The 72,089-nt window shown below is 48.5% G+C and overlaps 1 protein-coding gene across 1 annotated transcript; it reads left to right on the forward strand.

Annotated features, from left to right (window-relative positions):
* The first annotated feature begins 35,209 nt into the window (after positions 1-35,209).
* LOC144118858 (amine sulfotransferase-like) lies at positions 35,210-36,654 on the forward strand. The gene has a single exon (XM_077651646.1). The coding sequence runs from the start codon at positions 35,221-35,223 to the stop codon at positions 36,217-36,219; it is 999 nt and encodes a 332-aa protein (XP_077507772.1). The 5' UTR covers positions 35,210-35,220; the 3' UTR covers positions 36,220-36,654.
* The last annotated feature ends 35,435 nt before the right edge of the window (positions 36,655-72,089 follow it).

Here is a 72,089-nt window from a genome sequence, read left to right on the forward strand (position 1 = left end):
GTACGAACGCGCGCTGCTGGGTTTCTGGCCTTCGGATTAAAAAAGCCCCTTTTCGTGCCGCCCTACGTTTATCTGCGACATTTTGGTGGAGCCGCTGGGTATCGTTCCATGAACGCTCACCCCGAGGGCAACTCTGACGCTGATCAGCGACGCTTGGACACAACACCCGTCCACAAAGCGAGCCGCCGCCTGCGAGGCCTGCAACCTGAGTGTCAGCCACTGACGAGGCCGGTGCGTACCATGACGTCTACTACAGGCAGTCATACAGGCCAGCCTTCCGGCACTGTCCCGCCCGTTGTAGTTCTCACCCCTCGCTCACCACCATCCTTCCACGGCGATCGGTTTGAGGACGTCGAGGACTGATTGTCCAGCTTTGACCGTGTGGCCACTTTTAACCAGTGGGACGACGACCGAAAACTACGAAACGTCTATTTCTCGTTCCGAGACTCTGCGAAGACATGGTTCGAGAACCATGAGGCATCCTTTACGAACTGGGAAGCGTTCCACCGTCAGTTGCTGGCTACCTTCAGCACAAACGCACGCAAGGAAAATGCCGAACTCGCCCTTCGCACCAGTTCACAGCAGGCGAACGAAAGCGTCGCTATGTTTATTGAAGACATGGCACGTCTTTTCAATCGGGCTGACCCTGCCATGCCAGAGGCTACCAAGGCGCGCCACCTCATGCGTGGTGTGAAGGAGCAGCTCTTCGCTGGCCTCATACGCGACCCACCAAGAACCGTCGCTGACTTCGCTAAAGAAGCCACAGGCATGGAACGTTCCTTACAGGAACGCAGTGCGCAGTACGGTCGTCCGGGAAGTGTTGCGGCCAGCAACTATTGTGCGTCCCTGCCAGTCGCCGGGGACGAGGCTCTTCGGGAGCTTGTGCGGAGTGTAGTTCGCGAAGAACTGCGCAACCTCCGCTTAGATGCTCCACCTGCCAGTGTTGCAGTCCAACCACCACCGGCACCACAGTCGGAGCCGTACGCCAGCAGCTACAACGAAGCCCTACGGACACCGCAGCCGGAGCCGTACATCATGAGCTACAGTGAAGCTCTGCGGAGACCTGCGCCAGTTCCACATGCGTTCCGCCCTGCTGCCGAACAAACGCAGGGGTACTTTCCCTCCGCCGAGCTGCGTGACCCGCGCCCTGTTCGAAAAGCTGACGTGTGGCGCACACCCAACAACCGGCCACTATGCTACCACTGCGGGGAGCCCGGTCGTATCCTCCGCAACTGCCCCTACCGGCGGATGGGATTAAGAGGATTTCCACCGAGCGCACCTCGACCGCGCTATGGTGAGAGACCGCGAGACATTGAGCAGTACCTGGCCGATAATGTGCTACCCTCAACGCCTCCACGACGCCAGTCTAGGTCGCCGTCTCCAAGACGAGTTCCTCCACCCAGTCATGCACCATCATCTGGCCAATTCAGAGGCACGTCTCCCCGCCGGGAAAACTGAAGACGGCGTCCTCTGGGGGTAGGACCGCCGCTGCTGCAGACAGTGAAAAGCCTCCATCCGACGATTTTATGCGACGACCCCACCCGCCGACCTTAAAGACGATCCCACCGCCGACCTCACCGACGACCTCAGCGACGACCCCATCGACGACGGCACCAAAAACCTCGCCGACAAATTGTCAAAAAATTGTTTCCGCCGCCGAAATTCTTGTTGCCGCCGATGGCTATGACGTATCTGCACTCGTCGATACCGGAGCCGACTTTTCTGTCATGAGTAGTAACCTATCCGCAACCCTCAGAAAGGTTCTAACACCTTGGCATGGGCCGCAGATACGCAAAGCTGGTTGCCATGTGGTAACGCCGGTTGGCGTCTGCACCAGCCGTATAAAGATCCGCGGTGCAACTTTCACTGGCTCCTTCGCCGTGCTACGAGAGTGCTCTAAAGAACTGATTCTCGGCATGGACTTCCTTAAAGAGTATGGGCGATCATCAACCTGCACGAGCAAATGGTATCGTTTTCGACACAGCGAGCCGTCGATACCGACCCCGAGCCGCACAGAGAACCATTACGCATCTCTGATGACCACACAACGATACCGCCGACAGCAAGCAAGTTTGTCACAGTCCAGTGTGATACCAGCTCCGGTACTCGGGGTATTGCCGAAGCGAATATGTTGCTGCTACTGTCTCGGCAAGTTTGCGTTGCTCGCGCCCTTGTCGACCTTGTTCACGCGCGTACCACGCTCTTAGTGACCAACTTTAGTTGTGAACCCCAAAATTTGACGAAAAACACGGTGATTGCCCATTTTGAAGAACTTGGCGAGCATGCCGGCCAATGTGCCTTATCAACAACGGCCCCCGAAATAGCTGAACAGGACACTGCAACAGCCATTAGGACCGACGTGAACCCTGACCTTCTGACCAATCAGAAACGCCGCGTGGAAAGCCTTATTGACTCTTTCCGCGACTGTTTTGCATCAACATCCAAGGTTCGCCAGACGCCAATAACTAAGCACCGTATTATCGTCGACAGTGACCAGAGACCGCTATGTCAGCGTCGTTATCGTGTTTCGTCGGAGGAGCGCGATGCTATCCACCGCCAAGTTGCCGAAATGCTCCACGACGACGTCATACAACCATCGACGAGCCCCTGGGCGTCACCTGTAGTTCTCGTCGCAAAGAAGGACGGCAGCCTACGGTTCTGTGTAGATTATAGACGTCTCAATAACGTTACCAAAAAAGATGTCTATCCACTGCCGCGCATTGATGACTCATTAGACCGCCTCCGCCATGCTACCTACATTTCGTCACTCGACCTTCGTAGCGGTTATTGGCAAATCGAGGTCGACGAACGTGACCGAGAAAAGACCGCCTTCGTTACTCCTGACGGACTGTACGAATTTAAGGAGCTTCCTTTCGGCTTGTGTTCAGCCCCTGCGACGTTCCAACGTATGATGGACACCGTACTAACTGACCTGAAGTGGCAGACCTGCCTTGTCTATCTCGACGACGTCGTGATTTTCTCCAACACGTTCGAGGAGCACCTGAAACGTTTGCGTGTCGTCTTCGAAGCAATTCGTTCTGCGGGTCTGTCTCTCAAGCCTGAAAAGTGCCACTTCGCATTTCGGGAGCTCACGTTTCTTCGTCACATTGTGAGCGTTCAGGGCGTTAGCCCCGACCCAGAAAAGACCGCGCCGTTGCTGCATTTCCCCAGCCAACAGACAAACGAAGCTCGCGGCGTTTCCTGGGGCTTTGCGCCTATTATCGGAGGTTCGTTCAAAACTTCTCCAAGCTCGCAGAGCCGCTGACTCGCCTGACAAAAGACTCCGAACCCTTTTTCTGGGGCCAAGATCAGGAAAAAGCTTTCATAGAGCTTAAGGCCCGCCTCCAATCTACGCCTATCCTTGCCCACTTCGACGAGCAGGCCGACACGGAACTGCACACAGATGCCAGCAATGTGGGCCTCGGTGCGGTGATTGTGCAGTGGCAAGACGGTGTGGAACGCGTGATCGCATACGCAGGTCGCACTTTGTCCCGTTCCGAAATGAATTATTCCACAACGGAAAAGGAGTGTCTCGCTGTTGTGTGGGCAATCACAAAATTTCGTCCATACCTGTACGGCCGCCCGTTTTGAGTCGTCAGCGATCATCACTACTTGTGCTGGCTTGTGAACCTCAAAGATCCATCGGGGCGACTTGCACGATGGAGCCTTCGGTTGCAAGAGTTCGACGTCACCATCGTGTATAAGCCGGGTCGGCAACATAGCGATGCAGACTGTCTCTCCCGAGCTCCTCTTCCGTGCCCACGAGATGAGTCCGACGACGATTCTGCTTTCCTCGGCGCTGTCACCACATCCGACCTTGCCCACCACCAGAGGGCCGACTGCGAACTGCTGCCTCTAATCGAGTACCTCGAAGGAACCGCTCCGTCTCCGCCCAGACTCTTCTCGCGCGGACTTTCGTCGTTTTGCTTAATAGATAGAGTCCTCTAAAAGAAAAACTACGGACCGACCGACACTGCGTATCTCCTCGTTGTCCCAACCATGCTTCGTAAGGAAGTTCTCGCTGCATGCCACGACGACCTCTCTTCTGGCCACCTCGGTTTTTCCAGAGCATTGGGACGCCTCCGCCACAAGTACTACTGGCCACGGCTTGCTGCTGTCGTCCAACGCAACGTTCGAACCTGCTGTGAGTGTCAACGACGGAAGGTACCACCGACAAAACCAGCCGGCCTTCTGAAGCCAATTGATCCACCGCAAATCCCATTCCAACAAGTCGGCATGGACTTACTGGGCCCATTCCCGGTGTCCTCCATGGGAAACCGGTATATTGTTGTTGCCACGGACTACCTAAGCCGCTATTGTGAAACCAAGGCTCTTCCCCGTGGCACCGCGGCTGAAATTGCACAGTTCTTTGTTCACCACATCGCGCTTCGCCACGGCGCCCCCGTGGTTGTATTAACTGACCGGGGAACCGCGTTTACGTCGGCTCTTACACACGAGGTCCTCCGTCTTAGGGGCACCAGTCATAGAAAAACGACTGCTTACCATCCTCAAACGAATGGACTTACTGAGAGGCTGAACAAGACCATCACAGATATGATGTCTATGTATGTCGACGCTGACCATCGCAACTGGGACGAAATACTTCCCTACATCACGTTTGCGTACAACACCGCCCTCCAAGAAACGACGCGCTTCACCCCCTTCCGCTTGGTGTATGGCCGACATGCCCTGACCATGCTTGACGCCATGCTGTTCCCGGATTGTACCCCCTCGTCTGTCCCAGGCGCTGACCAATTCGTTCGCGATGCAGAAGCCGCTCGCCACCTTGCTCGACAGCGCATTCGCCACCAGCAGACAACTGACGCCCGGCGTTACAACCTCCGCCTCAGGGAGGTGATTTACCAACCCGGCGAGCACGTCTGGGTATGGAGCCCTATACGTGTGCGCGGTCGCTCTGAAAAGCTTCTGCGGCGCTACTTCGGCCCCTACGAGGTGCTACGTCAACTCAGCGATGTGAACTATGAAGTGTACCCGCAAGGAGTTGTTCGGTCTTCTCGCCCGCCCAAGTCTGAAGTCGTCCACGTGTCCCGCATGAAACCGTATTACGCCCGTTAGCCCCTCCCGGAGTTCACATTCAGTGCTGCCACCACACGCCATCGCACTTTCGGTGTCTCCACACTCTTTATCCCCCTTGCCGGAGGCATCGAGGCGATGCCTCTTGAAAGGAGGGGGGCAATGCCACACTGCTCACATTCTGCGAGCGCCGCCATCCGGCCAAGCGGCATTACTGGGCTCGTGTGGGAGCGAAGAAGAGGACGTTCCCGTTCGAACGCGCGCTGCTGGGTTTCTGGCCTTCGGATTAAAAAAGCCCCTTTTCGTGCCGCCCTACGTTTGTCTGCGACAATATTTCTGTAACGGCCAGCTCGCCGTTTTTCTCAAAACGGTTATGTGTAACTGAGGTTGCAGTTCATGGCGCGTTCCAGATAGAACAAGCTCACTGCTCACGAGATAAAAAGGCGGTGAGCGCCGCGATGGGACACTTCTTTTTTCCTCTGCCGTTCGGTATGTAACCAGAAGGCGTGTGATAACTGGGAGAAATGGCCTGGCAGGTCCCGCCGGAATGGAGCAGCCGCTCTATTCTCCTCAGCTGGCGGCGACGGCCTTGAGTGCGTTCGCTAGGCGTTTTTTGCACTTCAATCTTCTGATGTTCTTTTAAAGTGCTGTGCCCTTGTTTATAAACACGCGGACTGTCTCCAAATTGGTGTTCATCGCTGCTCTGGGGTTCGAAGTGACGACAATAGTTGCGTACAGGTAGTTTCGGCAGCCTTTCCTTCTCTGTCGACTACAAGCGCTGCATATTCCGAGCCCTCGATCAACTGTAGGAGCGTATGGAGTGTCGTTGCCTAGCAATAGGGGATGTGCACGGCAAGAGCTTCAGTGAGCTTACGCTGAATCTCTCTTGGACAAATGAATGGTTGCGGTAAATGTGCTTAGTTTGTCAGATAAGAAACAACGGTTTTTTTTTAGGCGAAGTCACTTATAGCTGAACTCTCAGCGAAGTCGTCGTATGAGTGAGGCCTCCTTGCGAGTCACGTGACTCAATATGCACCGGCTGTACAAACAGCTATGAAGCGATTTGGCAATAGCTCTGAAGGTTAGGTATGTGATTATTGCGTAACTGACTTTAAGTATGGCATGGGCTACCCGAAACTTGACTTGAAGTGGCCTTGGCCAAATAATCGACGAGGATTGAAGGGTTGGTACCTGACACGTGGTACACACGTTCTGAATTTTGTCCTTGCCCACATGTGGCCCGGACCACCGCAATTTGACCTTTACGTAACTTTTAATGACGAAAATTAAATGGTGTTTTTTTTTAAATGAAGCATGGCACGTTCCCACCGTGGCCCATGGCATGTACCACCACAATTTTTTTCCTTGGAATGACCTTGGTCGAATTTGACTGCCTGAGAATGTGGCCTTGCTCATGCGAAAGACACGCTTCACTTATTCTCAAAATTCAATTAGCCAACCTTAAAAAATACGGTTGCCCACACCCCAAATTTCCATGACCCACCCCCCAAAATTTGAAAACTACGTAGACCAACCTTCTGAACCGACATGCGACACCCCCCAAATAGGCTTGGCACACTGCCTACAATTTTTGTGGCCTCCGAAATTTGGGTCCCATCGTGCTTCCGCACAATAATTCGTGCTTGACAAAAAAAAGTGAAAAGTCATGGTAGGTGAGAATTTGATTTCGTCGAGAAGTGTCTTTTTGCTTTTCCGCAACCATTACTTTGGCAGATGCAGCCATGTTTTCAGAGATCCGTTGCCTCGAGAATAAATGATTCTAAGAATGCTTTTTCCCCATTTTAAATTATTTTTTCATTATAAAAATTCTCCAGAACACTGCTAAACGATAAAATGCTATTTTATTTCATATGATGATTCGTCTAACCCCTGTAGTTCTTCTCTCTTGCGGTTTTTGTTAGTGCTTCAGCAACTGAGAGTGACATTCAGCACAAGTCTAATTCCTCCCAACGTAAATCACAGATAACACTCTATACAAATCCGAGAGGAGGTATGGTCATATAAACACAGCAGCTCCGGGCCATAAATTAGCACCGTCTTTGACCACGGAGATTGCTCAGAATATCTATGGTTAAGCGATGTCATTCAAATAAATGTACGCTTCGTGCAAAGGGTTCTTTTGATCCAGTTCAGTGATGCCTGAACGTGCCCTCGGGTAACGGTTCACAGTGTCCAAAAGACGGCATGTGAGGATGGTGAAAAACCAGCGGAATTTGGCGTCCTAGTCATGCAGTGACGCCAAGCAGTGAAGCCATCAGTTAGCTCGGTTCTCACAACCTGTCTGCATGTGGAACATGTGTTCGAGATACCTGTATGTGAAGCTTTGTGTTCCACTTAAAACCTTCTCCATTTAACAAGAACGTTGGTCCACATATTTTCTTAGTTTTCTATATGAAACGTCGGTTCCGCATATAAGTGGTAGCATGCCCACCTTTCTGGGGCATCTACTACTTGCGCCATCTACCGGCAGTGGCGACGACAGGGAGCGTAACTGAATGGGAAGGGGTACAAAATAAAATCGTAAAACGTGAACAAAAGCACCTAGAAAAAATGTTTCGGGGATTTGTGTAATATACACTTAGCTGAGGAATAATGAATGTGCCGACGTTTCAATCCTGTGCTATTAATACACGAGCTTCCCAGCGCGTTTGAATATTATACGATGCTGCCTACGGGAGGGGGCCAAAGTTTTCGCATTTTTCCAGACTTTGAAACTGTATAGCAAAGTAACACGGATAGATATCGAAAATGCTTCCCGGTTTTAGGTACCCAAATATATGGTGTTTAAAATGGTGTGCAACCATCTGGCATATCTTTGATCAAGAAGCTTCCTGAGGCCTTTTAATTGAAACCTGATATTGCCAAAAATATGAAATATGGCTCACGGTAGCCAGCTACGCTGCAGAAATGGTTCGGACTGCTGATGTTGCGTCCATTTCGACGCTTACCTTTTTATCGGGTGACTTTTGCCTTGCAGACAAGAACACATGTCAGAGCTCGAACACAGTGTCTCGACCGGAGCTTTAAATAAAGAAGGTTGTTACGATGACCATGCATTAACGCAGATACATAAAGTATTCGCGGCTGTTCATATATGCTTGTCGTGGAGCAACTTTGAATATTGTCAGCCCTTTGCTATTATCTAAAAAGTTTATGGGGGCGTGTGATCATGATATATTAGGGTATGAGAGCTAGCTCGCCTGAATTTTAGCTATTCTTGTTACTTTTAAAGAGCGTAGCGGCATTCAAACGGCCGACATCAAAAAGTATTCGCGAATATAAAATGTTTAAGTTTATTCTTTTAATACTCATTTAAGAAAATTTGATATAGCTTTACTCAGAAACATTCTGAAGCTGTTCAGCTGTTGTCGGGCAGAACTCAGAATTTGGAGTCTAGAAGCAAATAGCGTCTAGATAGACGTTCAGGTTGTTACTGTCACGTTCACCTGTAATGCTTTCAAATTAGTGACTCTAGCGTTGTCCGAATATGGTGACTCGAGTTTGCACTTAGAGTTCTAACCTGGGTTCAGAACCTTTGTTTTGGTCAACTAATTTTAATTAATGTGCTCGTTTCTATAGAAAATATATTAGTATGAATGTATGAATGAAAAATTTCACGCATGATCACTATTCATACTTTTATTGCTACAGCTATTGGTGACTTTTTTTTGCTGTTCTTTCATTCTGACTTCTGTAATATGCATGCATGATGTATTGCCGGGATCCATCCTGTGTAACACAACTGAAAAAATGAGGCTTCGCTTTTGAGGTACAAACTTCGCTTTTAAAGATACCGCAAGATACGGCCAACTTTTTTCCATTTTTGCAAACAAATAGTTGAATTTAACTGTGTCCACTTCTGTGCTACGAAAAAGCGCTTTTACATGGACGTCATCAAGAAAGCAGTTCATAACGGTATATATAAATGGTAAATATGGTGGCTGTCGCAATTTGCGACGCTGCCAGCCGCTACGCTGCCAGTCGCTGCTACGCTGCTTCGTCGGCCGATTGTCATGATATCGCAGTTAATTCTCCCGCACCTCCCAGAGTGACATCGCAAGGGGCCGCCAGGTGCAAGAGGGTTAACCACGGATTAACAGGGTTAGTCGCGATGTCATATCAATCGTCTGAAGCGACTGTCTTGAGAGCCTCCTTTGAAGAACGTTTGCATCTGTCCTTTGAGGCTGGGCTGTAATCATTTTAAGCAATAAATTCTTCTATTTCACCAATGTATTAGATGAGTTGCGTTATTGCAAGCAGCTTGCTTTTAAGATTCATCTTCTTCAAAATGCTATGAAAACGTGTAAAAAATTGACCGCCAATAGCAAGATCAAAGGATGTCAAGGGGCATAAATTAGAGGGGGAAGAAAAATAAAAAACAACTAAGTGTCCTGCCCACGCCAGTACAAATACTACATTGAGACTGTTAAAATATTGAAATCTAGAAGTGCCCCCCGTTAGGACGGCCAATAAAATCAAGAGAAACACCCCCACAAATACATTCAAAGAGAGAGAGAGAGGCGGGTGGGGGGGGGGGGGGGGTGGCAAAGTCTTGCACAGGTTGCCGGGTGGTGCAAGGCCGGCCCAGGACCCAGCCGCTATGCCCACATTTCAGCGTACGCGAAATGCAACAACGCTCTGGCTGTTTACCCCCGGGGGGTCGAATTAGTTCGAAGCGCTCCAGTGCGCTGTCCCTCATAGGCCGTAATGGAACGAATTTGTATTATTTCATTGTGGCTTTTCCCAGTTCCCAGGTTACTCTGCCTGCAGCAGCTTTGATTTCTGTGGTCACGTGAAAAACTAATTATACTGCACTGAACAATACTATCGCTTACTTTGGAAGCAGCAGCGTTTGGTAAATCAAACCAAATACAATTGTAATAGAGAGGTACAGCGCAACAAAAATAACCAGACGCTAAAAAGGAATGTATACCCATAAAATAAGTCACGAATTGCATTCTATGTTACAAAGTTTATGAGAATATCAAATAGGCGGGGATGTCATTATAGCAGGCGGGTATGTCATTGTAGCACGTAGCGGAAAGCACAATGTCAGCAAATTACCATGAATGAAGGGGAAGCCTTCGTAACGATAACACTCATGGGAAGTGATATGTTACCTTTACAGTAATATTCGAAGCACTGGAAGTTATATTTCTTTTCTCCTTTGCACCTTTGGGGAGGAAATCGAGCAAATGTAATAGGTCTATTTTCATGGCGTCGCTGTCAATAAACTTGCACTTGTCACACTATCTGATAGCTGGTGCGGAAGGGGTTATAATTTCCCCGCAAAATGGCAAGGACAAGGGCTATAGTGTCGACATAAAATATTTTATTATACACTTTTTATACAACATTTGGAAACAAAATTTGTACAGAAAGAATCACATAGCGTCATTACCTTGTGTTCATGTCACATGTACAACCAGAACGATGCACTCCAAACGTAACGAATATGAATATAACTAAACACACTTCACAGCAACATGGCATACAAAAGAAGCAATACTTTGCGAAAAGAATAAATAACAAAGCAAACTTTTAATCGGTTGCCAAACAAAATGAGTCAGCAAAGAAGGACATACAAATGAACATAAATGATGGCATTGAATGTGCGTAGTACTGCTGTCGTCACTTTTCTCGAGCCTGTTTGTGCGCATTGTGCACTTGATGCCAGTATCATATGATCTACGCCCGATACGCCCAATCAGTTTTCTTAAATTCGCTGCAAAATTTTTTTCCTGCTGCCCCGCAGAACACAAAGGCGTGTGTGCATGTTCATTTTCAAAGCACACCTCCCCCCCCCCCCCCCCCCCCCACAAAGTACTTTTTCTAGCTGTACTGATTGCGTTATAAATCGGTTATCCATGGTCTGTTTACATAAAAGAATTTTCTAACGCAAAACACAAGCCAAAAGATCATTTTAAAAGTGACAACGGCAATACTTACAAAACACACATATCACATTTATATTACACCAAAAAATTGCTCAGGGCATATATGGCAGGTAAACAGTCACATAATACAAATACACTATTATTAGCACACACCGAACACTTCTTTAGGGGCAGGTTACATAAGGAATCAGGAACAGTACTCTTCATCTTCAAGCAGTGATGCACTTTCTAAACTAGAGGTTCAACACAGCACTATAAATATAAGAGGAAACACGCAAAACTAAAAGGCACATCTCACCACATAACTGTTATCTCCTCCTATGGCTACAATCATTGTTTTTCTCTCTTTCCTTACAAGGTTGTGAAGTTTTTCTATTGATTTGACTTTCGTCGACATTCCCATAGCTCAAAGCTCCGTGCGCAATTCTCCTGCATCCATGTCGTCCACATTTTGTAGACAGTTTCCTTCGCTCACTTTTTCTTCTGCACAGCGTAGCCTCTTCGCCCGTGTCTCTTGAATAAGTCCCTCAAACCAATACTCTTGGTTCCGCTATTTAAATGCACGGCTTAGTCTGACATTCTCACTCACTTCAAGCCTTTTCGCCAGCTTGAGAGCGTCAGCGGCTGCATTCCACTTGTTAGACTTCCCATGGTGTAGGTGCTTTAGCACGTCGTTTTTTTTTCTCTAACCCTTGACTTGAAAACCAACCAAGGCACTTGAACCTTTCGTTCTTTGCGGAAGCGTGGTGCGCGAGAATATGAATGTACGGCGTAACTCTATCGCCACCATAGCCATTGCAACCTTGGGCTCCTAAATCTAAGAACGTGTGAAAGAATTCTGAGGTTTCTCTTTCTATGCTGCGACCTTCAACATCATTTTCCAGGTGGTACAAAGTTTTCCGCATAAGCTTCCAAAGGAGCAAAGTTTTTTCCTCCGTTTGAGGGTGCAATTTTCCGGCCAGTTTTTCAGGCAAAGCCTTCAGCAGGCGCTCACAATCGCCCCCCGATACCGACGTGAATGTTTTTCCCTTCTTTCCTTCATTGGCTTCCCAGACGTGAAATTTAATCCCACAGTTATTTATGGCGTCGACGATGTCCTGAACGTGTATGGTAATACAACGTGGGTTGCGGACTTTTTCACGGTAATCTCTGTCTTCTGCTTCTGAAAGCAATCCATCTACAAGGCGGTTAACTATTCTTAACTTCATGTGCAATACATCAGGAATTATTAAATCAGAGTCGAAGTTAAACAATGGCACGTTTTTCATCCCGTTCGCCTCTGCGCAGCAATCAGCTTTCATGTTCTAAAGAGTGCGGATCAAAGGAGGCTCATTAAAGCTCCTGTTACTTGTCAGAACTGAGCACCTTGTCTGTGGGTTTGCTCGACAAAATGGACAAGGATAGCGTCATGCAGCAGACTGCAGACCCTGAACAACAAGCAAAAATTTCAAATCTGACCCTAGACAGATGCGAATCGGAATCTCGTGGTCCCCTACAGATATGCTACCTTTTCGTGCGACAACATTATTTTTCTTTTATCAAATCCCGAAAAGCCTCTCTTATTTCAAAATAACCCTCCGAGATCTCCGCCACACCGAGAAGGCGATGAAGGTTATGGGTTTGTAGCTGCCGCGTTTTGCAAATGATGAGGAATGATAATGTTGTCCAGGTCGTGCGTCTACTCACAACGCATCCATCACCCTCTATTTTTACAAGGAGTGTCTCGGTGGAGATATCTGTCACATTTATGCCTACATCTTTAGCTAGCTCTTGCGCAGCTAACGCTAAGTCTTCCTCAAATGAAACCTGAGCGCCAGGTGAGGTACCTGGTGTCTTGAAGACAGTTATCCTGCTATCTAGGTGCTCTCTGTAAGAATTTATTAGCCTTATGGTAGGCAGATTAGGGACGCTCGCAGGGAGATGCTCCCAGAAAACGTTACTGACAAAATGTACGTCCAAGAGGGCTGCAACTTGTCGCAAGCTTTGTTTGTTTGGAGAAGAAAGGGCATTATAGTTAACTTGACCATTGCTGCGGAATCCTCTTTTTACGCCGCAATTACAAATAATTTCTCCATTTTCCTTGAATGTTACTTTATGCAGCAGGCCTTTTAAGTCGGTTACGAGAAGCTGGCATACATCTAAGCCGTAGCTCTCCAGAGAGTACAGCATCAAGTGTTTGCGCGATGGAATATCCAGCGGCATTAGGCTTCCTTCGGTCTGTTTTTTTGCACCCCTCGTCGACCATTATTCCTTTATTCAGTAGCATTGTAGTTTTGCGGATTTGAGCTTTTCATTCTCCTGCTATAGGTTAAGAAGCCTAGCCTTATAGGCAGAGACGGTGTCTCTGAGCTCATTTATGGCCTTTTCTGAAACTGTTCCTACTCTTTCGAGTTATTTTTGCAGAGCAGAATTTATGATATTCTCTATGCATTCTCCGGTATTCATTTCAGGTGGGCTAGATTGAGACTCGAAGTGAATCTTTATGAACCTTTTATTTTTTAAGAAGGACGCTTTCGCACGGCCTGTAAAATTCCTGTAGCGCCTATCCGCAATATTGCACAGTGACGTAAACCGGTCTTCAAAATATTTACCCATAATGGGAAGCCTTACATTCGGGGGCAAAAATGATTGCACAGTTTCAAAGTATGTCTTTCGAAGAAGGTCCTTCTCGTGTCTTGTCTTTATAGCTGTCTCATTGGTCAGCGTGAATGTGACACTGCAACTGTCAAAGGTAGCAGACAAGATTATATGGTTTTCTGGCGTGGCCATTTCGTGGAGCTATAAACAACAAACTAAATAAAAACTAGAAAATTTGAGGAACAAGAAGTCATAGCAGTGGAATAGAGACAGTAACCCTCAGTGAGCTAAACTTGTGACACGTTGTGCAAAACAAGCCAAAATAACACGAAAACAAAACAAATAGAACAAAAGTAGAACTACATGGGAATAAACACTTATCACTGTATTACGATGCGCCAGCAATGATCTTTGTCACGATAAAAACGTGCAAGGTCTCACGAGGAAATCCGCAAGGAAACCTCTTGCAGGACTTCTGAAGTGTTACCCCACCCTTAATTCTGATTGGAAACTCAATCGCCACCGTGTTCCCAAGTTTCGTTTCCCGTATCGACCATGCAGACGGAAGTTGGAGCCTGGAGAAGTCTTGTTCCTCACAGAGTAGCCATTTTTTTTTTCTAATGGTTGGCCTTTCCCGTGAAAAGCCCATCGATGAATGTCCTGGTCAAGTTTCACCTTCAGGAGACCGCTTGATCGACCACAGTTAGACACCTTTTCTTTTTTGAATTTCGTACACGATCTCTTCAGAGGCAGACTGGAGGCGTCGATTCGATGGTTTCCTTGGGGATGTGAACTCGCGCAGACAGGCCTCGTTGAGATTCCTCTTAGGCTCCAGGGTACAATGCCATTTGGAGTACCCTTTCTAATGGACCAGGTATCCTTTGCGCTAAATGAAATACAAATGGAGACATTTTGTCAATACTTTAGGAAACGATTTTATTTATCTGAATATAGCGGCAGGGGGGGGGGGGTGAAACCAAAAGTAGGGAAACTGAAACTGAGTCTCAGGATTTTATTTGTTGTGGTACTTATTAGGTTTATAAGATCCGCAAGCGCACGTGCACCTTATTACGAGGAAAATTGGCATGTTATCTCTATGAAAAAAAATGCTGCTGCTAATATGAAGGCGACAGAGCGTCATCACGACAAACGCTAATAGAAATAGTCCTTGGGAATCGCGAGAAAGGTTAATACCTGTGCTACGCGGGCACGTTCGAATGACATCTGAGTCGAATGACATTCGCAACTTGGAATGGCATTCGGACTCGACGGACTTCCGCGGCGCTACACGACACTTTCCAAATGCATTTCAAATTTCCTCAGCTCGTTTTCAGTGTACGATGACGACGGCGGCGGTGGTCACACTAGTGCGACAACGACACTATCACAGTCAACAGCAGCATATATGACTGTAGTGGGACAAGTTTTTGAGGCCAACGGCACCGACGAATCCGACCTGCGGACTGTCAGCCTTCATGTCCTCGGCAGGCCGGCGGCTGAGCGAACACACGCTGATGAGGCGACGGTGTGAATATATTCGCCCTTCTGCCTTATCCATATTGTTAATAAGCGAAAGGAACGGGTATATTTCACATGTGCACACTCGAACACTCACCAGCTATAAGCGCTTGCCAAATTAATTTTAATCGACGGAGACTCCCTTCACTTCCGCGACGACTAGGCCTAGCGAGTCCGCAGGGTTACGTCTTCGTATTCGGCGGTTGTGAAGAGCGAATTCACAAGTTTGAGCGAACGCAAATGATCGACGAGTGTAGTTTTGACAACAGTGCCCTCAAATCAACTATTGCTCACATCGCAGGGCGCGCATACGGTGAGCAGGAAGCGCCGGTGTGACCCAAACCACCGAGCACTGCTTTACAACCAGCAGCAGTCGTCGCCGTTGCTATTTTGTGGATAACAAGTTATGCCTTTTCAATTACCGCGAACGGTCCCCAATCATACTTCTGAATAAAGCAGCTTAAAATAAACTACTGATCGCGTCGGACGAAGTCGGGACAATTAGCGACAAGCGCCGATCGTACACGATGTCAGTAGCCCAGCTGTCAAGTGTTTCTCAGGCGAGCGATCGTATCGGTGCTTCCTTCCACAGATTGTCACACTGCCTTAACAAGCCACGGGTACAACCAGTACAAAAAAGATGAGATTATTTAATATAACTAAAGCGCAGAATCTGTTTTAAGTCATGCAAACGAGCTCTAGCTGTTCGTACGCAGCGATGTAAACAATAGTATATGCGCGCGGGCGTCCTCATCGGCACACTGCTGGAGAAATTTCATGCTCACGCGGTAAATGTTATTTGGTGCACTGTTATCTTCATGCACTTACGTAGACAGAACACGAGCAATTTTCTAAGCAAAGAGCAGGAAAAAGCGAGCAGGAGGTATCAAAGTGAGCAGTCACAGAGTCGAAAGCACTCGCGCGGCTGTGAGCGGGGCGAAGCGATGGCGGCGGCAACGCCTATTGGTCTTTTTTTTTTTTTTATTCGAGAAGTGTGCCATGAGGCATAAGTTGAAAAAGGAAAGGGGGGAAGGAATGCACGGGATTGAAAGTTAAAAGAAGGAGTGAAGAACCGTTGCGCTGAGGTAGTCGCAGAGGTTGTTAATGAAACGGTTGTCCATTGTCCACTTCACGAAGTCACTTTCGCGGTTCCACCGCAGGCCAACCTCCCTGAGGAGCCGTTTTCTGATAGCAGCCGCCGCTGGGCACGTCCACAACAAGTGCCGCACATCACATATGTCCGGTGCAGCGCCACAGTGAGGGCACCTGTCAGGTAGTGGCAGATCTTTGGCACGCCACCGATGACGGACAGATGGTGTCAGAGCCGCCCCTGCCCGAATCCGGCGCACGGATACCTCCTCCTGCCGAGTAAGACTACGGGGGAGAGGGTGCGAACACGGAGGAATTAGAGCGCGTGTTCGCTGGCGCAGAACTTCGGAATCGGAAACGTGGGACAGGAACGGATCTGGGGGAAGAGGGGAAGGTGGCGGATCGTCTAATGTATGAAGATGAGTCATAGCATCCGCTTGAATGTTATGTGGATCCTGGGCATGGCCGCGAATCCAGTGTATGCGCACAGGACATGGATACTTTGCGCAGAGCACATGAATAGATTGTGAAATCTGGAACGTTCGTCGAACAGCCTTCAGCTGTTTAAGGGCGGCGCGGGAGTCGGTGTAAATGTGAACTGTATTGAATGTTGGAACGAGCGGAAGGGAAGCAATGGCATTGTAAATGGCTTGAAGTTCCAATGCCAGGGGAGTGCACGTATCCGCAGTATACGTCGCGCGAGAGTTGAGATGCGGATGAGATGGACTATACACAGCAGTAACTCCCCTCTCTGCAGAATGAGATGCATCCGTGTATAATATGCACCCTTCAGGCAGATACGCTGCTGATACCGACGGGGAAACAGTGGGGCGATTGTCAGTGAGCTGGCAATAGGACCACGGTGGAAGTGTCTTTAAACGATGAAGTTTGAGAGACTGTTTTCGAGCTCTATTTGCCACCCGTTGGTCGATGATCTCACTGAGTGTATTAAGTTGGGCGAACTCCTGTAGCACAGGTATGGGTGTTAAACGAGGCAGATATGTTATGACGCGCATAGCCTCACGATTGATAGCTTCAAGGGAGTCCCACTGTCTGCGGGGGAGACGTTGAAATTGAGTCTGATATACTATCCGTGGCTGAAGGATAGAGCGCACAAGCTGGCGGGCCGTATGAGCACGTGCGCCACCAGAGCGCATAGCTATGCGACGAATCAGACCTAGAGTAGCGTGAGCCGATTTACGGGTGGCTGTCAGCCACGGGGTGCCAGTCCCAGATGTATGGAGGAGAAGACCAAGAATACGAACAGTTTCTACCTGAGGAATCAGAGAATTATGTACCGTAAAATTTAAAGGGGGAGCTTTCCGTAAGGCGGCTTTATTTCCAATTCGAATGAAACATGATTTAGTAGGAGAGAGTGTTAGACCCAAAGGTGGGAGGCGAGATGTCAATACATCCAGCGCGTGTTGAAGGACCGACTGATGAATAGACGCATCTGGATGACAGCACCACAAGGTGATATCATCGGCATATGCAAGCACGCGGATAGAAGGGATGGTCTCTAGGGCTCGAACCAGAGGAATTAAAGCCACATTAAATAATGTGGGGGCGAGAACGGAGCCCTGCGGCACTCCTCTATTGGAAGTGAAATTACCAAAGGGCTTTCCGTGGACACGCACGCTGAAGGTTCGATTTGCTAAAAAGGCGTGAATGGAGAGGAGGAACCGGTGAGGGAGACCAAGAGTTTGAAGGGAGGCAAGAATGGCAGAGTGAAGGATGTTATCATATGCCTTTGTTATGTCTGTAGCGATTACGGTTCGTACAAGGTGACTCTGTGGAGAGTGGTCAAGCACGTCAGCAGCCAAAGTAGCAAGGCCGTCCTCCGTTCCAATATGTGGGCGGAAACCAATTTGGGAATCTGGGTAACAATCATGGGATTCCAGCCACCATGATAAGCGTGCGGCTAGAATGTTTTCATAAAGCTTGCAGATGGTAGGGGTAAGGGAAATTGGACGAAGGGCCGAGAGAGATACTGGAGGCTGACCTGACTTGGGGATTGGAACCACAATAGAATGCTTCCAGTCTCCCGGCATGATGCCAGAAAGCCACACTTCGTTAAAAGTATCAAGTAGGGTTTCCAAAGCCCTCCCTTCCAAGTTACGGAATAAGGAGTTAGGTATGCCGTCGTGCCCGGGAGTAGTAGTAGTTTTTAAACGGTCAATGGAGGCCAGCAGCTCTGCCATGGTGAGGTCAGAAGTAATCCCATCGGGGGGCTCTGTTACCGATAAGTCAGGTGGAGACGTAGCGGTGGAGTCATGGTTTGGAAAAAATTGACGGGCCGCTTGTTGTGCAAATGTGTCCTCATCCACATTTAGCGCGAGGCGAATGCTCTCTGTGTAATCTGCAACCTGAGAAGGGCGCTCCATGGCGTGAAACACTCTCCAAAGATGTCGATTGCCCTGCATAGAGGACAGGCGGGCACACCATGCAGCCCAGCGTTGCCTGCCTAGCCGCTTTGCATAGCGCCGCGCCCGTGCGGTAGCGCGGTGAAGAGTAGGAAGAGCCGAAGGGTCATCGGGGTGACGAGTAGCGTAAAGATCCGCCTGGCGACGAAGAGCCCACAGATTCAAGAGATGTATGTCCGGGTTTGGGTCATCTTCATTTACAGTAGTGGTAATAGTGTGAGTAGCGAGAACATCAGATAGAGTAGACAATGCTGAAGAGGGGTTGAATGTAGATAAATGATTGTCTGCGCGTACAGAATCCCATGATGTTATTCGTACAGTGCGGCGTATTTTCCGTAGACGCGTAGGCGTGAGGGAGATAAAAATAGGGCTGTGATCGCTACCCCAAGTATCAGAATCAACAGCCCAACGAGGGTTACCGGGGCCTAACCACTAAGTCAAATCAGGTGAATACGGGCCACCTCGTGGGCGGGTAGAAGTATTCGGGTGGTTTAAAAGTTGAAAGGAATGATCTGAAAAGCTCCCTTGGATGTGTGAACCCCTTGAGGAATCCGATGGGTAACCCCACGCAGTGTGTGCGCCGTTGAAGTCACCGCCAACTAGAATAGGGATACCCGAGTTGGTAGAACGTAGAAAACGAACCCATCCCAGATTGGGAGATGCGGAGCCAGGACGACTATAAAAAGAAACTAGAATAAGGGGTGTGCGTGCAGGTTTTACGAGAAGGGCGACAACCTCTTGACGTGTGTTGCACCACCGTGAAAGGTCGAGCGGTGTGTGCGGAACTGAACTGTGAATATAAATTGCAGATTTACCTGGGCTGAGGGAGGAGGCGGTGCAACGGCGATCAGGGATAGATGGTGAATGGTATGCGCAGAAACCTGAAAGGCGTGGGAGTGCATTATGCTCTTGCAGTAGGAACGCCCATGCCCTCAGCTTTCCGTCGCGAAGGCGGATGTTCACTTCAGAGGCCTTATTAGCGAAACCTCGACAGTTCCACTGCACCACCACCGATGATGATGCGCTATCCATGACGAGGCCGAAGAGCTTCCACGATGAGGGATGTCACCTGCTTCATCAGCGCTAATATCTTGTCCACTGTCGGGGTAGTCACGGCTAACAGGTGGTCGGCACCTGATTGTGGGCCAGTGCTTACCCTAGGTGATTCCTCTGATGATTGCTCCCGAGTTATGAGAATTCTTCGAGAGGATTGAGAACGACGCTGTTCCCGGCGCTGGGTGAGTTCGTCTAGTCGGCGGCGAGCCTCCGCGATTGCATTGTCTAAAGCTGTGTCTTCATCTGTAGTATCCACATGTGATGGATGCACTGGACGTTTGGGCGTACCATTTGATCCGGGAAGGTGAGCCGCTTGTGCATATGTACGCTGGCGAGGAGACGTATGGTGAGCAGCAGGCTCAGATAAAGAAAGTTCAGGGAAGTCGTTGTCGTCACATGCGAGAGCTGCAAAGCGATTACTTGTAGGGACATCCATTTTTGCAGGCGACTTGTGAAACTTCTTCGCTTGCTTCTTCTTTGGACAAGCGGGGGAGCGAATGTCATGGTCCGGCGATTTGCACAGGGCACAATGAGCTGTTGGTTCATTCATGTCGGCCACAGCTGCTGGATTAGGGCAGGTATTTTGCATATGTCCTTCTTTGTGGCAGTGATAGCAAAAAATACGACGAGGTCGGAAGGGCTGTGGTTTGACGATCGCACCGTAGTAGGTAAGGTACTTCGGGAGAGTCAACGGGCCTTGCAGGATGAGCAGGTATGAGCCCCGGCGACCCATAGGCCGTGCTTGCAGTACAACATGAGTTGAGCAGCGAATATTTGCGCGCACCTCCTCGGGAGGGCTCGTGCTGTCGACATGATAAACCATGCAGCGGATTGTGTCAGGACCAGATGCAAAATATATTTGCACCGGGACATGCTTGCTGTCATCCAGGGGGATCCGCGTAACTGCGCAAAGTTTCTGGGCGTCCATCAAGGATGACAAGTTTACCGTGATGGTGTTCGATGGGCGATGGACGACAAACCCGCAGTAGTTCGAAGAACCAAGGGCATGGTCAATTGTGGCTTGAACATTCCGGGCAGGGATGGCAGTCATATCAAAGCGCAATGTAGGCTTGATGGTAACGCGGAACGAGTTCGCAGCAGGCGAAAGAGAGCCTTGACTCACGGGAGGCATCTGTGGAGGAGGCTCAGACGCTGGTGACGGCCCTTGGTGGGAATACTGAACTGGCGCGACGGGCACAGTTTCTTGAGGGAGTGCCACGGGCACGGAGGCGGTAGAGCAGTCCATGTCACAGGCCAAAGTCGTAGCATCGGAAGACGGCGCAGGCTGGAGGCCTAGAGGCGCTGACGATTGCGTGGACGTGGAGGCTGCGTCAGGTGGCAACACAGCGGGCATCCGCGTAGCCGTCGTCGACAACGCAGAATCCATGCAGACGCGTAGCGCGGCCTCGCTCGGCAGCGCCGAGCTAAGCCTAGCTTGCCCCTGAGGGTTCCGGTTGGGTTTTCTCACTTGAGAATGCGCCCGCCGTGCCGGGAATTTCTCCGTAGGGGCGTCGTCAGCATTCGGTCGCACGGAGGGCACTGTCCGACCCACGCCACACACGAGAAGACAGCGAAAAGCGAAAACACAGACCTAGAAGCAGACACGTATCCACCCACTAGGTCTTCGTCTTCTTCTCGCCTATTGGTCGGTTCGGGCTGCGTTCGCGTTTCGACGGCATTCCAAAATCTGGAATGTCTCCGCCGAGCTCCGTCGACTCGAATGTCATCCGAACCGAATGCCGTTGAGGAACTTTATGTAGCAGCGTAAGTTCGGCAGTCGAGTCGAATGACATTAGGTTGAAAGGCATTCGAAGCGCCCGTGTAGCAGGGGTATAATACTAAATTCGGTATACTAAGGTCGGTGCGACTTACTAATATCAAATACTAAATTGAACAACTATTTGCCGGCACGCAATACTACGCGAAAATGTTGTGACCCATAACAGAAGCGCAACAAACATTTTTATAACAACATTACAGAAAACGATATGTAGATGAACTTGTACATTTTTGTGAATGATACGATGTTGTTTTGCTCGGGACTAGTCCGGTGCAAAGTGGAGCAAGTGCATTTCAATATGGGAATGCAGTTTGCACCTCGTTCCTAAACTATTATACTAAATGATGCGTGAGCGGAGTAAATATATGTGACCCTCAATGTTGTTTTATTCCCTACCATATGCATACTGTCCTTAACAAGTCTGTGTGTTCGGTGATAGATGAATCATCCACACTTAAAGCAGATAATCCAATACAATGCGTAATTATTTTTTGTTCTTGCGTTGCCGTTATTTTAAATGGAGCGAGTTTTCCAGGGTACCTTTTTAACAATCTCTGAAAGACCATTACTTAGGTTTCAAACTTAGTGCTGCAGATGGAATAAATGCACTTTATTTTTCTGATGAAGTATATGGCTGCAGATACCAAAATCAAACCACAGGTAATGACTAAATGTACCCAGCAGTGCGTTACAAATATAAAAAAAGGTTTTAATGTTACAATATTCGAACAAAAACGTTAAAAACTTACCGTTTTTGCGATGACTCTCTCGACGGAGTGGATCATCATTTGCTTCTGGCAGAAAGGTGAGGCTGCAGTTGCTGGGTGTGGACGAATGGTGTTCAGCATATCGATGGTAATGTATTTATAGTACGCCAGCGAACAACCTAGCATAAAAACAGCGTCAAGGATTCGGGATCACGTGCAAGGCTGACGTGCTTTCCCTTTTGTCCCAAGACGCCTCCCGGAAACTAAACATCGCGAAAGAATTCCTTTTTTTTTTGGATTTTGCTTTACCTTCCAACGAAACCGGTTGTGTAAACCAAAGCATTGTCACTTTCTTTACAGCGGGGAGAGACCTATCCCTGGGGTAAACAGCGTGACGTCAAAGGGGAAAGGCCCGATGAGCAGAATCGTCAAGTTTTTCTTATAAACTGGCTTTGCACGTGACGAGCACCTGCTACCCATCCATGTCAAAACGCGCATTCCAGCCGCCTGAGTCGAAGCGACAAAGGCGGCTATGGGAAAAGCCAAATACCTATGTGTCCCCCTCATTCCCAGCACATGTTCCTTTAGCTGGTTGCTGACGTCATTTATTATTCGCCTTTTTTTCTACTTTATTGCCGTGTTCCCTGTTTTCCTCGTTTTTTATTTTGGTGCGTCTCTGTCAGGAACTCTGTCAGGCGCGTCAGTCCTATACTCGTACTGTCGAATGTGGGCGAGTAATTCTCACTATCCAAGCGGCTTTGCCTCCCCAAATCTCTCGCGGCGCACAGAAGGAGGCAGCTGATCGGCCCGACGATTAAGTATCGCTGTTTAGTTATTGCGGCGATAAACTCATCCCTATGGCATAAAGCGGAGATGTGCTAATACCGGCGCATTTCACGAGTGACTTTGGGAATTGGATCCTTTTAAAGACTTTGTATCTAATAAAGAATTTTGAAGACTTGGTTAACTTTCGATGTTTACAGCCTTCAATTTATAGTTCATTAATAGTCTTTTAAATGAACTTTATCACGGACATAATGTCCGCCTTGGCGCACAATCCACCTGCACGGACCACGACGATGCATCTTTTACGGCTTTTAAAAGAAAAATCTGTATATATTAGAAAAAAAAAAGCACGCGCTATTTGCTGCAACCAACACGATATTAATGAACGTCCGTCACGCCTGCAGCTTGACAGCGTTCATAACAAGGCACTAAACAAAGGAAAAATTCAATATGCTCACAAAAAATTTTGAAAAGAGTATGATACAAGCAAGAACGCGAATTCAGCTTCTCATAACGAGATGAAGGGTAAATGCTTACCCATGTATTCTCTCTACTGAGGCTATCTGTTTAGTTAATTTTTGTAAAAAGATTTCAAGAGTGAGTAAGAACGAATTCTTCTCACAAGCGAGACACTATCCTAAAATCAGGTCGCAAACACTCCCTGATAGCAGTGCATTGACAAGAAATCACCGTTCGAAGTCTTTACTTTATTGTTATGGTGTCGCCGCCGGCAACTAATACAGCAAACGGTTTCATCACTTTTGCAGGAGCATAATAGTATGAATGCAAGCGTGCAAATACTCAGAGAGTAGTTCTACCATCCTTCCGTTCCGCAACCAAGCGTGCTAACGACTACGCTACTTCCTGCCAACGCATATGTAGTTCTGCTTGTCTAGGACGCTGGAGAGTGTTTGCAGAAGGGTGTCGAATCAGATGGATGCCTCCCAAATGCCCTGCAGTGTCTCCAGCCTTTAAGATTCACAAGCAAGTGTGTACTTAATTAACACCTTAACCCCACATCAGTGACACAAGCAGCAACATCGCGCTAAAGGCTTTCGCCTCACCGCACTTTAGTTCAACAAAGTGCCCCCTGAATTTTTTTTTTGGTTCTAACGTAATAATTGTTTGCAGCCAGAGACTGCGATGCAAATGTTATATTTGCGCAGGAAGGAAGCGTATTACACTCCGCGTATTCTGTATAGCAACGTTGTGTCCATTTTCGGGAGGTTACGTTGCTGCATGTCCCAATTTTATCCACAGATTCCCTTCTGAAACTATGCTACAAATGTACAAACGGCATGCAGTGGGAGACCGAGAAAGGCAACCATAGAGGGATATAAAGTCGGAACCCGACGCATGGCCTTACAGCTCTTCTAATATTGTCGCAACACTGAAGTCAGTGTTCTGAATAACTGTCCGGCCCGATTACGATGTACAAGAGCTGTAGTACACAAAACATGGTGAGGACGGTTACTTTTTTTCCTTTGCTTCGGGCTAGTCTGGTTTGGTTTATTGGGTTTTAACGTGCGAAAGCGACTCAAGCTATGAGGGATGCCTTAGTGAAGAAGTCCGGAAATTTCGACCACCTGGGGTTCTCGAACGTGCACTGACATCGCACAGTACACGGGCCTCTAGAATTTAATAATAATAATAATAAGAATAATTGGTTTGGGGGGAAAGGAAATGGCGCAGTATCTGTATCATATATCGTTGGACACCTGAACCGCGCCGTCAAGGAAGGGATAAAGGAGGGAGTGAAAGAAGAAAGGAAAAAAGGTGCCGTAGTGGAGGGCTCCGGAATAATTTCGACCACCTGGGGATCTTTAACGTGCACTGACATCGCACAGCACACGGGCGCCTTAGCGTTTTTCCTCCATAAAAACGCAGCCGCCGCGGTCGGGTTCGAACCCGACCACGGCGGCTCATCCATTTTCTGTTCATGACGAAGAATTCCGACACCGTTCATCTCGCATCTAGGTCAATTTGCCTGGCGGGTGATGCCTTTCGGTCTTAAGAACGCAGCGGCAACCTTCCAAAGGAACATGAACCAGTTGCTAGCCGGGCAGGAAGAATGCGCTTGCGCCTATCTAGACGATATCGCCGTATTCAGCCAATCTCTAGAAGCTCATATCCATCATTTAAAGCGTGTGTTTTGCACTCTGGAGGAGGTGGGCCTGCACGCTAGCTGGGAGAAGTGCAGGTAGCGATGCCTTCAATCCACTACCTGGGGCACGTTGTCGGCTCAGGCCGGCATGGCCCAGCCAAAGAGAAAATTGAGGCCATCGAAGGAATTCAAGCCCCGAAGACAAAATAAGTATTGAGGAGCACCCTTGGACTGTGCGGCTACTACCGTAGCTATGTTCCCAATTTTGCAGAAATCGCTCAGCCACTAACACGCCTGACAGAAAAAGCGTGCCGAACAAAACACCGTGGCAAGATGACGCGGACAAAGCCTTGAAAGCCCTGAAGAAAGCTCTAAGTGAGGCGGTTTCACTGACCACTCCGGACCCGCGAAAGCCGTAACTGCTTTTTACAGACGCCCCGCCGCGGTGGCTCAGTGGTTAGGGCGCTCGACTACTGATCCGCAGTTCCCGGGTTCGAAGCCGACCGCGGCGGCTGCGTTTTTATGGAGGAAAAACGCTAAGGCGCCCGTGTGCTGTGCGATGTCAGTGCACGTTAAAGATCCCCAGGTGGTCGAAATTATTCCGGAGCCCTCCACTACGGCACCTCTTCTTCCTTTCTTCTTTCACTCCCTCCTTTATCCCTTCCCTTACGGCGCGGTTCAGGTATCCAACGATATATGAGACAGATACTGTGCCATTTCCTTTCCCCCCAAAACCAATTATTATTATTATTTACAGACGCGTCGGCAGTAGCAGCCGGTGCCTGTTTAGCGCAGCTTTCTAACAACGGCACTGAGGCGCCGATAGCCTTCGCCAGTCACAAGTTCACACCGTCGCAGATGCGGTGGGCTGCAATCGAGAGGGAGGCATTCGGGGTAATGTGGGCATTAAAAAAGTTTGAGACGTGGGTGTTTTCCGCCACCGTGACTGTCAGCACTGACCACAATACGCTCTCCTTTCTTACGAGCAGTGTGCCTCAAAGTGCAAAGCTTACGCGCTGGGCTCTTGTGCTCCAACGCTACAATGTTACCATTGAACATCGCAGAGGAGCCTACCACGCTAACGCAGATGCCTTGTCTAGAATACCCAACGCTTGTTAGGATAGTGCACTGGGTGACGTCCCGAAGTGACAGCTGGGGTTAGTGGACCAGGTAACTGTGTGCATGGACAACAAACTGTACTCGTTGTACTAAAGAAAGGCGCACGTCGATCAAACGAAAGTGTGGGATTTCTGTGCGTGTTTTTTTGTGTATATTTTGTGAACCTTAGTAGCATGTATCTGTGTGCGTGACGAAGGGTCGCAGAATGCGGGCTCGCAGGCTCCAGTTGCTTGCTCGTGCAGAGGTACTCAACCGCCACTTGCCGAACCATTTTCGTTGTTTGTTGCCTCGGCTTATCTCTGCATAGATTAGCCGAGTCTTGGGGGGAAGGTGTAGTGTTCGGCGCACTGTTGCATCTTTTTGTACATGTGTTGCGAATATTCCGCGAGAGGGCAGTGACCTAGGCTGCGCGTCTGGTTTTGTTTTATTTTGTTTTGCTTTGGTGCACGCCGTTAGAAGGGGACTCATGCCTTTTTGGTTAGTCTCCCCATTCGTCCTTGCGGTTTCCTTCGCCACTCCGGACGGCGGGGCTATCTGCCGACCTCGACCTTGGACCCCTGTCGCCTTGGCGAAGGATTGCGAGACCACCTAGGGAGGAACTCGGGGGTAAGGGAAAACGCTGACATCAGTTCTGAGCTTTCCTATTCGTCAAAACTAATGAGCCGCAGTTAGCAGTTTATTTTTACATGTGGAAAGGGGCACGGGCATCTTCGGGGTGTAGCCGCGAAGGGAGCCGCGCCCGTGTGCTTTTTTCTCTAGCTACTTCTAGCTGAGAGGCGCTCGGTCTGGCCGAGTGCGGAGGGAGTGACCGTTGAGAGCTGGTGCAAGGCGCGCCAGTTTGACTGTTGGGACGCGGTGTCCCTCGCCTGTGTGCTGGCGGTCGGATACGCCGGCCGCGGATAGTTGTGGCCGTATACTGAATTTCGTTTGTACCCATCTGTAAATAGCCTGTATGAAAGTTCGTTTCTCACTAAATCGCTTCGCCTACAAGTCATATCATCGGGAAGCTTTCAAGCGGTGCATCCAGTTTCTGGAAATCACCGGACCAACACCACCGGCAAACCTTTTACTCCATCGACAAACACTTCGACAATATTGGCGAGGGAAGACGGAGGATTTGGACAGTTTGGTTGAAGGACAGTTCTTGCCTCTGGAACAGCGGCTTTTAGCTTTCCTCTAGAGGGAAAGGAAGCGATGGCGCATGGGAGAAAGAAACCGGCGACGAGGACAAGGCGATAAGCGTAAAGAGTTGTTAGGATGGTCAAGATGGGAAGAATCCGTAGAGGGTCCGGAAGAAACAGGTGGCGAAGGAGGCGTACAGTCACAGCAGAACGGGCGTGCAGCGTCTCGGAAACTCGGCACTTGTTGAAGGCAGAGACGTGCAACATTGCCTAGAAATCTACAGCCATAGCAAACAAGGCGGTTGTCCGGGGTGGGCCAGGGGTCCAGGACGCCGCGGCGAGGCGGCGGGTAACGACGGCGAGGCGCCGCCGGTGGTGGCGGCGACGCTGCAGTTGTATGGGACGTAAGCGTCGGGGCGCCATGGTATGGCGGCAATATTGGCATAGGTGAGTAGGGTGGTCCCAGGCAGAGCCCGAAGGGCAAACGTCCGCGACCTGCTCCTGGATGGAGCGTCGAAGCATGGAATCGAGGGATGGTGCAGGGTCTCCGAACACAGGCAGATGTGACAGTAGGCGGACCACCTCTTCCCATATAAAATCCTTGATCTTGGAAAGCAGTGACGCAAAGTCAGTACCGAAACCGCAAAACCGCCGCAGCAGCAGGCAGCAACTCGTCGTGCATGCTGTAACGGCGAGTAGAAGCCCGCTGTTTCTTCAGGAAATCATGACTTTGGCAAAGTTGAATGACGTCGACGATTGTATGCGGATTCTTGGCGAGCAGCATCTGAAATGCGTCTTTGACGATACCCTTCAGGACATTGTTAATCTTATCGGCCTCAGGCTTTGATGTGTTGGTGCACGAATTACATCTTCGATGTAACAATATATCTTCGACGTAACTCGTGCGAGTTACATCTTCGATGTAACACGTGAAAGTTTCGTTCGGGTGCTGGGCGCGGACGCGGAGGCGTTGTTCGGCGCGCAGTTTGTACACATCTGTACACATCGGGGCAGCCGAGTACCTGCGAGAAACTGGTGTTGAAGGACAGGGAGGCAAGTCAGCTCCGTGATTGCGGAACCGCAAATCAGCCATGTTGTATAGGTACAATAAGACATTACCGAGCTTGGTAGCATCGTCCCACTTGTTGTAGCCCTTGGCGCCCTCGTACGACGACAAGCAGTGGTCGACATCGTGGTTGTCAGCGCCACTGAAGAAGCCGACCGGAGCCCACTGGAACAGACGATGCTTTGAGAAGGGATGGGAGCTGCCTGGCTGGTGACTTCCGCAATACCGGACGACGGAGCAAAGGTGCGGCAACGGAGCTTTAGGACGACAGGGGGAAGGTACTGCAGCCTCGACCAAATGTAAGGAGGGTTGTGCCTCTATTGTGGGATGCCGCAAATGAAAGCCCACCCCAAATGTTTAAAAGTAAGGTTTTTGTCAAAAATTGCAGTTTATTTCGGAATAGTAACACTTGCGCCGGCGTACTTCAATAGCCAGGGGAATCATCTTAACCAGTAAAGTGATAAAGTAAATTCAAATCGTTAACTCTTTAAGAATTATCGATGGGCGCCCGATTGCAATTAGAGATTTGTAGCCGGCTTTTACAAATAGTCATTTCATATTTAAGACAAGACTATGATAATCCTAACCGCTCTGGCTAAATTAATTTGGGCCATTTCTCGCTCTAATCGAAAGCCACGCCCGTGCGCTTGGGCGCAGAGCGGCGTCAATCGAATCGCATCACACCATGACGCGCGTACTACTCGACAATCTCTGCCCGGCCCGCGCTGCGGTAATGCGCCTACCTTAGCCACTTTGCTGTTGAGGCAGCCTCTATAGTCGCACAGAATAACATAAGAGAAAAGAACACAGAAATAAAATAAACGCCATCTTACAGCAAACTAACAGAAAAGCAGAAAAAATAACATAAATGTGGGAGGCGAAAACTATGAAAAAAGATTTAAAAAACAGAAAGGTTCAGGAGAGGTCAGAGTCGCTTACAATGGCGGTTCATTAAAAACAACGCCGTCAGCGATGCGGCGCTTTCGCTACCACTGCGAAGAGGCATGCATGGCAACCGCAGCGGATTAACAAGTGGTACAAATCAAGTAAGTAGGAGAAATAACATTCCCCACCGCAATCTTTCCTGGAGCCTGACGTTGGTTGCTTGAATATTGTGTTTGCTGCGGCTGCAGGAAGCATTAAATGCAAAGTGCACGGGTATGCCCACTGGCTCAAGCTGGGCCAAAATCGCTGCCACGTGCACACGAGCTAACAGTGTCAGCAGCCAACAAAATTTCTCATGTTTTCTTCTTTCTTCTTCATTTTTTTGCCCTTTTCTCTTCTTTTCTTTTGCTTCTTTCATTTCAGTCTTCCGTTCTAATTTCCACCTTTTTCTGCACTTGTTTATTTTCTTTTTGTTGTTCTCACTTTCCGCTGCCACTACTTCAAAGGCCCTTATGCCTTGCAACAGCCTCCGCTTCCTTCTCTCTTCCTCTACCGTTTTTTCGCGCTCCGCGGCAGTCTAATCTGCCAGCAGTTTGCCTTAGTTGGTATTCGTCCTGTACGAGCTCTTAGGCGTCTGCGGTAAGTGGTTGATACGGTCTATGGGCTGTCGGACGGACGACGTGACGCAGTGCCCTTGGTAAACGGGCCAGCTGTGAGCGGGGTTTTATTCTGCCGTGAAGCCAGGATAATTGGTCCGTCCGTTTCGTTTTGGTATGTGTACAATCCGAAATATTTACTTGTCCCATTACTAGAATAGCCGGCGGCGTGTGTTTGTGTGTGAGCAGATGGTACGAAAAATTGAAGCGACGGGAAGAAAATAGGTTTATGTCATCAAGCGGCCGTACGACGTAAAACGCAAGCCGAGTACCGCAATTTCAGGCAATTATTTACATGTCGTTCGTCCTTCTATTATGCTCCCCACTGGCCGACCTGAATATCGCAGAGTTCTCCCGACTATATGCGTGCGATATTGTGATGCAACCGTTTATTGTACAGCGTTCTGGGTGGTGTCATACGATTTCTCGTTGCATACAGCACACATCTCTTACTCAGGTATTCAAACCGAGTGTCCGAGCGTTTCAATCAGACCTCTGTAGATGTTGCGTTTGTGCAATCTGAGTTCCGAGACACTTCTTCGGTTTATTTCTCAGTGCGCAACCAGTGCCGAGGTCGATCCCTCGCAATGAAACAAACATTAAGGCTTTCGTCTTCACAACATATAGGCAGTATTCAATGGAATCAGAATTTTAGTTTATTTTCAGTTCTTTCGTTCTCTATTTTCATATCGCTTCTAGGCTTTTACATTTAATCCGTCCCTAAGCTCGAAGCAGACGATGCCAGTCAGAGTTTTCCCAGTCTTACTTGTTCTGGGCTGTAGTTTGTCGCCGGGCACCTTGCTGTAATCAACTAAATCTGAAAAAAAGTAGAGCGGAAAGTTCAATATTGCCGCCTACTATTAGGTATCTAGAGATATTAAATGTTACACCGATGGCGTACAGGTAGAGCATATGCCTAGTGTGCAAAGGGACTAGTGTTAAAATCCCGGTGCCACGCAATTCTCCAAAGCATTCAAAAAAAGAAAACGTGTCAATGGAATTGACTGGTGTGCGGCCGGATCTCAGTGACCAGAACAAACAAAACACTCCCTCACCATAACAGCATTTGGCCACCCTAGTGGCCACAACCCCCTATGTGAATGAAATCTGTTAGCGGTAAGAGGTAAAGCAGAATAATTCATGATATCACTTCAAACCATGTATTACGGAGTGCTTAACAGTAGTAGGCGGTAGGGTACGATGCAGGCAAGCTCTCTCAGGAGAAAAAACATCTGAATAAGGAATCGCATCAGCCCTGATAACTATCTCAGCCGCGGCATCAATACGGATTGGTAAAAACCATAACGTAAGAAATTGCCTTCATCTCTGCAGGGCTCGCACAGGGTTGACATTTACGTCGACCCTGTTTTTGTTATGCATAAAGAATACATGTCCAATGCCGCGCACAACTGACATTGTAATATATGTGCACGCTGCGTACAGTATTTGTATCTTGTAAAACTTTCCAGGAGCAACACAGAGTAGAAAATCATTGGTCATCCGAGCTTCCTACTTAGCACAACTGAAATCAACTGCAGCTAAATGTTAACCAAGCAAAAGATGTGTTTTTCAGAGCAAAGAAGGGAACGTTTTGAAGCTGATTTTTCGCTAACATTTTAGAGTGCCACTCTTACACCCGAACGCACAATCTAGGTTCTTGGTGTCATTTTTGAGGAGTTAAGGTATGGACGGACAATAGAGATACTATGTTATGGACGGACCATAGAGGTTACGTCGGCATCAAGATAGCCTGTTCTGTTGGCATTATAATGAATTATTGAACAGTCCATCAGATTAGAGCTAAATAAAAAATATTATTAATTTCTTTACTCGCATTTGTACTACAGTTTACTCAAGTGGTTCTACCACCAAAACACGCAAAGCCGACCTATCGCATCTGCAAAAAGCAGCGGCCATGCTATTTAAAAACATACTCATTTCTGCGAACACTACGAAGTGTTTTGCAAAACAAAGTGCTCACTGCTGATAAACTCCAAAAAAAAAGAAACTAGCGATTTTGATACAGAAGCTAGCGGAAACAAAAACAAAGCAATTTGAGCTAACTTACTAGACTTATATTGACTACAGTTTTTATCATTCAAAATACGACATTTAAAGAGCTCCTACTAATTCCGGATTCACGAAATTTACACACATTTACCGCATGCACTGATGACAGACCCAGCAGCAAAAAATTTACCATGAAAAAATACGTGTCCAGGAAGACTTAAAAGCCTGTCAAAAACTCTTGCATTCTGTTTACCGGAACATTGCCATTAAATGTTGCTCCCTGTTAGCGAAGCCGTTCTCGTAGTCTCTCACTTCTTCCCAGATAAGCTTGTTTGAAGCCTTTTGTCTGCAATGAAAATCGAGAATAAGTTAGCTTCATTTGTCTTGTAAAACTCGGTTGTGTGCAGTGCGCCCTTTTTTTCCTTTCAGCGCTGTGATGACGCTATTTTGTATTTTTTTTCTTCCTGGAGGGAATATATTTGTGTCTTAATCTATGTGATGCAGTTTTCTCAGTACATAGGTATGTTTTCTGCTTAATATTATAGTTTTACGCTATATCAGGGCACAATTGTAAGTACCAAAGTAGCAAGGCCACTATATTATGGATACCGCAGGACTAAGTTGCGCTTATGCAACAAGCATCGGATAGTCAGGAGCCCTCCACTACAGAGTCTGTCACATCCCATGTCATGATTCGGGACGTTAAAGTCCATCATAACTTAAAAATAGGAGACGAAGTTGCTTCATATATTATTGTCTACAACACAGAACTGCTCTACCAAACAAACAGTTTCGACAAATTAATCAGATACACACCCATCGAAGGTGCTGACGTTCTGAACAACAAAAACGCATCCCAGCACGAGCCTTCTTGCACATGAATATGTACCAAAAGCATTAAAGCTGGCAGAACTCTTTTATCTTACCGTTTCTCAACATTGTCTTCTTGGCCTTTATTTCCTTCCAGATAATTATCAGTGATGACCTAGATTTCAAGCCAATTCATCTGATCTGGTTGTGAATATATGGAACACGGCTGCACTCCGTATACGGCACCTGTACTGCCCAGTGCAACAGGTGGGTGCGCTTCTGTTCGCATTTGAGGCGACGTTTCACACATAGCTGGAGCGTAATTTTTTGTTGATATTTTTACGGAAGAGATGATGCTCTGTTTTATTGCACGTCAGGTATGATGTGTTCCTTTTTTTTTAAATTGCGCCAGGCTGTGGCAAAATATATCTACTTCTTATACACAATGAATCGGTTCCTGCCAGGGAAATCTCCTTGTGAGGCAGTACCTAGCGTGCCATACGCCGGCGATGCAAGTGATAGTTAAAGCGAAATCCTACATCTGTTAAAGCTTGATTATGCTAAGGCGCCCTCACACTGCTAATCGCCACTCCTGGGCCTGTTTGTAAATTTAGGTGTGCCGAGGAATGAGTCTATTCATTCGCTGTCATGCCGATGTAATGCTATAAGAACAAAAAAGTTTGAACCTAGTGATAACGACAAGCGAACCTATTCTTTTGTGTCTGCAAAAGCGGCAAAACCATGGACGATCAGTTGTTAAATAACTTCCGCCCTCACCGTTCGATACTGTTTCACGTGGAACTCGCGGCAATAAAGGATGTACTACTACCGCCGCTATCGACGAGTGTGGCGCTGATGAATACTCGAAGGGTTCAGTTACACTACACGTAAATACGCTCGAAAGGAAAAGATTGGACAGCCGTCGCCGTAGCCTGGTTGGCAGAGCAGCTCAAGCGAAATTCGGAGGTCGTGGGTTTGGATGCTACCGGTGTTATGCAGTTGTCGTTTCTGCTTTGTACTCATCTATCTTTAAATACTTCTCTATTATTCTCCCACTGAAGAACACTACAAATTAGAAAAGCATCGCCTGTGTACCTTGGTTTCGGTGACAGCTTCCGTCGGGTGCGCCATATTGATAACTTCTTTTCCCCTCCCATGCTATGTAGTAAACGCTCTTTGACGTCACCCTGCCTTGCATAAGATATCACCTCAGTTCATTCTTCTCCGAGAATGTGGCATATCAAGTCGTTTATGTAATTGAAAAACTATTTCAAGCTCAGTGGAACGGATCATGCTAACAACAGTAGAAAACGAATAGAAAATTCAAAAAACATACGCTACTGATACAGCAATAAAATATTGATCAAAAGACCTCGGACATAGCCCGTTACGGAGCTCACGTTATCAAGTACGTTTAAAGCAGGAAATGTCAGTGCCTCCGCGCTGTGCAATGAATGTGTCTAACGACCGTATCACAAACGTCACACATCACTCAGCGTTCTCATATGCTACGAAAACCTGTTAACGTTAGCAAATCGTATGCCAGACTGTGGTCAGCCTCCCGCAGAAAAGGCCTAGCTTGATGTCCATGCAGAGGCAAACCTATCTCTGTATGATCCCTCTAAAACGTCCTAAAACGAAGCCCGTCCACAGGCCAAAACGTAAGTGTAGTCGTCTCATCTTTCTCTCGAAAAGGGGAATTTACACCGTATGCAACTTACACCACTTGAAAGAGGTAATGTGCGCAAAATTTCCTTGAACAGAGGACGCAGCGAAAAGAAATGAAAAATAGGTAGAACTGGCTTTTCTTTCCTTACCGAAATCTCAAGGCGCAGTGGTTTGCTATTTCAGACCTGTTTCCCAGCACCTTTCGTGACGGGAACAGCGGTGTGGGCCTCAGCTTGATATCCATGACACTGTCTGCCAACTAGCTCTCAATACCAGGCAATGATATCCCCTGACACTTATACTAATAACGCATTGCCATGCCGGCGTGCAACGCAAAGAGTGCTGTCTGCTATTTGTCTGGTATTGACAGCAACAGCCGCTTGCATGCTTGAAGCTGGCAGTTTACTAGACTCCTCGCAATGTACTTTCCGCTAAAGCACAATAACCGTTGTTTCAACGCCTCCTGATCGATGCTTCTTCCTTCGCGCTTTAAGTTGTGTGTTACAGCGGGGCTATCGGCACTGAAACTGAGCGTGTACGTTCTTTCTGTAGTAATAATTTTATTCCAAAAGTGTAACCGTAAAGCACGCATACAAAGACTGCTGCGTACCCTATATGACAACGTGGTGCATTTCCGGCTCATATTGGAAGAAGCCATGTATATGCTATACAAGTGAGTAGTTATTTCTAATGATGAAATTTGAGTCAATCAACTATGACAGTTACAAGGCAAAGGAGCCAGGTGCCGATGGAGCGTTCCTGCTGGCTAGACGTCCTCCTGTTCGCTTTTGTCACGTTGATAACGCATGTGCAATAAAAATGCACAAAAACGAAGCCGATAAATACGGGTACACTTCCATTTCAGGACAACAAATATCCGGAGCTTCACGACGATGCCAGGCCGAAGACCCTACGGCAGAGTCGTTGACGGCGTGCTGAGGTGTCCTCTGGTCGATCCTGACATCTTCAGAACGAGTCTCTCGTTCCGTGCCGCTAACGGCGATGTCGTGCAATATACTTACCCCAAAAGTGGATCCCACTGGATACAGTACATAATGCAGTTGATAATCAATGCTGGCCAACGCATAAGCAGCTACAGTGAACTCACACGCAACTTTCGTGTGATAGAGTATATGAACTGCACCAACTGGAACTCGGATCTACCCGTGAAACTATTCCTCACCCATCGACCACTTCAACGGGAGACTATGAACAAAGCAGCCAAATACATATACATGGCTCGCAACCCATGGGACGTCTGCGTATCGCTCTACCGTATCTCGACAGAACTGTCCACTGGCACGTTTCAAGACAGCACCTTCGAAGAGTTCTTCGATGTTTTTATAGAAGGCGATCTCGGTTACGGGAACTACTTCGAACACGTTGCGTCAGGATACGCCTTGAAAAACGAGGCAAACGTCTTCTTTATAACATATGAAGAGCTTAAGAAGGATATCAGGGACGTGGTACTCAGACTTGGCCACTTCCTTGGCGAGGGTTACGGTAAGGCATTGGAAAGTGATCGCCAAAAGCTTCAGAATGTGATTCAATGGTCGAAAGCAGAACACATGAGGAAGGCAATTGTGATCGACTTAAAGGGAAACCAGGTTCCTGAATGGGATGATCTGTTCAAGCGAAACAAGTTGCAGAGTAAACATGGCGTCGATGGAGACAAGAGCAAGTGCGCGTTGGTCAAAGACGCCAAGGTAGGAAGCTGGAAGGAGTGCTTCACGCCTGAGCTGCTTACTCGTTTCGAAAAGAAAATACAAGAAGAAGGCGATAAGGCCTCATTCATGGAGCTCTGGGCAGACATTCGAGCGGAGGCAATCGCGTTGTCCCGCGCCTCGAACAAGTATCCAGTCATTATTTCTCCCTATCTCCAAAAAAAATAATTCTAATTAGTAATTTTACTTTCATAAGCTAGCACATCACTGTATGTATCTTTCTGCTTAAGGGTGCAGCTGGTATAGGGACATAGTAGTCCATCTTTATATTCAACGTATATATACGTACATACCTCACAGATTTCTGTCTTTCAAAAAACATCCGTTTATTAGAACAATTCACACTGAAGCGCCTTTGGCGTCGACTGGCAGCAAAAGATAGTAACAAACAAAATTAACAAAGTGAGACAAATCTTGCTTCTATGTAAGCAATTACCAATCAGCATAGGCCCTTTGCTACTGAACATATCAAGAACATGCGCATCCACTCGTCCTAGAAATATCGAAGGAGCAAAATTGTGCAAACTATGTCTGACATACGTGAGACGACATAGCAGGCAACGACAAAAGCACTGAATGGAAAGAGCGAACATATGCAATAAAGAGCACTCCTACTGCATAACGGAGTTATTTTTATTTCCAAAAGCAATGTTTACTCTTATGTTAAAATTATTGACTTTAAGACATTCAAATTGTGCTGTGCAACCCACCCAAAGAAGTCTGTCGCTCCATATATCAGTGTTCACCCCCAGGTGCTTTTTTTCTTATTCTATATAAAAATATACTGCAGATTTCTCTTAACCTGTATATGATTGCAGAAACAGTTCGTGATCGCTTTGCGAGGTATTCTTTAGGGTGTGCCCACAAAAATTGTGCGTCAAAAACAATCCTAGATACTCCACTTTTTAGAGAGACGCTACTACATTTATAATTTCGGCAGGCATCCCTGTGCATATAGAGCTCGGATGGCACAACTTTCGTATCAAGACTGTAGAATAAAATTTCGTTTATTTTCTTGTTACGATAGATTAAACAGTTATTAAACCCGCCATTACTTTACAGACATCCTAAAGCATTGAGAACATGAGTTAGGCAGAGCAGAATAGTAGGTCTTAAAATTAACATGCAGAAAACCAAAGTAAGGTTCAAAAGTCTCGCAAAGGAACAGCAGTTTACAATGGGTAGCGAGGGGCTGAAAGCGGTAAGGGGATACGTCTACCTAGGTCAGGTAGTGGCCGCAGATCCGGATCATGAGAGGGAAATAACTAGAAGAATAAAAGGTAGGGGGGGGAGTGCATTTGATAGGTTCTGTGATGACCCCCATAATGCGCAGGTCCACACGGGACGGAGAGGCAAAGAGACACCGTATTTCTCAGTTTAAACAAACAGGTATATTCAATAATTACACATGATTAAGGTTATACATCAGAGGCTGGGGCGTCCGAGCTTACATGCCGACGACTTCATGGGGGCGATGGAGTGGCTCCGGAGTTGGGCTCGAGCGGTTGCTGGCAGAAGCTGCACGCCGTCGGGCTTCGGCGCTGAAGGCCCTCTTGGCGAACGATGTCGTCCTCAGCTCAGACTGGGCTCGACTGCATCCGTTTACATGTGCTTTTAAGCACTTGATTAACAAAGGACTAAGGGCGGTCATTTCCAGTGGCCCGCCCAAAGCATCAATTCTCCAATCAAAAATAACATGCGAGATGGGGACAACCCCTTGGGTTGGGCTTAGCCTCGAACCCAGAGTCTGTTAACAATACAAACTAAATTAACAACAAAAACGCCACCACTCTCTCTCAAGTGAGAGTATACACAGGCTCTCTCTTCGGAGCTAATCCTTGCCTCAGGCATGCATACCGCCTCCCACCATCGGTCCGTGTCGCTCGTCAACAACAGAGGAGGGGGCGAAAGGGCCCACGATGCTGCCGCGCTACCGACGGCGGGACACAGCTAATAAGCATGAATGGGTTCGTCTGTTGCTCCGGGAAACCAGACTAAGGGTCGCCCCTGTCTTCCCACATTCTTGGCGAGTCTTGCCTGTCCGCCATGACAGGTGTCCGTCACGGCCATTCTGGGAATGCGCTTATGTTCACGAGGCACGGCGGGAAGCTGTGGGTGCCTTCCCGGCGATAGCCCACGTCGTAAGGGGAAGGAGGGGGGGCTAGGGCTTTCACTTGGGCGCACAAACATACCACCGCATCGTGGTCTCGCCCCCCCCCCCCCTCACGTGTTGAGTCCGAGGGAAAGAATGTTGTCTTCGCGGTAGCGCATAGCGTCGGCTGTGGTACGGCGCGCTCTGGCCCGCTGACAGCTCCCTTGTCCTGGAATGTGCCCGGGAGGGCCGCACCTGGAACGGCCACGCAAATTGGGGAGGATAAAGCCTGTTTCCCCGCGGCGGCGGCGGCGGGTCCGGTTGGGTCCGGTTTGGCTTAAACCACTTCGTTCTGGTTGTCACTCTCAACGAGCATGGCTGGGTAATTGATGATGCCTGTCATCTGGGTCTCCGTCTACGCCGCGCCGTCGAACGTGGATCCTCGTAGCACACACAAGGAATGTACCTTGTAGCACACAAGGAATGTCACAGTTCTCTCAAAACATGGTTGGCAGCTGGCCAATATCCCTCAAGACAAAAGTATACTACAGCTGTATCTTACCGGTACTCACGTGCGGGGCAGAAACGTAGAGGCTAACGAAAAGGGTTAAGCTTAAGTTAAGGACAACGCAGTGAGCCATGGGAAAAAAAGAATGATGGATGTAACGTTAAGAGGCCGGAAACGGGCAGAGTGGGTGAGGGAACAAACGCGAGCTATTGATATGCTAGTCGAAATCAAGAGGAAGAAATGAGCTTAGGCAGGGAATGTAATGCGAAGGCAAGATAACCACTGGTCCTTAAGGGTAACGGACTGGATTCCTAGAGAAGGCAAGCGTAGAAGGGGGAAGCGGAAAATTAGGTGGGCGATTATTATCGATTGCGTTCTTTGGACTCTAGAATGTTTCTAATTTAATAATATGAGTTTGTTTTTCAGGGTACCAGACAGTACTTGCGTATTCCAACGTTGATATTCTAAATGTTTTGTAAGCTGAAAGTTTGACATAACGATTGTCCTTTCTAACCTTCGTCTTTAAGAAAAGAAGCTTGGGTTGAACGCATCATCAGTCGTTTTCAGCATGCTTTCTCAATATCGGTAATTGTGACGAAAAGATAGTTTAGTTTAGTTAAAATATTGGTATCCTTTCTGATGAATGGTGTTGTTATATAGCAATGATAATTTTTTTACATTTTCCCGGACAGAGAATAGGGCCAGCAGATAAGACCTCAGTTAGCACGGCATCAATCTGCCTAACGACAAAGGAATTAACCTTCCTCGCCGAACATGAGCGCTCTCAGAATAGCTCACCTAAGAGGCGTTTTTTTTTTGGCATGCAGGGCCCCGAGTTAGTTTCAGCATGCATTTGTGCCTTTGTGCAGAGTTTCCTTTCATTAACATGTCATCAAATTTTAAGCAATGTTATTGCTGGCTTTTTGATTTTTGTTTATGCGTCCTGTTATGCATTGAATTTTTAGGTTTGTTCAGCCGTGTTCTGTTGACGTTTTAGGTTTTATGCTGATGTTTTTAGCGTTTTTAGTCCTTCTTCGTCATTCCGTTGTTTTTTGCAAGGCGGCTTTCCGTCACATTCTTTCTATTATATGTTTTTGATTCGTTTAGGTTTTGTCTGTTTCTTCCCCTCTTTTGCCTTCCCGTCTTTTGCCCGTCTTTTGCCCAACTTAGTACACTCAGTGAAGTCATCGACCAAAGGGTGGCAAATAGAACTCGAAAACAGTCTCTCCAACTTCGTGGTTTAAAGACACTTCCTCCGTGGTCATATTGCCAGCTCACTGACAATCGCCCCACTGTTTTCCCGTCGGTGTCAGCAGCGTATCTGCCTCAAGGGTGCATATTATACACGGATGCATCACATTCTGCAGAGAGGGGAGTTACTGCTGTGTATAGTCCATCTCATCCGCATCTCAACTCTCGCGCGACGTATACTGCGCAGACGTGCACTCCCCTGGCATTGGAACTTCAAGCCATTTATAATGTCATTGCTTCCCTGCCGCTCATTCCAACATTCAATACAGTTCATATTTTCACCGATTCCCACGCCGCCCTTAAACAGCTTAAGGCTGTTAGACGGACATTCCAGATTTCACAATCAATTCATGTGCTCTGCGCAAAGTATCCATGTCCTGTGCGCATACACTGGATTCGCGGCCATGCCCAGGATCCACATAACATTCAAGCGGATGCTATGACTCATCTTCATACATCAGACGATCCGCCACCTTCCCCTCTTCCCCCAGATCCGTTCCTGTCCCATGTTTCCGATTCCGAAGTTCTGCGCCAGCGAACACGCGCTCTAATTCCTCCGTGTTCCCACCCTCTCCACCGTAGTCTTACTCGGCAGGAGGAGGTATCCGTGCGCCGGATTCGGGCAGGGGCGGCTCTGACACCATCTGTCCGTCATCGGTGGCGTGCCAAAGATCTGCCAGCACCTGACAGGTGCCCTCACTGTAGCGCTGCACCGGACATTTGTGATGTGCGGCACTTGTTGTGGACGTGCCCAGCGACGGCTGCTATAAGAAAACGGCTCCTCAGGGAGGTGGGCCTGCGGTGGAACCGCGAAAGTGACTACGTGAAGTGGACTATGGACAACCGTTTCATTAGCAACATCTGCGACAACCTCAGCGCAACGGGTCTTCACTCCTTCTTTTAACTCTCTATCCCGTGCATTCCTTCCCCCTTTCCTTTTTTTTCAACTTTTGCCTCATGGCACACTTAATAATCGGTTTTTGGGGCTAATTATTAAGTGTGCCATGAGGCAAAAGTTGAAAAAAGGAAAGGGGGAAGGAATGCACGGGATAGAGAGTTAAAAGAAGAAGTGAAGACCCGTGGCGCTGAGGTAGTCGCAGAGGTTGCTAATGAAACGATTGGCCATAGTCCTCGAATAAAAAAAAAATGTGCCCATATATTTTATTGACGTAAATGAAATAGCCAGTATCTCACAGCCATGAAACATCCCGCCGCAAACGCAAGATGAAGTAAAGTGTAGGAGCATTGCAATGGGGAAAAACACTGTGAGCCTCAGGTTGTGGCGCCGTCCGACGATTCCACGCTGTGGCGCTCACTTCGGCGCTCCCAGCCGGTTCTTTTGTGTGAGCTACGCAATGCGGAAGATGAAAATAAAGCAGAGTGGCACGCGCTCGGGGCACACGACAACTACCTTGTTAATTTTTTAAATTTTTTCAATAATATTTCTATTCTTACAATTATCATTATCATTTAACTACTCGGCTATATAAACATCAGCCTCGATCTCCTGCGTGCGTTCTGCATTTCCCGTTTCATTTCGTTGTTCCTTTTTGTTTATTTCTTCCGTCCTCACCAATCATTTTAATTTCGTCCAGGAATTATTTACCTGAAAAACTCTCTGTTCCCCCAATTCTTGGCCAATCCCGCTATGTGGGCATGTGCCATATTATGAGGACAACAACAACAACAACAGTTCAGTCCCTGGAGCCTGTTATGTTGCACCTCTAATTTTGGAGCTGCGCTGCAACCCCGCGATTTCCCGACAGTGGTGTCTCCGGACAGAGAAATGACCGACCCCATCAATCTACCGTCCTGAGGCGAACTTCTGATGATGCTGCCTCGCGCACACGGGACGTTGCAGCAATTAAGCTCCGCCTGGAATCGTTCTGAGGAGAGAACCCTCAGGTGTGTTTCGTCCAGGCGTAAGACATTTCCCATCTATTCCGCTTAACCTCGGAGTCGTCTCAGTTTCGCAAACTACTTTCCTGTCTTTCGGCTGAGGTGGATTAAGAAGCCGGGGACGTCATCTCTGGACCCATGGGCGATGACCAATATCAGAACTTCCACCAGAACATGCTGGATTGCACCACAGTGTCCGAAAGCATGCGCCTTCAGCCCCTGCTCACCAGCGAAGAGCTTGTAGATCGCTGCCCCTCCCTGCTGCTCACTCGCATGCGGCAGCTCCTGGGATCAAGCATCGTGGATATCAACGTTGCGTTGTTGCGGGAGCTTTTCCATCTGTGCCAGCCGCAGTCCACCCGCCTCGTTCTGTGTGCTGCAGCTGACGTGGCTCTTGACGTCCTGCGGACGTCTTCACATGGCCAAAGCGGTTCCGCCTCACGTTCTTGCCACCGTTCTGATTCCCCGAGCGATCCACGCTTGCGCATGTCTCCCACCTTGTTTATGTGCTGTATCATAGTACTTAGCAGCTTACCTATGCAACTCGTCTCGAAGTGCGGCGCGAAATCACTGATGGCGGCAATGGACCTCTCCTTTGCGCCCAACTGCCTTTTCTTAGTCCTGGAACGAATTTCCGGCCTATGCTTCTTCGTTGACTCTGGTTTCTAGGCCAGCGTACTGCCGGTCCCGAAGTCAGACCGCAGTTCCAAATCAACTGGACCTCCTCTTCGTGCGGCTAAATCTTCCTCTATCGCCAGCTCAAGGCTGCGCTCACTGCGCTCCTGGACCGAGAGCACTTTGTCGGCCACCTGCCCATGATACTTTTTGGCGTGCCTTCCGTCCTTTGCCATCACCTTGGCTGTTCACTGGCCGAGCTCCTCTTCGGTGCATTCCTGGCCTCCTCGAGACTTGTTCGTTCCTTCTGCTCCCTTGCCACCTTCTCTGAACTACCACCAGCGCTTACAGTACTCTGTTCGACGTCTGCGTCCGGCCCCGCCTCGACCTTCCGATAATCGCATGTCCGTGCACTCAGAGCTTGCGTATTCGAAGCACTTTTTTTTCCGGCGAGGCGCTATAAAGGCGCCTCTTGCACCCTCCTAAAACGGACCGTACAGCGTCCTCCACAAGACTCCCAAATGCATGGCTATCCTAAAGAAAGGTCACGAGGAAGTGGTATCGTTGAACCGCGTCAAACTGGCCTTCATCTAGACGCCTCACGCGAAACTCCAGCGAGCAGCCACAAATGCACACCAAGCGCATCCCCTCGGAGAGGGCTGTCAGCGTCATCAGGTCCACGCGGCACCCATTCACGGGATGCTGCGAATGGGTGCCGCGTGGATCTGATGACGCTGACAGCCCTGTCCGAGGGGGCGTGCTTGGCATGCTTTTGTAGCGGATTGATGCGGTTGTTCAGCTTGCCTCACAGCTGTTAGACGTGTGTGCTTTCTCATTGGCCGGCAGCGCTGTGATGCGGCAAGACTCACTTCCACGGCTTTTGGCGATGATGGTCAGCCTGATCCGGTTTCCTTTCACCCAGCATCTCTTCCTACTGGTGTCAGCCGCGCCCTTGCTGTGTCCTTTCAGGGTTGCGTATTGGCCCGCTGGGCCTGTCTCATTTCATGCTACTGTGTTCTAGAACGCTTACGACACCAACTCAACACCATAAAGGCCATAAGGACCGAGTACTAGACAAGAAGCTTCAGGAGCCAGTGGCGGAATTCCTTCAGAACTTGGCGTGCTAACATCTGTGCACTTACTCCGTCCTAGCGGGCACCACTGCGGATCATTACCGCGTGGCCATACACCCTCGTATTGAGTAACAGCGCTCCGTCCCCGTCACCTAAAGCCCGGAGAGTCTTTCGGGCACCATGCTGCATGTGTTCAATGGCTCACGCGGCAGTCGCGGAAGGAGGTCGTTTGACACCGTGTCCCTGGTGAAAACGGAAGTGTTGGATACCCGAAGTATAGCGCCTGGTTCGATTGAGGCCTCTTGATTCTGTCCGCGTCGCTATGCTTTTCGCCGTGGAAAGAAGCATGGTACTGCGTGCCACTCAGGGGTCCCCGTCGTTCTCCGGACGAAGCTCCGCATTGCGCGCCCTCGCACTACTCACATGGTTGGCCCATCCACGCCTGGCCACACCTACTCGGTTGCTGCTTACTCCCACCGTATGCCATCGTTCCACGATTCTCTGGAAGGAGCAGTTTCCTCCACGTCCAAACGTCCTGCAGTCCCACCGTCCCATGGTCTACTCTTTTTTTCCGCACTGGATTTTCCGCATGTCATGGTCGACATAGTCATCTTGCTTCTTACTGGGATGGCCATGGTTGAAGTCAGGGCAGCTGTGAACATCGTGGTTGGGTTTCTTATAGAGGCAATCTTAGCTGCCTCTGCCGTCCAGTGCCCACATGCACACTTTTGCCTGCGCTGCAGTGGAGCGAGTGGGTCCCCTCGTCTTCTATATGCGCTTGGTCGGGACGACGTCTCGCCATCTATAGCCCGGTTTGGCCTATCATCCTTGGATGGGGTGGAAATTCGACTGAGCGGCCTGCCCGTGCCCACCCTCCTCCCGCCACCAGATTTGGGCCGGAGTAGTTTCTGCTACTAGGCTTTCTTGTGGTGCAACGGCAGCGGTAAGAGTGGGACCACCGGACCCTGTATGAGGTTGAAAATCCCCAGGTGAGGGCGCAGTAGCCTCTCCGCGACGGTGTGAGCGTGTCGCAGCCAACGATGGCCGTTGCCCATGTGCACGCGCAGGTCGGGAGGGTTACTGACTGGGCGCGTGTAATCCGGCTGAAAATAAGGGCGGTTTGAAATCGAATACACCAAATTAAGTCGCGCGGTCTTCTCTCGGTACGAAGAGTGTACTACCCAGCCGCGTACATGTAGACTTCCGATTCCAAGAAGCTTGGTGCCACTCGGTGCATAAGGCTGGGAGAACCAATCCTGAGTTTCGGGGAAGTCGCCTTCAGAACTTAAGACGGGATAAGTGACAGAGCTAGTAGGCCACCCGGGCTATTATATATATATGTGTATGTATATTTGTTGTTTTTTCTGCCCCATTATAAGTAGTTTCCTTTAAGCGACAGATTTATCGAAATATTAACCTCCCATTGACTGGCACTGCAAATTTAAAGAAATTAGAAACATTTCCCTGTGAACTTTAGTTTCGGTGACTGGTGGCTTCGTTCGTGTGTGTGTGTGTGTGTGTGTGTATACACACATGGAAACAAGACGTAACCAAAAAACAAGCACGATATTATTTCCTGTGCAGCAAAATGTAATAGCAAACCCAATTTCGAACCTCCACGTTATATTTTCCGCGCGCTTACGACAGACTGAGGCTTTAGGGCACATTTCAAAGCGCACTTTAAGCAGAGATTGTTAGCGCTCATTCACTTTTCCTTTAAGCTGCGCCTCAGTGGCCCCCCGCTCCAAATGCACTGCGTTTGCAAATGCGGCGAGCTTGTGCCCCACGAAATAAGGGAAAATACTTGCCGTTCAGTGTATCGGCGGGAAAAAAAATTGCACTGTAATCCGCGCTTGGCCTAGATTACTCAACTGTAGAAATGCATGCGTGCTGCTCAATATTTTGTGCATTCACAAGTACCAGTATAAGGAAGGTAGTTACTAAACAAGTCTTTATGCACTCATTTTTGTACGTCATTTGCAAGCACCGACATGGCAGTGGCGGTGACGTGGCGTGCACTTCATGTGCACAGTCGGAATCATCAGTAGTGGTAGTGACGTCACACCACAATCAACCAATGAGAGGGAGACGCCGTTCACTACACGTCACGGCAGATGACGGATGAGAGTTTGGCATTGTGACAGGTGCGCATCATTCAGAGCGTGTGGAAATTTCCCAGTGCTGTGTGGTTGATCCGTCGAGTCTTGTGACAGGGAAGGGTAACGTGGCTAAGGAGTAGTGAACCGTCGAAGTAGCGCTTCTTAGTCGTGTCAACTGTCGTTTAAGATGAAATCCGCGCCTTCAGCGGGTGCCGGAGCATCTGCTAATGGAGACCCGTTTCCTTCGCGGTGTCATGGCAGACCTCGAAGCAATGGTCCTCGACAGACGGAGGCGGAACGTCGTGCCCTAACAAAGGTGCCTCTGGACTAGCACTTGAGGCTGCAGCAGTGCAGCTTAAATGTCAAAACGATGCAGAACTCCTAAGCAAAAAGCCCGTAGCAAAGCGGCGTAGGCTACAGGAGAACGTGGAGTTGCGAAAGAAGGCTAAGAGATATGCGTCAGGCACTGGACGCCATTAGAAGAGCCAGCTCGTGAGCGTGCTGCGAATACTGATAGAAGACGTTTGGTGCAGCGGTTTCTAACGCTCTCTTGTTCGGCTTCCTAAGGTTTGGTCAGGAGTTTGCAATTTTTTTCCACATGCCAAAAATAATCACACACGTAGAGAACAAAGTCGGGCACTAAAAAGCGTGTGAGGGAGGCTACGAACCCTATAGACAACGCATCGGAAATAAACGCACTGTGCGCTTTCCTGAAGGATTAATAGATCCAGCATTTTCAAGGAGTCCTTCTCTGGTCACTTCTTGGGAATACTGTGCTTCCATAAGCAAATACAGTTTATCCTCGCCTTTTATTTATTTTCGCTGTCCTCCGTGTTCGTCGATGCCTACGCTCTAAGCCAAAAATATGTCCAGATGGGCGTGAAATCACTAGCCCTAAGCCGGCATTTGTGATTTTCCCAAAATTGACTTTATTCCGTCAAGAGGGCCTAAATAATTTAATTTCTGCAAAGGGACGTTTTCTCGGCCACACAAGAAATTTTTATTATTGCCTTTAGCGGAACGGTACGCGGTGTGGAGGGAAAGTTTTTCACCCATACAGGTAGGTTTTGTAATGTAGAATCAGTTAAGTTTTTATTTTCTCAGAGGAAGAAAGAATCAGTGCTTCATCTCATAGAGGTCATGTCCGGCAAGTGGCGCGCTCGTAGTTGCACCACAAGCGATTAAAAAATCATGCCGCCCATGTATACACTGCCATGAAAGTGGAAGCGGCTTCTAAAAAGTTCGTGTACAATGCAGTTTTTCCTCTTAATAAACTAATGGAACCGAAAACAAATTCCCGCATAATAAGGCAACCAACCAATGAATGATTACTCCTAGTATTTCAGTAGTGGAAATATTTGATACCAGTGGCACTGCGATGCCCGTGAAAAGAGCGGAGGCGAGGCGCGCGTTTGTTTTTCTGCGAACGTTGTCAGACGCTGTGCCACCGATCAATTTAATCGTGCTCATGAATTTCTGTGACCGCAGAACCTTTACTGCTATTTAGCGTTCAGCGACCACGTAGAAAGGCAAGGGTGCCTCAATTTTCAGCAAATGCGGAAATGAAGCGCATGTTTTGCGCAAATTAGTACATCAGTGTGGAGCATCAACGTGGTAAGCCCTTAGTTGCAAGTGGAAGCCCTTCGAAAATTGGTGAAATCGTCTACGAAACCTCTTGTGATATTGATGGGGCTGAACCTACGGGATATCGATTGATAAACATTACTCCCTTCTAAGCGTTTCGAAGCAAAGTTGCAGCATACAATGGGTGTTGATATGGCAGCCTTCAAGTTGAAAACATGGGAAAGCGTAACGGTCTGATGGCGGTAATCAAAATTGACGCGTTAATTTTGGGCAAGCACAGCGTTCTTGAAACCACGACACTTCTTGGAGATGCTTATGAAGTGAATATTAAGGTTTCGTATGCGCTGCGCTCTATCAGCAAAGGTCGGGAATGTGGCACCTCGTTTTATGATGTATTCAACGTGCCTCCACCGTCAACAAAGATGATATTCAACCTGAAAATAGTGCAGGCCACAAATATTCTGCGGGAGAAAGCATGTAAGCAGCCACAGACGAAGAGCCGTCGTTAGCAGCTATTTATAGTATTGCTGTAACTGAGAACGGCAACTGGACGAAGTGAGGGCATTCATCATTGTATGGCGTTTTAACTGCTATCTCGACTCACACCGGCAAAGATTTGGACTCTGAGACTCAGCTCAGGTTTTATCACCTTTGTGCAAGGAGTCCTCAAAATAATTAAATCAGGCACGTCTGCAAATCACACACACTGGTTCTAGTGCAGCTATGGAAGCCAGCGGTGCAGTCAAGATTTTCTCTCACTACATCGAAACCCATGAGCAGACGTACACAATGTACATTGGGGACGGTGACTGTGAAGCTTTCTTGGCTGATAGGAGCCTAAACCCGGACCGCGACGTAGAGACAGCCAAATCCAGTGGTCATATGCTGAAGAAAATTGCAGCAAGGCTTGGAAACACCAAAAACTGTCACAAGGGTGAAACTCTGGCAGACGGCAAGGCTATGCCTGGCAAGTGATTACTGACCGAAAAGGAGATAGATTCACTTCAGTAATATTACGAAGTATTACACGATAACATCCATAACCTTGAAGCGATGAGAAAAGCACTGCGGGCAATATGCTTCCACAAGCTCCCCATTGAAGAAAATTCGAATCACTGCATGTGTTCATCACGAGAATCTTCGTGCTGTGGCTAGAACAGTAGTCGTGCTCTAGGTTCTCCAGAACTATACCAACAAAAGCACTGTCTCCCGAAAGCACAGATGGAAAACATCAAGCAAGTTTTTCAAGCACTTGCAGCAGCTTAGATTCTCAGGAGGTGCCTTGATGACTGAACGCAGAACGCTAACAATTCTCTTAATCTCTTGATCTAATGCAGCTGTCCCAAGACAACATTTCTGGGGCCTTGCACAGCAAACGCTGCTGTGTGTGCCGCAGTTAGCTTCTGCAATGATGAGAACAAAGCAAGGAAGCAAGTTCTTAAGACATCAGGTATAAAACCTGGAGCGATTTTTAAGCTAGCCCTAAATAAGATGCACAATGCTTAAATAGTCAAGGCTGAGTGTCAAGTCTCTGCTGAGAGGAAACTATAGAGAGTGTTAGAATAGGGGACCTACGTCAAGGCTTGGGGTCCCCAAAGAAATAGCGGGCCCAGCGCTACGTACGTATGCGCCAGTGAGTTTTAGAATAGGGGGCCTTCACTACGAAGAGGGGCCAGGCTTGCGTTTATCGATTGAAGCGCCACTACTGCAAACCAAAAAGATACTCTTAAAAAAGATTTGAAAACATGAGTTTATTTCTTCATCACAAACTTTTGCTATTCCAGGCATACAATTTAAGAATAAATATTTTATCAAGTGATTGTTTTTAAACAGCCTTTTTGTTTTTTAAGTCGATGCGAAATCGGTCAGCCAAGTCATCTCCATGGCGACCAAACAATATGGGTACCCGTTATGCCCAGCAGCTCTGTATGCAGGGAACCAATCTGGAAATTTGGCGCATTTCATCGCAAAACTTTGTGGTGCGGGCATCTGCAGACAAAAGGAAATCTTCATGTGTCTTCCGTTTGCCATGGACTTTATACACAGTGTAGCGGGGACAACGAATCGGTGGTGAAGCGAGAGGCCCCGCTTCGATGGGCGCCGCCATGTTGCCTGAACGTAGAACTGCGTTGGGGCGCAGGCCTCTTTGAACTTCCCATGATTTCTGACGTCAAGCGACGCATACTCAGTGAGCTTAGCAGCTGTAAACACGAAAGCAGTCTGAAAATGTTTCGTGTTTTATCACTAAAATTTTGTTGTTCAGGTAAGTTCAGACAAAGCGAAAGCTTCGTGCGCCTTTATTTGGCCGTAAACGTAGGACACACCGTAGCGGCAGCGACGAATTGATGGTGAAGCGAGCGGTCCCCGCTTTGATGGCCGCCGCCATGTTTCCTACGCTATCTGACTTTAGGTGGTCACGCTATTTCGCCGATTTAGCGTTAGCGTTACGCAATCACCCAAACACCCAAGGGCCATTAGCGTTTTGCGCATGCGCAGTAGCGTCCCGCTATTCCCCGATGCCCCAAAGCGATTGGGTGACCCTATACTAAAACTGACTAATCAAGGAAGGCCTAGGCGAGCGCCAGAAAAGGTTTTGGAAAAAGCATCTAATGAAGGTGATGCTTCAGACTACGCCGCAGGTGGATATTAGACTGATGGCCGAAGGGTTAAAATTTGATAACAATATTTCTGAAAACGCGCTTTTCAGTTGTATAATTATTATTTTCTGTGCAAAGCTTGAACGTTCTTTTTTCTTAATTTCATTCAGTTATTTCTCAGTGCTCGTTGCAGAGATTGAACGAAAAATATAATTTTTCAAATAAAACATTTTTATTCGCAACTTTCTCTACCCGAACACACTAAATTAAGAATCGAAAATCAAAAAGAAATTATATTTCCAGAACGCAATAAAGCACCTTGTTTCGCTAGGCTCAGTTGCAATGAAAGCGGGTAGTAAAGAAAGCGTGGGAGCACTTTCTTTGCTCAATAAGAAAAAGTTTTTTTTTTTTAATTTTCTTTTACCACAGTCTGGAATGTGTTCTATTTATCAATTTATAAATTGTATACCATTCAATATCTTGGTCGAATTTTGTGTGGAAAGCATCGTACCATTTAAATATGTGCGCAAATGTTCAATTGTTTGTAGAGATTGCAAGCTGAGATATTTGTCAAACACTATAAAGTCGTCTGTCTGGGTACCATTGCCATTTAATGAGGAAAGTACGGGAGATTATTTTACCTAATCAGAGACGTATGTTTATGACGCCTCTTCGCTCGTTTGAGCTTCTCTTCGACCTGCTGCACTCTGCTACATTTACAGGAATGGATGAAGTCTACATGCAAAGCGGTTGTTACAGTGCACTAGATGCATTGCACAGTAAGTACAGTACACAGTACAGTAACACATTTCCGGCGCTATGGGGGATGAGGGTGGCGTAATGATTAGCAGTTGCGCAGCGCTTTAACTCTCTCTGCATAAGTTACTGAAGCGGCACTGCGCAGGGGATCGCGAGTTACAGCATGAGAAATGCGAGATATTGTGCAGCAAAGCAGACGAGACGGAGATGTTAGCTTAGGTATCACGTGGCATAACAGCATAATTTAGGGCCCCTGACGGGGGCGCTGCACGCCACTGCAAGGGTGACACGCCGGCGAATACCTTCGATGCGAGCGGTAGAAGGATTGTCCAGTAGGATGCAGCGGCAGCAGTAGTGGCAGGAGAGTGGGGCCTCCGATGTGCCAGGCCGGCTGACATGTTTGCGCGCACTGATACCCACAGCACGTGCAGTATTAACTTCTCACCCCGAAGGCAAAAAACTATCAGTGTCGCATTCCATGAATGCAGCACCAACCACACACGCCGGCGCCGTCGCCATCCCGCACAAGCCGAGTGCGCGGAACCATCGTTCGAACAGTCCGAGAAGCAGTGTGATATAGTCCGGCGACCTACAAACTGCATGGGCGCCCTTGGGGTACATGCAAAATAGTGTGGGAGCGCAGACCCACCTGTCCTTTCGAGGACCAACTTACACAGTAGGACGAGCGGTGCAGGTGTTAGCATAGGGGCTATAAACAGACGCATGCCAGCACTATAGAGACGCGTGGAAAGGAAGCTGAGCGCCTCGCACTGGCAGCGTCGGGGCATGCAGACGGACCGCTGAAGTAGCAGGGCCGCTTGCAGGGCCGCGGCAAAAAAAAAACCTCGCTTCCCTGTTGCCTGATATTATATGAAGGCATTTAATGCCTAAATGCTTCTTCCTCTATTCACAATATCAAGGAACTGAGTAGCGAGGTGGAGCTGCAATAAACGTTTTCCCAAGAAATCGCGTCCCGGAAGCTTTTGTCCTCAGCAGTACATCCAAGAATAGTCACCTACGAACGACCTGAGCGGAACTTAAGTTGCGCGGGGGACTATGACTAGGGCTTCACTGTAGCGTTTGTCATTGCTGGTGCGTACCGGAAAGGAGGCTGAGATGTCAGATGCGCGTTGGAAGAAACGCTGACCGGTGTCCATGCACGCCGCGACTGTTCGAACTAGAGTGTACCCTGCGGCGGCCCTATTTTTATACATGCTTCCGAAAGGCACACAAGCCCGATTGAATCGCACAAAGGCTTTAATATATTTTAGGCAAAGCCGACAGGTAGTGCATTTGGAGCAGCGAAGTTGCCGCCAGCTGTTCAAGCGATAGGCCTTAACTGGTTGCTAGGTAGCCTACCGGTACTTGCCCATTCATATATGGACTTCGCTAAAGTAACCGACTCCACCGAAGTAATTTAAAATATATCCACAGTAAACACACCGCACTTCACAGCGCCAAGACAAAAAAGCGCAGTAAAAGCTGTGTAGTCAACGGCTGCGCCCGCCATTGCGAGCTGCCATAAAGGTCTCCACCTTCCACGTGGTAATACGGAGCACGCCACGACAGCACCGCCGAGCGCCGTTCTGCCGGCAGGTTTTGCTAAGTTCTAGCTGATTTTGTCAAAATTAACTTGCACAGCCTATATAACATTTGAATCTTGCGTTAGTCGTCCTTGTAAATTGTGAGTTTTATATCAGTGTCACGGATCTCTCCAGAGAACACTCGGACCGAAAGAATGGACTAGGCGACGGGTGTACCCACACAAACGCACATTTAATACACCCTACGCGACACACACACTAGAACACAACACTAACAAAACTAACACAACACACAAAGGCTATAAATACACACGACCCGGGCACACTACTACCAGCGTCTACTACTAGCGTTCTACTATTCGTGGTCGGCGTTCATGCTCACGGTTGGTTCGGTGTGGCTGCAGCGTTGTATGGATCCAGTAGGCGGCGTCGAGGCGGCGTTCGCCGTGCTTGGGCTGGCGTCGCTGGCGGTGTTCGACGTGCTCGGGCTGGCGTCGCTGGCTGCGTCGTACAAGCTCCAGGTCCAAACGCCCGTGGAGGTGATGCCGGTGTTGTTGGCGTTGGGGGCACCACCCGGATGGGTGTCAACAGCGCTGGAGACACCCCTGTCCGTAGCAGGTGGTAGCGTCCTCTGTTGACTCCCCGGAACGGGCTCAGGCACGGCAGGCAGACCATGATGCGATGTCGTGGAACGCGAGCTCACCTTAGCAGTAGCCGGCGTCGCTCTCTTCCAGCCAAAGTGTCCCTGACCCGCCGGAGCCTCCGCTTCTCTGCTGTTCCCCCCGTGCCTCGCTCTCACTCACCCTTTTATAGCCTCGGTGTTAGTACACGTAAGCCTTGTCGTCGTCTTCTTCTCTTCTCCACTAATCATCTTTCTGCACCTCGCCGAATGCTTCTCGACCAATCATCTCTCTCCACCTCACCGAATGCTTCTTCCTCTTCTTTATTCTTCGGTTAATTCACGTCGCTTCTTCACACCCTTCTTTAAAATTTAATTTAGGCTCCTTAATATATGTGACAAGGGCCCCCTCTCTCAATAGTTTTTCCATGAAAAACAGCTCACGTCATCCTCATCTTCAGGCCATCCAGCCAACCTACTATCTTCTGTGGCGATTCAGGCCCCAGCACACAATACACCGCAGGGGTCCAGCACACACCAAACGCACACCACTAACACAGCAAACCAAATTGCGTGTTCAGAACACTAACACACCACTGCCGCTGTCCGTACAGAGTCCTTAATAAACATGTTCGCGTCCACAACACACTCCCTTATATGATCACAACACCAACAACAGCAACAACAACAACAAGATAAATCCCAGAGATACATTAACACAACAACAACAACAAGATACATATCTCAGAGATACATAGAGCTGTTCAGTTGGCTCTACTCCTGAAGTCCGCTCTAACGTTATCTCTGCCTTTAATATATTCAACCTGAAATGAGTATTCTTGCAAGGCCAAACTCCATCTCATAACTTTACTATTGTTCATTTTGGCCTTGGTTAAATATTCAAGCGGCTGATGATCTGTCTGAATCCTGAAATGTCTACCATACAGATAAATGCGGAATTTCTTTACCGCCCACACCACCGCCAAACATTCCTTTTCAACGGTGGAGTAGTTGCGTTCACTTGCCGATAATCTCTTGCTTGCAAAAAATACCGGATGTAGCACGCGATTCTCTTCTTGCAAGAGTACGGCTCCTAAAGCTCGGTCTGATGCGTCAGTGCGAAGCACAAACTCTAACCATATTCGGAGCAAGCAGAACGGGCGATCTTGCCATATGTCCTTTTAACATCACGAATGCATTTTCATGTTCAGCAGTCCAATTCAGCTTATTGCTTGACCCCTTCTTAGTGAGTTCGACAAGCGGGTCGGCTATGTGGGCATAATCGGGAATAAAGTCCCTGTAGTATCCCGTTAAGCCCAGGAACGACTGTACCTCTTTCTTGGTCGTCGGTGTCTGGGCCTGCTGTATTTTGTCCAAGATGTCGTCTTTCGTCGAGATACGGCCCATCCCCAGCTTGTGACCGAGAAAAGAAATGGCTTCAAAGCCCACCTCACATTTCGCCGGTTTTATGGTCAACCTGGCTAGCTGAATTCTATCAAATAGTTTTTCCAATGTAATTACATGCTCTTCCCACGTATCTGTTGCCACAAGGACGTCATCAATATAGTGTTCTACATTTTGGAGCCCATCCAAAACCTTCCTCATCACCTTCGTAAATATTTAAGATGCTGTCTTCAAACCAAAAGGCATGAATTTAAATTGCAATAAACCCGCCGAACACGAAAAGGCAGTCTTCTCTTTAGAAGAATCTTCCATTGGTATTTGCGAATACCCTTAAGTCAAATTTAGAAAAAACCTTTTGTGAGCCACCTTAGCGAACACCATGTCAGCTCTTGGTATGGGTTCTGCATCGTGTACTATGATGTCATTTAACCGCCGAAAATCTACACACAGTCGGTTAGTACCATCGGGTTTTTTGACAACCACAAGAGGCGCATTGTATGCTGACCACGACCTCTCAATCACACCAAGCTCCAACATGTCCCGCACCTCCTTTTCTATTGATTCTTGAACTGCTAAAGGTAGTGGGTATTGCTTCACGCTGATTGGTCTATCTGTAGAGAGATCAAATCTGCAACATGACATCCGTTTTGCCCGGCACATCTGAAAACACATCTTCTTTGCTTTGGAGTAGGGGCTTTATCTGTGAACTTCAGTCGTCATTCAAATTGGGGTTAACTAACACCTTATCCCAACCTACAGTTTCCTTCCCACTGCATGTGTGCATCTCGACAACATCATCTGTCTCCTCGGCTACTACCGAGCATGCTACCTTGGGGGTACACTGAACGGGAACTCTTTCTTCGTACTTTTTCAACATGTTTGCATTTAACACCTTCTTGGTGTTATTTATCAGTAACTCATAATCCATGTCACTTTTCTTCTGCGTCACAAGCTAAGGGCCCTTCCACTGCATCAGTAACTTATTATGATCCGTGGGTAGCAAGATGAGAACCTTGTCGCCCGGATTTAAATTCCTATGAGTGGCTTTCTTGTCATAGTAGCCCTTATAGCGTTCGCGCGCCCTTTCCAGGCCTTGATGGGCAAGCCTGCATGTTTCTTCCAACTTGTCCCGCAACTCAAGAACGTATGTGTAAGGTGTTTTGAGATCTGATGCAATCTCCTTATTAGCCCACAGCTCCTTGAGTATTGTAAGTGGACCTCAAACGGTTCTCCCATACATCTCCAAGGGCGAGAAACCAAGACTCGTTTGTGGTACTTCGCGGTAAGCGAACAAAAGAGCTGGGAGATATCTATCCCAATCAGTAGGTCTCTCCTGGCACATTTTCTTGATCATATTTTTGAGGGTGCCATTGAACCGCTCTACAAGCCAATTACACATGGGATGGTACGGCGTCGTCAGTAACTGTCTTACTGACAAAAGGCGGTTAAGCTCCTTCATTAGCTCCAATGTGAAGTTCGAGCCCCGGTCACTCAAAATTCTCCTCGGGAACCCATAACGTGAAAACATTTCCACAAGACCTTCCGCCACTTGGATGCTGTCAATAGTTCTCAGTGGAATAGCGTCAGGATAACGAGTGGCCACGTCAACTAGAGTAAGCACATATCTATTGCCTTTGGCGGATACTGGAGAGATTGGCCCCACAATGTCAATTGCAAATCGCTGAAACGGTAGGTCGATGGTTGGCATCTTTTCCAGAGGTACGGGACCAACTCTTCCCTTCGGAACTGTGCGCTGGCACACATCACATGAGCGAACAAAGCGCTTAACGTCACTCTGAACCCCCGGCCAAAAGAACTCCTCGGTGATGCTAGACACCGTTTTTTGAACACCCTGGTGTCCGGCCATAATGGCGTCATGTCCTAAGCGTAGCACGGTCTCTCGCATATCTCTCGGTAACACCAGCTATTGGACCCGCCTTCCTGAACTAAATATGCACTCCCTGTGCAGAAGACCATTTACCAATTGATATTCGAAGCACGTGCGACTCTTCTTTCTTTTCACTTTTTCCCCGACTCTTTCGAAGCAGGTCTTCAGGCTCGGGTCTTCTTTTTGCCTAATTGCAATTTCTCCTGGTGTTACGCTCAAACACATCGCACTAGGAGTAGAGAGCGGACGCTACGTTGCTCGGGCTGTCGCTTGAGCTCTTGTCTCTACTGCCGACGAAAAACTGACTGCACCCGTCTGAGCTGTCACGGGCCTTTCCTCCTTTGGATGTTCCTCAACGCCGAGCATCCTCCACTCAGGATCGGGGTCTTCGACACTTCTTGCACCCGTAATATTTCCCAGGATGAGATCGTAGATGGGTTGGTCTACGCATTTTGCCACTACCTGCCCAGTATAATATGGCGTGGACACTAGAATCCTAGCTTCAGGAAGGTACCTTACTGTGCTGTCTACCAGAGTTACGGCCGAGGCTTCCCCTGTAAGATCCTCGTCCTTCACCAGGCTTCTACGCACCAAGACTGTGTTAGCTCCGCTGTCTCTAAGCACCAATATAGGACGGTCCCCTATTTGCCCAACCACCACTGGCATTGCTGCTTTCGACTCGGGTGTTCCACTCACTGCCTCATTTTCCAGCGGCGTTTGCTCTCCTTTCAGCTGTGGAACTTCGGACGGCGTGAAAAGTTCTACCCTTGAGTCGACAACGTATGCAGCTCGGTCCTGCGTTCTGTATCGGCACTCATCCAGAGCATGACCCCTCTTACAACCATGACACACAACCTGTGTTTTCTGGGCATCGCTACTAGTCCGACAGTGAGCTGCACGGTGTCCCACCTTGCCGCAGAGAAAACACCTTACTGGCGCCTTAGACGCACCGCCATAAGCTCTTGGTTTTGCCGCCTCTGTCCTCTAGGACCTTTTCGGTTTCCTCCTTTGCCTTACTCAAATTTTTTAACCCTTGAGCCTCGAGGAATTGGTCTACAGTGTCGGCGAACTCTTCTAATGAACACAACTTTCTTTCCTTCAGGAATAGCGCCAGCTTTGAGCTGCAACACGCTAAAAATTGCTCTGTGACCAGCTTGTCACGCACACCTTCAAAAGTCTTTTCTGTGTTTGACATATCAAGCCACCTATCAAAATAGTTGGATAGCCTGCAGGAAAACTGCTTAGCGGTTTCCGTATCCTCAGGTTTCGCGGTGCGCAATCTCTCACAAAACCCTCTGCCGTAAGCCTGAAACTTTGTAGGAGTGCCTTTTTGACTTTCTCGTGGTCCATAGAATCAGCAGCAGGCATCCTTCCAAAAACATTCAGCGCCTCTCCAACTAAACACATGCTAAATGCCGTTGCCCATTCACTGCGCTCCCAGCCTTACCCCAAAGCTATCCGCTCGAGTCGTTGCAGATATCCATCCAAATAATCTCTCTTGTCATCGAAAGGAGCCATCAGCTTCCTTTGGCAAACTCTGGCCGGTCTAGGAGATTCTGTACCCGCTAAGGAACGCTGATCATTGTCCGTGATCTCCTCATATCCTCCCGCGGCATGCGCCTGTTTCCACAAAATAAACTTCTTCTCCCGTTCTATCCTCCTTTTCTCCTGTTCTTCTGCCTCGCGGGCTCTTCTAGCTTCTCGCTCTTCTGCCTCGCGAGCTCTTTTCGCCTCGCTCTCTTCTGCATCACGAGCTCTTTCTCTTCTCGCTCTTCCGCCTCGCGCGCGTCTGCGCGTGCTTGCGCCCTTTCCTCTCTCTGCCTCTTTGCCTCCTCGTCATAGAGACGCATCGCCTATTCTTTGCTTAACCCCAGCTTGAGCGCCAGTTCTAACGTTTTTGCCAAATCCATACTTTCTGCCGTCGAGAGATCGAAAAAATTCGAGACAAATCAAAAAGAAAAAAAAGGAAATGACTCCTGGCACACGCTCGCCACTTATCTTTGTCACGGATCTCTCCGGAGAACACTCGGACCGAAAGAATGGACTAGGCGACGGGTGTACCCACACAAACGCACATTTAATACACCCTACGCGACACACACACAAGAACACAACACTAACAAAACTAACACAACACACAAAGGCTACAAATACACACGACCCGGACACAGTACTACCAGCGTCTACTACTAGCGTTCTACTATTCGTGGTCGAAGTTCATGCTCAGGGTTGGTTCGGTGTGGCTGCAGCGTTGTATGGATCCAGTAGGCGGCGTCGAGGCGGCGTTCGCCGTGCTTGGGCTGGCGTCGCTGGCGGTGTCGACGTGCTCGGGCTGGCGTCGCTGGCTGCGTCGTACAAGCTCCAGGTCCAAGCGCCCGTGGAGATGATGCCGGTGTTGGCTTTGGTGGCGGCGTCGCTGGCTGCGTCGTATAAGCTCCAGGTCCAAGCCCCCGTGGTGGTGATGCCGGTGTTGTTGGCGTTGGGGGCACCACCCGGATGGGTGGCAACCGCGCTGGAGACACCCCTGTCCGTAGCAGGTGGTAGCGTTCTCTGTTGACTCCCCGGAACGGGCTCAGGCACTGCAGGAAGTCCACGATGCGATGTCGTAGAACGCGAGCTCACTGGAGCAGTAGCCGGCCTCGCTCTCTTCCAGCCAAAGTGTCCCTGACCCACCGGAGCCTCCGCTTCTCTGCTGTTCCCCCCGTGCCTCGCTCTCACTCACCCTTTTATAGCCTCGGTGTTAGGAAGGAAGGAAGGAAGGAAGGAAGGAAGGAAGGAAGGAAGGAAGGAAGGAAGGAAGGAAGGAAGGAAGGAAGGAAGGAAGGAAGGCCTCAGACGTTGCTGGCACATACCCACTACGGGGGAGTGGCCAAGACACAGGCGGTTAATTACTGGATACAGGAAAGTTTTGACGGGAAAAGGAGTGGTAATAGTATGTAGTCTGAGAGATTGGAAGAGGGAAGGAAAGGGGTCCAGTTAACTTGGAGATCAAAGACGGGACAATTGCTTAATGTGCATAATAGTACACAATGCCTGTAATGTTGTAATGTCGTACTGATTGAGGGCGGGAAAAAGAAATTAGAATGGTAGTCGCTGCGTTTCTTGAAGAAAATTTTGCACAGCAGAGCGGACACTCCTGTCGCTTCGTCCAAGCAAAGAAGCGCCACACGTAAGCCTTGTCGTCGTCTTCTTCTCTTCTCCACCAATCATCTTTCTCCACCTCGCCGAATGCTTCTCCACCAATCATCTCTCTCCTCCTCACCGAATGCTTCTTCTTCCTCTTCTTTATTCTTCGGTTAATTCACGTCGTCTTCTTCACACCATTTTCCTTTAAAATTTAATTTTGGCTCCTTAGTACATGTGACAATCAGGAGGATTACTTGCCTTCTACACTCTCCGTGCAATCTAGACAAAGAGATTGTGAAAGGTCAGTCACTTTTCCGCTAGTTATCAGGCTGGCAAAAAAGGCGATCATAGCGCGTATATCGACTGTTGACACATTTTAATGCGATAGAGTTAACGGCGTCAGCGTTGTCTACGTTCGCGTTGTGAGCGAAGAATCATGGGCACGGATCTGCAGGTGGTCTCCAGAAAGCAACTTAGGAGGCAGGTGGGTCACCTACGTGACAGGTGGTCCTCAGAGAGCAACAAAGGAGGCCGGTGGGCCATCTACGTGACAGGTGGTCCCCAGAGAGCAACTTAGGAGGCAGGTTGGCCACCTAGGTCCCAGGCGGTCCCAGAGAGCAACATAGGAGACAGGTGGGTCACCTAGGTCCGAGGTGGTCCTCAGAGAGCAACTTAGGAGGCAGGTTGGCCACCTAGATCACAGGTGGTCCTCAGAGAGCAACATAGAAAACAGGTGGGCCACCTAGGTCCCAGGTGGTCTCCAGAGAGCAACTTAGGAGCCAGGTGATCCCCAGAGAGCAACTTAGGAGGCAGGGTGGCCACCTAGGTCGCAGGTGGTCCTCAGAGAGCAACATACGAGGAAGGTGGACCATCTAGGTCACAGGTGGTCCTCATTCACCTGTGATTTATCACCCATCCACCCAACCACCCATCCAGCCATCCATCCATCCACCCGTCCGTCCGTCCGTCCGTCCGTCCGTCCGTCTGTCCTTCCGTCCGTCCGTCCATCCATCCATCAATTCCCTCAATTCTGATGTGCCGTTTGAATCGGCGAGTGCTCGACCACGAAGACATTTTTCGCGTTTCACTCTTAAGGCGGATCTTAAGCGTCTCCCACGTTTTTTTAATTTACAGATTTTTATTTTAAACACAGTGACAGATACGTTGGTGTGGTCTATGAACCTGAATTTTGCAGCAAGGCGGTCATTATATACTTAATATTGTAACGTGAAGATGTGCACACCAAAAGGGAAAAATATATTTACAGGGAAACAGCTTACAGCCACGCAGCCGAACAACCGGGCACGCGAAGCCCAGCCGCAGAAACGCACTTCGTCCTCTTCGCGTTCCAAGCGCGAGCGCACCAAGCACGAGCGTTCCAAGCACAAGCACAACCGTAGCATAACTCCCGGCGGCAAAAGCACCGTCCCGGTGCTAAGTGGATGATGTAGCAGGCGTGTGGTACGGTTTGAGACGGACTACATGAACGACGTCAGTCAACGGGCTAGTGGACGACGTCGGAGCATGAAGAGGTGTAATCTCGTAGGTCACGTCGGTCACCTGACGGAGAACTCGATAAGGGCCACTGTACTGACGTAGAAGTTTCTCAGAGAGACCTACACGGCGAGAAGGAGACCAAAGGAGGACGAGTGAGCCCGGCGGATAGTGTACTGGGCGATGCCGGCGGTCGTAAACTGACTTCTGGTAGGTCTGAGATGCGGTGAGCCGGTCTCGGGCGATTTCACGGGCCATAGTTGCTAGGGAGATGGCGTCACGTGCATACTCTGTGGTCGAGGCAGTAGAACTCGGTAGTAATGTATCCAATGGCAGCGCAGGATGCCGACCAAACAGAAGGTAGAAAGGAGAATAGCCGGTGGTATCATGCCGCGACGAATTATAAGCAAATGTTACATAAGGCAAGGCAACGTCCCAATCGCGGTGGTCGGGCGAGACATACATGGATAGCATATCGGTCAGAGTCCTGTTGAGGCGCTCGGTAAGCCCGTTCGTCTGGGGATGGTAAGCTGTAGTGAGCTTATGCTGCGTGCCACAGGACCGGAGGATATCGTCAACTACTCGGGACAAAAAGTAGCGGCCGCGGTCCGTCAGCAATTGGTGTGGAGCGCCGTGGTGAAGGATTACGTTCTGCAATAGGAAGTCGGCGACATCGGTTGCGCAACTTGTTGGTAACGCACGCGTGATAGCGTACCGGGTCGCATAGTCGGTCGCGACAGCAATCCAACGGTTGCCGGAGCAGGACGTCGGAAAGGGTCCGAGAAGGTCGAGTCCAACACGGTAGAATGGTTCGAGAGGTACGTCAATAGGCTGTAGAAGGCCAGCAGGCAACGTTGATGGTCTCTTCCTGCGTTGACAGAGGTCGCAGGAGGCAACGTAACGCCGAACAGAGCGGTACAGACCAGGCCAAAAGAAGCGGCGTCGGACCCGATCGTATGTGCGGGAGACGCCGAGGTGGCCTGCGGTCGGTAGGTCGTGTAGTTCCGCTAGGACAGATGAACGGAGACGGTGGGGAACGACTAGCAGGAGCGGAGGTCCGTCAGGACGAAGGTTGCGGCGGTATAGGACGCCATCCTGAATGACGAACAGTTGCAATCAAGGATCTCGGCTGGCACAGTTGAGGCGATCAATGAGAATACGCAAGGAAGAGTCTTGTCGCTGCTCGTCCGCGATGTTAACCAGATCGGAGATAGCGAAGAGGCACGGGCCGAGGTCGTTGTCTCCAGGATCAGGCGGCTCTACAGGGTGCCGAGACAGGCAGTCGGCGTCTTGATGGAGACGCCCTGACTTGTAATGAACAGTGTAAGAATACTCTTGGAGGCGCAACGTCCAACGTCCGAGCCGGCCTGTAGGGTCTTTCAGTGAAGACAGCCAACAAAGGGCGTGGTGATCGGTCACTACGGAGAATGGACGGCCAAACAGGTACGGTCGGAACTTAGCTACAGCCCAAACAAGAGCTAGACACTCGCGCTCTGTAATTGAGTAATTTCGCTCAGCTGTAGAAAGGAGGCGGCTGGCATATGCCATAACGCGTTCTTGCCCTTGGTGACGTTGGGCTAGCACGGCGCCAATCCCATAACCGCAGGCGTCTGTGCGAACTTCAGTCGGAGCCGACGGATCAAAATGGGCCAGAATAGGTGGGGAGGTGAGTAAGTCGACTAGCGAAGAAAAGGCCTCCTCTTGGGCAGGGCCCCAGGTAAAAGGGGTGTCTTTCTTTAGAAGGTCGGTCAGGGGGCGAGCGGTGCCGGCAAAATTTTTGATGAAACGGCGGAAGTACGAGCAGAGGCCGACGAAGCTGCGCACATCCGTAGACGACTGGGGAATAGGGAAGTCCTTGACGGCTTTAACTTTAACAGGATCCGGGCGGACACCAGAAGCGTCGACTAGATGTCCGAGAATGGTGAGTTGGCGGCGACCGAATTGACATTTCGACGAATTGAGCTGTAGCCCGGCTCTACGGAAGACAGAAAGAATGCTCGCCAGTCTTTCGAGGTGCGTGGTAAACGTGGGCGAAAAAACCACAACATCATCGAGGTAACATAGACATGTGGACCATTTAAAGCCGCGAAGCAAGGAGTCCATCATTCTTTCGAAGGTAGCTGGCGCATTACAGAGACCGAATGGCATAACTTTAAACTGATATAAGCCGTCCGGTGTGACGAATGCCGTCTTTTCGCGGTCATTGTCATCAACAAAGATTTGCCAATACCTGGACCGAAGGTCAATTGAAGAGAAAAATTTGGCTCCGTGAAGGCAGTCCAAAGCATCGTCTATTCTTGGGAGTGGATAGACGTCTTTTTTTGTTATGTTGTTTAGGTGCCGGTAATCAACGCAAAAGCGCCAGCTGCCGTCCTTCTTTTTAACCAGCACAACTGGTGAGGCCCAAGGGCTCGACGAGGGCTCTATGATGTCTTTACTGAGCATCTTGTCCACCTCTTGCTGTATGATGGTGCGTTCTGTACTGGACACTCTGTAGGGTCGTCTGTGAATAGGAGCTGCGTCACCGGTGTTGATGCGATGCGTGACCACAGATGTTCGAGCCAAAGGGCGGTCATCGAAGTCAAAGATGTCGCGAAAAGACGACAGAAGATACCGAAGGTCGTGAGCTTGCCCTGGTAAGAGGTCAGCAGCAATCATTTTTGCATATTCATCAGGTGGTGGGACGTCAGAGTCGCGGCAGTTCGACGAGGGTGGGACGCTTCTCACCGCCGATACGACGCATTCGGCAGCAGGGCACAGCGTGGCGAGCGACATACCTTGTGGGAGCGGCTGAACGTAAGAGGCAAAGTTGAGAACCGGAAGGGACGCTTGATTTGCCGACATGGTGACAACTGTATGCGCAAGGGCAACACTGCGTGTAAAGGGCACATCAGGAACCGGAGTAATGATGTAGTCACCATCGGGAACTGGCGGGACAGAGGAGAAACGGACATAAGTGGCGGCATCGGGGTCCAGGCGGACAAAGTCGGCGGTGCACAGTCGGTGAACAATTGGATCCGGTGGCTCTGAAGGAACAGGTAGAGCGAGTTGAACGATGCTTGTGGCGCAATCTATAAGGGCGGAATGGTCGGTGAGAAAGTCAAGGCCGAGAATGATGTCATGAGGGCAGTGTTCGAGGACAGTGAAGAGCACAGAAGTATGGCGGCCGGCTATTGAAACACGAGCAGTACACATTCCGACGACAATAGACATACCGCCATCTGCAACACGGACCACAGTTGAGGGGGCAGGAGTGAGCACTTTCCTTAGGCGACGGCGAAGACGAGCATTCATGACTGAGACGTGCGCTCCAGTGTCGATCAGAGCGGTAACAGGGACCCCGTCCACGTCGACGTTAAGGATGTTCCGATGAGCATGAAGAGTTAAAGGAGGGTTTTCTGGTCGGGTCGTCAGAGCAGCATCACCCCCAGACGCTGCAGCCATCAGTTTTCCGACCGGGAGCGGGCATATGGGGCCGGCGACGAAGGGCGGCGAGGTCGGGGCGATGGAGATCGACGGCGCTGAGGTGACGACGAACGGTTGGTAAGCGGGGTCTGAGCGTGGTGGCCAGAAGAGGTCGTTTCCGAGGGCGAGGGAGAGCGGCGGGAATATGCAGAACCCGGCGGGTAGCGGCTGTAGGTCGAGGACGGACGGCTTCGGCAGTGTCGAGATATGTGGCCAACTCGGGAGCAGTTAAAGCAGATGGGCCTGTCATCAGGTGTTCTCCATTCATCTGGATTGCGGCTGCGTCGAGGGTAGTATGCACGTTCAGAACCGAGCTCCGGGGACATGCGGCGAGCATATGGGGCACTAACTGAGCAAACAGGTTGAATCCCAAGATTGGCAAATTCTTTGCGAACGACAGCCTGTATAAGGGATACTGCTGGAGTACTGTCTGTTGCGGGTGGATGAAACGCAACGGGGGACATTGCCTCTACTTCTTGGCGCACAAGTCGTGTCAGGCTCTCAGATGTCGGCAGACGGCTCGGTGGAGTCGAGTCTACACAGGACGACGTCGCAGTCGTATTCGGCAACCGCGTGAACTGCGGAGAAATTCGGCGGCTCTTCGCTTGTTCGAACCGGCGGCATTCCTTGATGATTGCGTCAACCGTTCCGCAGTCCTTGTATACAAGAAGGTTAAAGGCGTCATCTGCGATGCCTTTGAGCACGTGACCTACTTTGTCGCACTCTGACATAGTGGCGTCGACTTTCATGCAGAGAGCTAATATGTCCTGAATGTATGATACATAGGACTCTGTGGACGTTTGTGCACGGCATGCGAGCTCCTTCTTCGCAGCGAGCGGACGCCCGAATGGCTTACCAAACAGGTCACAAAGCTTGCGCTTGCAGAGATCCCAGCTGGTGAGTTCATCCTCGTGGGTCTCGAACCATACCCTGGCAGTGCCCGTCAGGTAGAAGATGACGTTGGCCAACTTTAGGGTCGGGTCCCACCTGTTGTGTGTGCTCACGCGCTCGTACATTGCGAGCCAGTCCTCCACGTCGACGCCGTCCGTTCCGTTGAAGGTCCCAGGATCTCTCGGATGGGCAATGATGAACGCCGGGTTGGCGGACGCCGACGGAGCGGCCCCTTCGCTGGTCATGGTTGAAGAGCCGGCGAGCTGACGACCGCTGCGGAGTTCCGTGCTTGCTGTGGCTGTACCCAGCACCTCCACCAATAATGTAACGTGAAGATGTGCACACCAAAAGGGAAAATATATTTACAGGGAAACAGCTTACAGCCACGCAGCCGAACAACCGGGCACGCGAAGCCCAGCCGCAGAAACGCACTTCGTCCTCTTCGCGTTCCAAGCGCGAGCGCACCAAGCACGAGCGTTCCAAGCACAAGCACAACCGTAGCAATATGGATCAATTATTAGACGGTCAATTTAAGCTCTCATGTAATTTAATTTAATTAATTTAAGCCCTCATGTAAAGCCCTCATCCAAGATCCCTTGAGACATCTGTAATAAGTAAATAAATAAATTGATTTACGCACTCTTTTATTTTTACTCTAGGGGTTAGGTTGCAAAGCGAAATTGATGACCGTTAACATCGAACGTGAGCCCGGTGTTGAAATTTTTTCTTTCAGGAATGCGTTTCGAAATATCAAAGGTCAAATATACTTATTTTGAAGCTTGTTAATTTACCTTTACCGCATTGAATATTTATAAATGGCGTCTTTAGGCTTTCTAATGCATCAAATACGGGCTCAGTTCGCGTATTTGTTGATGTAAAAGCAGTTAGCTTGATTTCAGCAATGATACCGCAAGCAGAGACGCCTACTTATAAGAAGGTAACTTGAGAAAGCCAACTCAACCAGGCTTCAAATGTGTATTTTTGGCGTCCGATATTTAGAACTAAATTCGCGATTACAGAAATTTAAAAGTATGGCTCACACCTTATGCTGACGGCCACGACTTCCGCCATATAACCTCGGCTCGTAAAACCAACCAGAAAAATTTTTTTGGTTAGTTATTTTAATTAGTCACCGAATTATTTATCCATGAGACGCACATAATTCTCGCATTTCTGCACATTTCCACTGAAAAGAACGCGCCGAAAAATACCTGTTTATGAAATAAAAATCTGCAAGGGTTAACAAAATCACCCTGCATATCAACGAATTCACCAGATAATCTTTCTTGTCTTTAATCTCTTTCTTCCGAGCGACAGAAGCTTGATGACTTTATTTGCTATTCCAGCAGATATGCCCCTTTGCAATAATTGTATGATTCGGTAGGCTTGCGGTGCCATCTGTTCAGTGCGCTACATGCTGGGCCAGGGTAAACACGAAATTTAAGTAATAGGTCCATGCAGCACTAGGGCTTGACATTGTCTGCGTCTCAAAGATATCTATATTTGCGTCAGAAGCCCGTACAATATTGTGAACATGCTTTCTGCTTCTGCCGCCAACGTTTCTCCGGGGAACAGGAAGTACTAACATGCTCCCACAAAGTTCCCCTTTGAATAGTTGTGTAGCAACATGTGCACAAACACTAACTAGCCTTCCAAGCTTGTTCCTTTATGTACTGCGCCATTTCCTGTCCCTAAAAAGCACTTTTCATTTTTCATTTCTTTCTCTCATCACGTCTTCTTCTTCGGCTTGCCGTCGTCCCGTGACAATATGTATATAATTGAGCGAAATTCCCGCAAACATGTGCGGAACGCGCCTCTTAAAATATGCGAAACAAAAACTGTGGCCTTCAGTCAAGCGTCGTGTCTCATCAGCGCCAATAAGCAAACAAACATTATTATTTTTTGTTATTTGCTAAACAGAGGGCGTTGTCTGTAAATAAAGCAGGCACAATAACGTGAGGATAACTATTATAGAACCGAAAATGCGCAAGCCTTTTTATTTTCTTTCTTCCTCCCTCCCTCCATTCATTTTACTTTTATTTTTATTTTTTGTTTTGTTATAATCTTTATATATCTTAATTTTGTAATCTTTATTATTTTTTAACGCCTACACCACCATTCGGCGCTCTGCCTCTTTGTTTGAGGATCGTATTGAAAACGCCATATTTCGTCTTCAGCAATGACGCTGTCTACGAATGCAGCATAGTTCTCTGCCTCGAAGAGCAAATCAGTTCTCACTGCTGCCCGCGTGTCGTTCTAGTCCCGTGTGAAGGAGAGCGGCAGAGGTCTGGCATTAGCTTTCGTTGCCCCAAGTTCTCACGCAAAATTTGTTCGCATGTTTGTGTTTCTAATGTCGAGAGAATCTCATAGCATGCGGACTGTAACGTGCGGTCTTGCTGTACGATTTCCCTGATCCGAGCCACGTGGTTTTTATTCCGTGAGGTTGAAGGGCGCCCCTGCCTTGTGTCGCCTTGCACCGACGTTCCCCGAAACGAACCTCTTGTGTCACTCGGAAACTCGCGCCCGCGATAATGTCTCGTAGTCGTGAGCGTAACGAAGGAGCTCATACGTGTGTGTGGAAGTCTTGACAAGCTTCGCACAGAATTTCATGTTTACACGCTGTTCGATCTGGACGTCCATCTCTCCACATTCAGTCACAGTATAATGCGCGAACGACTATTGGCAACGTATAATTTTATATGTAGTGCCATCTAGCGGCTGCCAGAGCCATTATCATAAATAGCTCAGGTTAGCTCGAAAAACAGCGCTACACATACGCACCAACATTTCTTTCGGCGAATCATTTCTAGAGAAGAAAATAATTCAGTATCAAAACTTTACGGACAAAGGTTATGGCGCATGAAAAAGGACAGGCCTTTTTAATAATAATAATAATAATAATAATTGGTTTTTGGTGGAAAGAAAATGGCGCAGTATCTGTCTCATATATTGTTGGACACCTGAACCGCGCCGTAAGGGAAGGGATAAAGGAGGGAGTGAAAGAATAAAGGAAGAATAGGTGCCGTAGTAGAGGGCTCCGGAATAATTTAGACCACCTGGGGATCTTTAACGTGCACTGACATCGCACAGCGCACGGGCGCCTTAGCGTTTTTCCTCCATAAAAACGCAGCCGCCGCGGCCTTTTTAAATGCAAAATGTTGATTTTCACTGTCTTCAAAAGGCATGTTTTAGGCATACAGTTTAAAAGAACAATAAAAGATAAGGTAAAATTCGAAAGTTCGAAAACTGCCAGCTCCATGATAAGAACGTAACAAATAACAACTTTTGAATACCTAAACTGCAATAAATTCTTTGCAAAAAACTGCCGCTCTTTCAAAAATATACATATCATCCATAAAATCTGGAACTGTTTTAAAGACAATGCGCTCTATCGGCTTGAAATTCCCGTCGATTTGCAAGCTGCGCATGTGTTCGTTGCTCTCGAAGAAAAATCTCAATATATTGATCCTAAATTTCCTTTTTCTCACAAAATAGACAATCCTTTTTTTTTTCAGGTAGAGGTCGGCTGCTTCTTCTGCAGTGCATTCCTCCCAAGTATTTTCAGTACTTGCTAAGGAGCTCAGTGTTACGGAATTTATTTCAGAGGGTTCTCGTAGATTGGTTATCATACGCCGCGTGTCCGTTTTAGGACATTCAACCCAACATTCTCTACTAACACGGCATGCAGCATGCAAATCAGCACTCGGGCAGCGGCTGTGCAGAAGGCATAGCAGGAAAAAAAACAAAGTGTAACAAAGAAAAGAGGCAATACAAATTTTGGTGCCCTGGAAATATCAAACCACTGCATGCCCCGCATTCTAGGACAAAGTTTTGAAAATTGAAAAATCGTAAGAGTGTTATGAAAATATCGCAGGTAAGAATCCATTCATCTAGTATTATTTATTTATTTATTAAACAAAAACCCCTAAGGGCCCTCAGTTCTAGGGTATTTCAATTCGGGGGGGGTGGGTGCAGGCATGTAATCAAAAGTATACAAATAAACCACAATTTCCAGGAACTACAACAATACTGATAAAAGCATATGAGTCTTTGCAAGAAAAATACAAAACACAAGCTTAAACATTGAAGCGTAACGGGGACAAACAAAATATGAAGAGAGCAGCAGCCATTAACGTAAACGCAAGTTATACAATGCCTTACCAACAACGGCATTAAAATAAAACGTGAACCATCAGTAGCAAACATACGAGACAGAAACCTAATGCACTAGTAAGTTACGAATGTACCCAAAAAATTTAAGCTGAGGTGGTGGCAGCAAATAGATTATAAAATTTATGCGAATCAGCGACGGCAGCAATATGTGAAGGCAGAACAGAGCATTCCAGTCAGTATTAGTAAGTTGTATTATTGAATGTGCATGATTAGATGTACGACATGACAAGCGCTGATCTTTAAACGGGTGGTCACGGCGATCAATAAATGGAAGAAGGAAAAAAAACGTCATTATGAGGCGTTGAGTGATGCTGCAGTTTATGAAAAAGTGAGAAACGTGGAAATTTACGACGGAGACATAGATCCTGAAGATCAGCGTGTTTCTTCAAGGCTGTGACGCTGGTATGACGCGAATATTCACAGAAGATAAAACAAACTGCGTGATTTTGCAAAGATTCGGTGTTGTTTGTTTCTCAGCGAAGCGTGGCCACGTGGTAGAGCATCCGCCTCGCATTCGGGAGGTCCGGGGTTCAATCCCCAGTGCCGCCGCTTACCCGACGGTTTTTTAATGAGCACAAGATTTCTCCCGGCCTGGTGCTCGGCTCATCTAAGGAGAGATGCTTGGGAAAACGGTCCTGGACCAAACAGTTGCCGTCACCGATCAGAGATAAATTCCTCCGTCAAGCAATCCTAAATCTGCCTCGGGCGGTAGAATCCGAACTTGTGGCCCTTTTTGAGATGTAGATTGTGTTGCATGAGATCTCTGTCTCTTCAGCCAGGCTCGGTTGACGTGATCCTGTAAAGCAAGAAAAAGGCTGGCTAAAATTGGGTTCTAAGTAAGATGGGCGTGATCTCACATGGGGCGACCCTATTGAAAATAGGGATAATTTGTGCTCCTAAAGAGGGTACGACACGTCGGGGCTGACGATTGTTTGAAGGTGGTGGACCGCGGTCCTAGCTGGAACATAGGCAGTTTCACTGATGATGGGCTGGATTGACTGGCGTGCTGTGGTCGGCTGTCAACCGTGGGGTTGGCTACCTGGACACGGTTGAAGTCTGTGACCGGGGCTGTGGAGTACCGGGTTTGCTCTCAGGAGGGCTAACACTGGGAGGGCTAGCGTGAGGGGTGCCCGCATGCGCAGGACATGCAAAGCATTGCGCAGCGCTGAACAACAGCACACAGTATGATATCAGGCTACACGACTTCTTTGTTAGCACACAATAGTGGTACAACTATTGTTCTCACATAACTCAGTAAGCGAGATGAGAAAATACCCTGAATTATTGTTTTTATAACACTGATTATTCGCAACCCCTTGGCGAGAAATGCATTGTGCACCATCTCTAAACAACCTCGCCCTATTTAGTTGCCCCACCCAAGTTCAATATGACGCTTTCACCTCCAGAAGGGAAATTTCCGGCAGAAGCCACTTTTAGCCAGCGCGCTTACGATCACCATAAACCAGAGCCGGAGCAAAACGCGGAACATTTCGTTCAAGGTCTACTACAGCCTTTAACAGACACCTTTTAACCTTTAAAACTTCATCTTGCGGCTACTGCTCTGTCGCATGTTTTTCCTTTTGCTGATGACGTCGGAGCTCAATGATTGATGTTTCGTGCAGGGAATGTAAAAAGAATGCAGCTCAGCTGTCATGCTGCCGATATTAGACTCTCTATAGCGATTGTTATCGTGTCGTTGCACCGGAGACGAAACAAGCCTCAGATTTTAGCAGGCCACTTGACAATACTGCGAACGAAAAACACCATTAACCATGGCGTGGTGAGAAAGGATCCAAACACAAAAATCTGCCCGGAACTTGCACTCGCAGCGCAATACAGCTCAGAGCGTAGACCCTTCCACTTACCGTGTCGCTTAGTAGGGTTCTTTTTTATTAAAACAAGGAAATACATACATTCCCATAAACCTTCCGGCTAATCCGTGGAACTTTGTTGTAGGAGGCGATTACCTGTTATTATTAGCCTAACAGGATGGAAACATAGTCGAGCAGTATAAGTGCGTACTGGGTGGGGCAGTGCTATGCAGACGAAAGAAAAAGAGAAAGAGCATGCAAAAAAGACAAACGAGGGCTGACTGAGAATGCATTTTTTTCCAGAAAACTACGCCTTTTCAACTAAATCACAGGACCCAACAACCCTCGCGGTCGTACTCTCAGTACAAACTAAGAAAAAAAAACCTTCCCACAGTCCATGGCGCAACTCTCATAAAATTCATTATCACAGATTATTAGTGGTGGTGAAAAATTTATTTGGAACTTAGGGGTTTAGGACCCGCGGGTTAGTGTCTTCATCGTTATTATCATTACCGCTCTCAGTAAGGTTTCAGTGTGCGGAATTCAAAAGTAATAGCAGCTGGGGCGTGCTAGAGATTGTGTTATGCTCACCACAAGTGGGAGTCCCTGAATACTAATCTGGATATGGAATTGGATTAGTTCCCCTCCCGGAAGGTAATGCGCTTGGGCTACGGAATTAAGAGAGGAAAACTGACAACGTTTACGCTTGCGGAATAATGCGCATATAGAATTGTAGCGGCTGTATAATTCGCGCGGGCATGGAGTGGCATGTGGAGACGCCTTGACTGAGCAGTTTCTGCAGTGTGCCTCTCCGGCACCAGGTTGCCAAGACGCTCGCGCTGTCGAAAGCACACGGGGCGCAGAGCCGCCTAACCCGACACAGTAGCGCTGTGTCGTTTCATGTAGAGAGACAAGAGAGACCGTGTTATATACTGCCAGTTGTGCCGCCTCGGTCCCGTGTGCGTATCAAATATGAAACAGTCCCTGAAGCACCCGAGTGGTTAAAAGAAATGTCTTATTTTTTGTGGCGCTGTAGATTACAGTTCAAAATTTCTAGCGCCCTTATATCTGCCGAAGAACGATACTTTGACAGGACTTCGAAGAAAAGAAAACCATAGAACTGAGCGTACGACCTCCGATTGTAGC

Source organism: Amblyomma americanum, chromosome 2 (assembly GCF_052857255.1).
Source record: "Amblyomma americanum isolate KBUSLIRL-KWMA chromosome 2, ASM5285725v1, whole genome shotgun sequence".
In the NCBI taxonomy this organism is placed as follows: domain Eukaryota; kingdom Metazoa; phylum Arthropoda; class Arachnida; order Ixodida; family Ixodidae; genus Amblyomma; species Amblyomma americanum.

Excerpts from the sequence above, each read along its gene's own strand:
- LOC144118858 (XM_077651646.1), top strand. The coding sequence starts at position 35,221 with ATGCCAGGCCGAAGACCCTACGGCAGAGTCGTTGACGGCGTGCTGAGG.